This window comes from Biomphalaria glabrata, chromosome 7 (assembly GCF_947242115.1).
Source record: "Biomphalaria glabrata chromosome 7, xgBioGlab47.1, whole genome shotgun sequence".
NCBI classification, from domain to species: domain Eukaryota; kingdom Metazoa; phylum Mollusca; class Gastropoda; family Planorbidae; genus Biomphalaria; species Biomphalaria glabrata.
The window spans coordinates 41275250-41347338 of record NC_074717.1 but is presented as its reverse complement, the minus strand read 5'-3'; the positions used below and the strand labels follow the sequence as shown (position 1 = coordinate 41347338).

The 72089-nt window shown below is 36.4% G+C and overlaps 6 protein-coding genes across 6 annotated transcripts; all 6 read left to right on the top strand.

The window, feature by feature from the left end:
- The first annotated feature begins 2578 nt into the window (after nt 1-2578).
- LOC129927385 (uncharacterized) lies at nt 2579-12024 on the top strand. The gene is made up of 3 exons (XM_056036257.1): nt 2579-2868; nt 3675-3872; nt 10210-12024. Exons 1-3 carry the CDS (start codon nt 2609-2611, stop codon nt 10535-10537), a joined length of 786 nt encoding a protein of 261 aa, XP_055892232.1. The 5' UTR covers nt 2579-2608; the 3' UTR covers nt 10538-12024.
- A 7168-nt stretch (nt 12025-19192) lies between these two features.
- On the top strand, nt 19193-20040 carry LOC129927153 (histone acetyltransferase type B catalytic subunit-like). The gene has a single exon (XM_056034396.1). It carries the CDS (start codon nt 19207-19209, stop codon nt 20038-20040), a length of 834 nt encoding a protein of 277 aa, XP_055890371.1. The 5' UTR covers nt 19193-19206.
- A 1465-nt stretch (nt 20041-21505) lies between these two features.
- LOC129927152 (uncharacterized) lies at nt 21506-25269 on the top strand. Its single transcript, XM_056034395.1, has 3 exons — nt 21506-21519; nt 21872-22078; nt 24939-25269. Exons 1-3 carry the CDS (start codon nt 21506-21508, stop codon nt 25258-25260), a joined length of 543 nt encoding a protein of 180 aa, XP_055890370.1. The 3' UTR covers nt 25261-25269.
- Nucleotides 25270-32011: 6742 nt separating this feature from the next.
- Nucleotides 32012-36661, top strand: LOC129927151 (fucolectin-1-like). The gene is made up of 3 exons (XM_056034394.1): nt 32012-32395; nt 34389-34589; nt 36340-36661. The coding sequence occupies exons 1-3, from the start codon at nt 32136-32138 to the stop codon at nt 36659-36661; spliced, it is 783 nt and encodes a 260-aa protein (XP_055890369.1). The 5' UTR covers nt 32012-32135.
- An 8554-nt stretch (nt 36662-45215) lies between these two features.
- Nucleotides 45216-50569, top strand: LOC129927150 (fucolectin-1-like). Its single transcript, XM_056034393.1, has 3 exons — nt 45216-45475; nt 48732-48932; nt 50248-50569. The coding sequence occupies exons 1-3, from the start codon at nt 45216-45218 to the stop codon at nt 50567-50569; spliced, it is 783 nt and encodes a 260-aa protein (XP_055890368.1).
- Nucleotides 50570-59620: 9051 nt separating this feature from the next.
- On the top strand, nt 59621-71733 carry LOC106062987 (fucolectin-1-like). Its single transcript, XM_013221297.2, has 3 exons — nt 59621-59863; nt 69394-69594; nt 70705-71733. The coding sequence occupies exons 1-3, from the start codon at nt 59640-59642 to the stop codon at nt 71024-71026; spliced, it is 747 nt and encodes a 248-aa protein (XP_013076751.2). The 5' UTR covers nt 59621-59639; the 3' UTR covers nt 71027-71733.
- The last annotated feature ends 356 nt before the right edge of the window (nt 71734-72089 follow it).

Below are 72089 nucleotides of genomic sequence, written 5' to 3'. Positions count from 1 at the left end.
TACGTCAGAAATTCGTCCTATTTTCCGGCTGTAGACATCATGGCTATTGTTCTCTGTTGAAGACGCATGTACGAGGACATGTGCCAATCGACGAAACATGGATTCTTTCTAGCTTTGTGTGCAATGAAACGAAGTGTTCTATAATTCTTTTTTATACAACAAAGCCATTAAACGTAATATTGGTTTTCTATTGAAAATTACAATACTAAATTGTTGAACATTTTATTACGGAACAGGACAGTACAAATATGTTTTTGTGTCATTAATATTAATATAGAAATTTAAAATAGTTTTATTATATTTATGCAATTTTGAATAATCATATTAAAAAAGATTAAAAAAAAAAATATATGCACAATTTTGTTCTTTAAAAATCGAGAAAGCCCTCTATATCATTGTACTACGAAAATACGACAGAAAGGTCAATTCTCCAAAGGTAGAAAGAACTGCTGGAAAAGGATGTAACCTATTTTTTAATTTATATAAATATTACTGGACTTTGACTTTGAACGGTCAACTATGGTTTCCGCATGAAACATTGTCTTTACCTATACTAATAATGTTTTAAATTATAGAAAATGTCTTTTATTCTTGTAAAGTTTAACATTTTAAAGATATCGTTGCAAAAAAAAAAAAAAAACATTTTTTTTTTTTTTTACGAAGCAACTTTGACTAAAAGTGTGTATAATTTTTTTATTTATTTTAGTATGTTCTGATTGGCATTTTGGTATCACATCGGATTTCACATGACAAAAACAGTAAGATTGAAACTCTAGTTGAGCATACTTTTTTTTTTTTAATTTTGAGAAAAAAAAATGTAAATAAGTTTTATCTACATAACGATAAAATTGTCTGAATAGTTATATATTTTAAAATATACTTATGTTCCTTTTAAATATAGTTTAAATTTCTAGCATTTTCTTCATGTGGCGTTCTAATTGTGGTGTAAAAGCTTACATAACCAGATTTTGTCATCATTGAATCATCAGCTATTGTTAGCAGAAAATCAAAAAATGGGTCGGTCTATAATTCCACTCTAATCATCTAGCTTTTTTTTTTTAAATTATCGTTGTATCTAGAAGAATGGTTTTCACAGTGAGTCTTGTCTAACGAATCTGACCAAACCAGCTCAGCTCAAGTCTCTTGACAGTATTGAGAAGTTTCTCCTATTTGCGGCCAGAGTTTTGACTAGTACAAACTTGAACTTCTTCACATCTACTACCTATCAGTTTTCAACATAATTAGTTTGTCATGACAAAGCTTATATCATCTTTTATATCATCTTACTCCGTCTGTCTTTTACCTTTTTTTTTTTACATATCCCTTAGACTATTGGACCATTGGGGCACCATGCAAGACGCGTCGACCGTCTTTCTCCATTCCTCTCTGTCTTTTGCTTTAGTTAGAACCTCTTTTAATGACAGGCCCGTCCATTCTTTTATGTTGTCCTACCACCGTTTTCTCTGTCTGCCTCGTCTTCTTTTTCTTAATACTGTTCCCTGAAGGAAGGTCTTTGCAGGCCCCGAATATCTTTTAATATGGTCATAGATTTTAAGCTTGCGTTTTTGTGTGACAGTTAGCAGGTCATCATGGGGTCCACTCGCTGCAGTAACCCTGTTTCTAATCTCTTGGTTTGTGATGTCTGAATGTGATACCTAGGATCCTTCTGTAGCATCTCAATTCCATTGCTAGGATCCACCTCTCTAGTTCTGCAGCCAGCGTCCAAGACTCACACGCATATAAAAATGTGGTCATGACCAGAGAGTGCATCAGTCTGATTTTGGTGCCGAGGGCTAAGCCTTTGTCTTTCCATATTATTTTAAGTTTTGAAAGGGCTGCTGTGGTCTGTGCTATTCGTGCCAATAGTTCAGGTTTCATTTCCGGAGACAATAGCTCTAAGGTAATTGAAGCTGCTAACACTAGTCAGCTTTTCACCTCCAAGACTGATGCCCATTTTAAAGCCCTGTTATTGGTCATAATTTTGTTTCTTTCGGCATTTATTTGCATACCGTATGCTGCAGAAGTCTTGTCAATGCGCACCACCACGTCAGCTAGTTCGTTTCTGTCCCTGGTAGGTCATCAATGTCATCTGCGAAGCGCAAGTTAGTAATTCCTCTTCCTGTCTGTCTTTCTGGTACAAATCTTGTACACGTTATTTCTCCCCAATTCCAATTTCCGGATCTAATTGAAATTTTCGCAATTATTTTTTTTTCGAAGATTATATATGAATGAATAAAATAAAAAAAAACCTAATTAGTCAATTAAATTGTGGTAATTATTAATACTTTTGTTTAATATACAAAAAAGGGAGATATTGAGAGATATAGCAGCTATTGTGCGGTTTTTTTTTTCGTACGTAAGCTTTTTTTAAAGTTAAAAAAAATATTTTGCTAGTAGTTGTTTATTTTTATCAGATCACTGATATTACAATCTGAGAATCACTGATATTACAATCTGAGAATCACTGATATTAGGTCAAACAACGCCGACAATTATAAAGATAAGACAAATCGATAAGGTTCCAGCAGACCCAACCCTTTAGATACATGTTATGAGGATGTATGACACATCGATTTGATCTATTAATTAGTACTAGACTTAAGCCACAATGCCTCCACGGATGTTGTGCGTTCTACAGATGACCTCTGCTGTTACGTGTATTGTCGGTCTGTACAACGCTGCACTGTTCAAACCTGCTGTCCAGATCGACACCTACATGACTGATGAAGCCTATAAGGCCGTAGACGGTAACAATGACTCCAATGCGTTTCACGGATATTGTCAAATCACCCTCCAGCATAAAGTGCCGTGGTGGATGGTGGACTTGCGTGGTCAGTTCACCGTGGAGCAAGTCAGAATAACAAACAGGTAACAACAATTCTTCGTTAGAAATAATGAACAGATTTATTTCTATTAATCTGACTTGTTTTTAAACCCGTTTCTCTGGAACTGGAGGTGTATTTCTAATCACACAGATCTATTTTCGTTAATGATACAAGTACGATTAATATAAGCTTTGTTGATGTTTTTTTAAAAGTATTTTAAAAATGTTTTTCTTGCTTTAAAAATACAAATCTTATATTAAGTGTAATTGTATCATTTAGTTTGGATTAGTCTGCTAATTAAATTTCTAATAGATCAAGACTAGACTAAAAATAAAAAAGTATTTATAAAAAAAAGTTAAAAGAGGGAACAACCTGAATTCGAACTTGTGAGCTAAAGCATTCTCAAGCCCACGCGTTAACCACTCTACTAGAGAATAGTTTATGAACATGGAAGATTGTAGAGTTAGAGTGTGGCTAAGGACAATTCTATTTCATGTTTGTGTCCACTAAGCCTCAGACAGCATCCTCATATAAATGGGACTAAGCTTATACCATCAGTTCAGTCAAGTACATTTTCTTTCCCTTGTTTGACACACCTAACAAAGTAATTTATTACCAAAAATTAATCAATTAATTGGTTAATTTTCTTTATTGATTCTTGTGTTGTCAAGTTAAAGGAAAAATGTTGCGAAATCTCAGTTCGATCCGAGATTAAGTGTCGGAGAAATAACGATACAAACTTTTGGCCAGACACACAGACAGACACACAGACAGACAGAGTTGATATAAGCTTTCTAAAAAGTAATTTTTTAAAATATTTATTTGACTTGTTTAATATTACTCTTGTAGACAAGATAATTGGGTGTATGGTATGAGGCTACAGAATTTTGATATTGATGTATTTGAACAAGATCCTAGACAACTTCCAAACTTTCCTGACATATCTGGTCATGTCTGCTACCACCAGACGTCTGCACCAGGGCTTGGAACGTTCACCTACAACTGTACAGCTCCCATTGTTGGCAGATACGTGCGTCTTGTATTAAGGTAAGTGGGAAAAAATATGCAGTCTAAAGCTGGTACTAGTGCTACAATGTACTTAGTATGACTGTACTTGTTTATCGTAATTTTCTTGACTTTATAACTGTTTAACTACCAAGTTTAGTTGATGGTATTGCTATTGTTCTGCACACGCCAGGAAGTGCGTTCAGAAACATTGGCTTACTACATCATGAGTCTGTTGGGTGGCCTGAGGCAACGAAGGTCACTGCCTGAGGCCGTGTACAAGTGGGGATACATTTTGTAACAGAGGAGATACTTTCAAACTGTGATTGATACGTTTAAACTGTGTTGCAGATAAGATACCTACAAAATGTGTGGCAAAGGACATACCTACAAAATGTGTGGCTAAGTACATACCTACAAAATGTGTGACAAAGGACATACCTACAAAATGTGTGACTAAGGACATACCTACAAAATGTGTGACAAAGGACATACCTACAAAATGTGTGACAAAGGACATATCTACAAAATGTGTGGCAAAGGACATATCTACAAAATGTGTGACAAAGGACATATCTACAAAATGTGTGACAAAGGACATATCTACAAAATGTGTGACAAAGGACATATCTACAAAATGTGTGACAAAGGACATTCCTACAAAATGTGTGGCCAAGGACATATCTACAAAATGTGTGGCAAAGGACATTCCTACAAAATGTATGACAAAGGTCATTCCTACAAAATGTGTGACAAGGACATACCTACAAAATGTGTGACAAAGGACATTCCTACAAAATGTGTGACAATAGTTATACCTACAAAATGTGTCACAAAGGACATACCTACAAAATGTGTCACAAAGGACATACCTACAAAATGTGTGACAAAGTACATACCTACAAAATGTGTGACAAAGTACATACCTACAAAATGTGTGACAAAGGACATACGTACAAAATGTGTGACAAAGGACATACCTACAAAATGTGTGACAAAGGACATACCTACAAAATGTGTGACAATAGTCATACCTACAAAATGTGTGACAAAGGACATACCTACAAAATGTGTCACAAAGGACATACCTACAAAATGTGTGACAAAGTACATACCTACAAAATGTGTGACAAAGTACATACCTACAAAATGTGTGACAAAGGACATACCTACAAAATGTGTGACAAAGTACATACCTACAAAATGTGTGACAAAGTACATACCTACAAAATGTGTGACAAAGGACATACCTACAAAATGTGTGACAAAGGACATACCTACAAAATGTGTGACAAAGGACATACCTACAAAATGTGTGACAAAGGACATACCTACAAAATGTGTGGCAAAGTACATACCTACAAAATGTGTGACAAAGGACATATCTACAAAATGTGTGGCTAAGGACATACGTACAAAATGTGTGACTAAGGACATACCTACAAAATGTGTGGCAAAGGACATATCTACAAAATGTGTGACAAAGGACATACCTACAAAATGTGTGACAAAGGACATACCTACAAAATGTATGACAAAGGACATACCTACAAAATGTGTGACAAAGGACATACCTACAAAATGTGTGACTAAGGACATACGTACAAAATGTGTGGCTAAGGACATACGTACAAAATGTGTGACTAAGGACATACCTACAAAATGTGTGGCAAAGGACATATCTACAAAATGTGTGACAAAGGACATACCTACAAAATGTGTGACTAAGGACATACCTACAAAATGTGTGGCAAAGGACATATCTACAAAATGTGTGGCTAAGGACATACGTACAAAATGTGTGACTAAGGACATACCTACAAAATGTGTGGCAAAGGACATATCTACAAAATGTGTGGCAAAGTACATACCTACAAAATGTGTGACAAAGGACATATCTACAAAATGTGTGGCTAAGGACATACCTACAAAATGTGTGACTAAGGACATACCTACAAAATGTGTGACAAAGGACATACCTACAAAATGTGTGACAAAGGACATACCTACAAAATGTGTGGCTAAGGACATACGTACAAAATGTGTGACAAAGGACATACCTACAAAATGTGTGACAAAGGACATACCTACAAAATGTGTGACAAAGGACATTCCTACAAAATGTATGACAAAGGACATACCTACAAAATGTGTGACAAAGGACATACCTACAAAATGTGTGACAAAGGACATATCTACAAAATGTGTGGCTAAGGACATACCTACAAAATGTGTGGCTAAGGACAAATCTACAAAATGTGTGACAAAGGACATTCCTACAAAATGTGTGGCTAAGGACATACCTACAAAATGTGTGGCTAAGGACATATCTACAAAATGTGTGGCTAAGGACATATCTACAAAATGTGTGGCTAAGGACATATCTACAAAATGTGTGGCTAAGGACATACCTACAAAATGTGTGGCTAAGGACATACCTACAAAATGTGTGGCTAAGGACATACCTACAAAAAGTATAAGGATAACGATTTGAATTACTTTCATTTACTAATGTCTATATAAGTACATGTTATCTACATGTGTATTTAAAAGCTTTTTTTAAAGCTTAGTAGTTGCTGTACCTATTTGAGAATGTACAGAATCAAGAGTATTTTCTTATGTTTTTAGCTGATGAAGTGTATATATTTTTTTGCTTTTGTCCTTGTAAAGCAATGTAATCTAAGTCATTTCATGGAGATGTATATTTTTGTGAAATCGGGTGGTGAATGCTCCACGATATTTTAAGTTAAATTAGATGTTTCAATCAGTATTGGTTTTCAATATTTGAATTGCTGTCATCCTTTTTTTTTTCGCAAAGAAAAACAAGATTACAAATAGAGTTTGTGTCAGGTTAATAGCAGTATTAAAGACCAAGTGGCATTTTGAAAGGATAGTCTAGATCTAAATTCTTAGATGCTTAAATGTAAGTATCTTTGTTTAACTATGTTGATACACAATATAAGAACTATTCATGCCATCATTGCCATGGTCTTGCTGTGATTGACGAATGTAAGATAATATAGTGGACCATAATTTTTTGGAACACAATATGAATGGACTCAATGACTGCTGGAGGTTATTGCCCAAAAAATTGAAATCCAAGAGACAGAAGAGTTCTCATTCAGTCATCGATTGGAGGGAGCTTGAAGTTTGCCTGCGAATAGGGAACAGTATCGACAGCAAGACTCAAGATTCAATTAAACAAGAGGACACAAATGGAGAGAATCTTGGGAATTATTCTTTTTCTCTAAAATCAGAATCAGGCATTCCATTGACATCTCAAGCGAGTTGAAGAAGAATTAAAAGAACAGAATCGAGACAATGTCTTCGAGTTAGTGAAACTGCTATTCAAATACTATATCAACCTTTATAAAAGTTATAGAGACTTTAGAGATATTTCGAAGTACAGATGGAAATTTTTGTACTTCAGTTAAAACAGGCAGAATTTTTATTTTTTCACCTACCTTGGGTTTTTTAAGTCCCTTGTATTAACAGAAATTAACAACTAGCAAGTTTACCTTAAAAAGGACTATCAATTGGACATTGCGCTTTTAAAATAAAAGCTATAAAGTGTATATAAAGACATTTTAACTACCAAATGGGAAGGATATCGCTGAAGCCAGTATTACTTTGTCGAAATCGCGCTCTCAGATCTGGGAGTTAGTGCAGAAACATTAGAAACAGATGCAAGGCCAAAATGATAAAGATTCTAAATAACATGCAAGAAAGCGCTTCTTTGGACCGGATTGTTTAAGAAATAATCACCCGATTGAAAAATTTTATGATGTGGCAGACAATTTTGTCGCCTTCTCAACTATTAAATGGAAGTCAATCTAGATAGTGCTTCTATCGACATGGATAGGAATTAAAGATGATTTCACATAATTTGTCACATTTTCAGTTAAAAAGTTCGATAAGATCAATCCAAAAATATCGTCATCTTGGTCGCATATTTCTGACAAGGGAGGTAAGTCTAGCTACATGCGAACGACGTTTCTTTAGGCTAATGTTGAACGAGAATTACTGGCGATCAACAATGACAAGGACAAATTTATGACTTACTAATTTGGTAATGTTGTCTCTTGAACAAGTGGCAATGGGAAATAGAATTCATTAAAAAATTATTCAGACTTTTGCAAGCTAGGAAGAGTAAGATTTATTTGTTATATTAAATTGTTTAATATATTGTTTGGCGTGAGACTGTGGACTCAAAACTGCCGCCTGTATACAATGGCGTGGGACTTATGACTGAGTGATGTACACGAACAATTTTTTGTGTTGATTAGCTCCCTTTGTGGTTTATAACAGTTTCAGAAATTCAATCGCTCCAACAAAAACATTTATATTTCTTGGAACTTTTGGGCTTCCATAGGAAATAAGGACAGATCCTTCCGAAACAACCCCAATAACTTCGTTCGTCTACAACAATGAAAAATGGACAACCCAGTGATCGTCAAGTTTGGACAGTTTGTGAATGGCTGTAATATGAACTGTTGTGCAAACCGTAAACTTATGTTAGTGTCTTATGTTAGTGTCATATGTTAGTGTCTTATGTTAGTGTCTTATGTGTTGTTGGCAATGTAATCTCTTCAGTACTGAATAAACATAAAAAAGTAATGTAAAAAAAAAAGTAATTAAAAAAAAAAAATTTCCTGCTTTATTTGGGGGGGGGGGGGGAAATATAGTGGACCATAAAAATATGGCACAAAATTGAATTACTTAATTAGCAGTACAAAGGGACTTCACTTTAACAAATTGTTGAAACATTTATACGAGCGGCATGGTTAACTTTTTAATTTACGGGGTCGGTTTCAGGGATTCCAAGAAAAGACAATAGGGTTAGTGATGGTAACTTCTGCGATTAGATAGCCATGTTTCTTCTTGCAGTTTATAAAATAGCCTATAAATCAAATAAAATCTTAACAGTGATATTGTTAGTTTGTAAAAGTAGATTAAAGCTATTTTATTTAATATATATTTACAAATGTTCAGATTTCTGGATTTATTCATTTTAGAAGAAGGAGTATATTTTATTTGTGAAATGTTTTGTCCAGGACATAACGAATTGATTGTATATATGCGATGAGAGAATCTTAAGTTTGAGAAATGTCTTATCTTATCTTATCTTATATAATACAGACGTTACTTCAAAAAAGAAGATGATTACGTCCTACGCGTCATGCATTTAGTCATGCATATTAACCAATGACTTAAATTCTGCCAAGTCACTGGTTTTCCTGGCTAGCTCAGGCAACCCATTCCATGCTCTAATAGCACTTGGGAAGAAGGAGTATTTGTACAAATTTGTCCTAGCATATAGGACGAGGAATGTGCCATTATCTTTGTGTCTTTCAGAGTATTTTATTAAATTTTGTTTTTGTATTTGAAGATTATGGTTCAGTGTTTTATGTATGATTGCTATGTTATATAAATATATAAAAAATAGAATAAAGAAAGGCCTACATTTTAAACTAGTCACATGACAAAACACAAGCAAAAAATAAACTAAACTAAAAAAAAAAACAACTTAAAAAAAGGTTATCATAGGTGAATAATTCACATTTACAACCATATAACTTAATAATGTAGGATTTATTGACCTTTTTAGATTAAAAAAAAACAACACACACACAAAAATTAATTAATTCATTGATTAATTTTTTTATTGATTAATGTTTTGTTAGAAACAATGAATAATTGTATAACGTTTCAATTAGACCCTAGAGTGGGAAGTGGAAGAAATAGCGTGTTCAAAAACTGTAGCAGACAGACAGAGTGTGTATATATATGTCTGTTTGCCTAATAAAAAAAAAAAAAAGACTGTTACAGTTTGACCATTAAATTTCGCAATAAAAACGGGTAAACATATACATGTATACAATATGGGTTATTCGTTTTTTTTTTAATAAATAAAAATATTTTTCGTACAAAATTAGTATTCGATACATCAGAAAGCTAACAAATAAGATATATATATATATATATACATTTATAATATTATTTTGTCAATTCGCATGTTTAATTATATTTACATAAAATTTAAGATTATCATCTTTCTTCATTAATGTATCGGCGTATTTAAATAAAATTAATATAACTATATACTTAGTTTTAGAAATAAAACTTCACTTTCAGAAAACAAAAACTATTTTGCACCAAAACTTTGCAAGCTGCAAATATCATTAAATTGGATTTTCAATATCGTATTTAGCTTTTGTGATCGGAGCGTCGCATACGGACGAGGGGACCACAAACAACTGCTTTTCCTTTTCGGGGGGCCGCTAAAAAAGCATAATAATGCGTTCGTATGAACTAAATTGTGTTTTTTTTTTTTGTTTTCTTTAGTCCCAGTTTCTAAAACACATTTCTTTCTCTACAGGCTTCAAGTGGTTGAGTACCTAAACGTGTGTGAGATCGAGGTTTTTGTGAGTAGTTCCAGCTCTGAAGAGATTTACTTTAACAGAAAAGAGGACACTCAAATGACAGGCGTGGTGCCATCAGCCACTCTGACGTTCAGTCACGTAAATTACTGCCTCCACGAATGTCTGTCGCGTAGGTCATCTTACTACTACTGTACGGCCTTCAACTGGGTCACACCAACAAGGTCGTGTCAACTGTTCAGTGTCAACACTTACATACTCCAGACGGTCAATCTGATCGGCGCTCCTGGGACCCATTTTTATAGTCAAAACAATTTATTGCTATAAATAAATATTTCGGCTGTTAGAGACATTAATCAGTCAACATTTTCAAAGACAAGATTATAAAGCCAACTTTAAAGGAATTAATCGCTGGGCTCAATGGGTTAACAGACCGAAATTTGAAATATTATGCATTATCAATGCGAGAAGCTGGGTCAAATATTATTATTTTTTTAACAATACCTCTAATCAAGTCAGAATGTGGAGGGTGGAATCTGGACGCTGATCTCAAAAAACGGCTTTGACGATTTCTCTAGAAATTTAACAGTTGCTGTATATCGCTGAGCAAAGAATTACTAGCTCGTGGGCCACACGGGAAAAACTCTAGTTTGTACCGTTATCATTTTACAAGAAAAAAATTAATTAAATTTAAATTTGGCTAGAGAACTATATCTAGGTCTATATCGATCATCGGTTTTGAAAGGACAATCGCGTTCTGCAAAGGACTTTTGCGTTCGGAAATTTCCAGATGTAAGCCATCAATGATTTAAAGGCTAAATAAACTAATGTTTAGAACAAATTGCGTATCGTCTTCTTAGTCTCTAGATCATTGGAAAACGTTTAGTAGATCGATACAGTCGCTTAACCGGGATTCTTACTTGAGGAGGGGTAAGGTCACTGGGTTAAGAATATTCCTTTATTTTACCTAACATTCACTACTTATTAAGAGACAAAAAGTCGTTCTATAAGTTGTATAAAGGAGGTATTGTCCATATTTTAAAAGTATTCTTAATGTCTTTCTTGGTTTTAAATAATATCAAGTTTTTTTACATTTTTAATCTACACCTACTACTATAATACTTCAGTATGGAGTTTCAGTTAACTAGTGTCACAAATCACATATATATTCCTATATTGCCCTGGGTGGTTGGGAAGGCAGTCTAGTGGGTTGGATCGCTGGCGAACATCCCCAAGCCCCAGATCTGCATTTTGACGACAGGAGCATCTTACCATTTAACATTGGAGCGATAGCATACTCTCCAAGGAGACCTAACGTATTTAAATTTGTTAATACGAAGTTTGTTCAACTATTTAACACACCTACTTTATATGGGTCATCAGATCAAGGAAAACAAAAACAGTTAATTACTTAGTCCAACACGGACTATCTTCTTTAGGAAACATTTTCCTACCGTAGCAACTCTCGAGACTAACTCTCTCATCTCCGGACTCCACCCTAATTATTGACTGCAAGACACGTCAAAGACAAAGTTCAAGCTAGATCAGGCATGCCAAACTTATTAAGGTGTATTAAAACTTAATATGACCCGAGGGGCCGTAACCAAAAATCAGTTGCAAAACAGCATGCTAGGTTTATGTCAATTAAAAACAGTACAATTGTCACGGAATGATGGCTGTATGTGTATTTATAAGTGATACATAGATCAGTTGGAACGTACTTTTGTAGACAAATCAGCGTGTGAAATGTGCCATGAAACATAATAAAATTTCTGTGTTTTGATCGAGATGTTAAGTCTTTTGTAATTACAGCCCACCCAGGGACACTTAGAATTTGGAGAGACACTAAGGTCGTTTCTAGAGAGTTTTAGTAGAAAACTGTAACGACAAAAGAATACAATAATTAATGAAATGCCCGTCCCTTAGTTAGCTGAATTTGTAGTACGATTTTCTTAATAAATGATTACTAGGATTTCGCATTATTTTCATTGCTTGACATGTGATACAAGTTTATTAATCTCAGGTTGAAGTTTGTTTGCCACTGACACTTTCATCACTGATGACAATTTTTGATCAGATAATCTCGAAGAGTGATACTTTTTTTTTGTTGCTTTCCTTATGAAAAAGAACTTCTCACAGAGATAAGTGCTAGCAAATATAGCAACATTATTAGCAGCATTTTCATGAGCAAATGAAAATGGAGATACAAGCAACGAAAATTCTTGCTCGTATGAAACGAAGTCAAAAAGTGGCCATTGAAAGCATTTCCTAAAGATTCCAGGTGTAGGACATATTTACCAAATGTTGCAACCGTATTGAATCTTTTTAGTTCCAGACACGTTGAGAAGTGAACAAAATTTTCTCTTGATATTTGGTTTATCCATAGTTGTAATTTTGCTTGAAGCACTTCACATCAACACACGCAATTGTGACAATTTTGTCTTTACCTTGAAGTTTCAAATTCAAGTCTTGCAGGTGACCCATGAGATCAACTGCAAATGCAAAATTGTACTTCAATATCACCTGCTATAATTCTTTAAAAACATCCTCGCTTGTTGTGGTGTTATGCACAGAACAGAGCTCAAGTAGTTCCTCATGTATCTCAAAATTCCTGTCGCAGGCCCTAATGAATATAACCAACTGTGCTACATCCGTTACATTAGCTGACTTATCGAGAATTAAGGAAAAGAATTGAAAATCAGCTTTTTTATTCTTTATTTGTTCACCCAATCTGACAGAAATGACATCTACTCTATCTGCCACGTTGTTCCTAGTTAACGTTATTTCTTTCAATACTTTCACCTTTTCTGGACAAATTACTTCGGTAGCTTTAAGGACACACTCCTTAAAAATCCCCTTCACTAAATGATTTGCTAAGGCTGGCAATTACGTTTGACAAAATGTAGCTGGCTTTCACTGCAGACTGACTCTCGTTGTTCAGTTTAACAAATACTGTTTGATGCCTTTCAAAACTATTTTTCAATTCAAGTAGCTTGTCATCCGAGTCATCCCTCATTGTCCAGCTTAATAATTTAAGATTATTTTGATAATTGTTGTGGTGGCCAATCGGGCCGCTTGTGGTCCGCAAACGTTATGTTTGACATGCCTGAGTTAGATACTTAAGAAAAAAATCTGTTTCATATAACAACAGTACATATTAATAAAACTAGCTGTAGGCCTATAACCAGTAGTATATTTCCCTATTCCCAGCGGTATATTTCCACCAGTATTACCAACAGTATATCTTCTAGGAATTAAAAAAACTAGTACTATATGACACGGCGCAGAAGTGGCATTATAAAGTGGCACGTGTTTTATCAAAAAGGAGCGGCTGCTTAACAAAAGCTTTCTTTTTAAGGCTACGCCTTTGAATTGTACATTTACATGAGCATAGCTGTGGGAAGAGAAAGATTGAAAACAATAGACTCATTAATGATGAAGTCTTCATTGACCTAAAGACAAACATGGAACGAAAAAAAAATCAATCATATAAATGAATGTAAAGCGCTTCTCATGCGTGGCAGTTTCCTATTTAATCGAAGTAGCTTTTGCATACATATAAAACATTCTTCAAACATATGAGCTAATAAAGGTCAGATCAGGTCATACAGAGACTAAATGCCTTTAGAAGTACATTGACTTAGTTTAAAATGCAATTTAATGTATTTTATTTACTAAATATAGTCTAAAATAAAGGCAATTGATGCGGCTACATTAGTGTATAATATAAATAGGACTGTAGGTTTTATATATTTATTGTTGTTCTTTTTGAAAGAGAAGACAGGTGGAGAAGACAAAAAGAAAACTTATATGAACCACCGGCAGGCAGCGGCTTTGCCTATACGAGTTCGCAATAGAATGAATGTAACATGTTAAGTGTTAGGGTTATTAATTAACTTGGGAATCTATGATAATAATCTTTGTATTTATTTTTTTTATTTGAGTCTCTAATGTTCACGATTATCTTCTCTTAGTTTTAATTACTAACGCTGTCTTTATAATTTTTTTTAATGCTGCGTAAAGTAGATCTTAAATAAATCCTGTTCACACCACTGTTTGTGGGTCAGACCTTTTTTTTTCTAATTGCAAATAGAATGAGCCCCTTTCCGTCTTGAGTATATCCTCCCCTGAATAATACAAAATACCCTACCTGTTTACATTAAAAATTTTTTTTTTTTTAAACTGAGTTAAGACTTTGCTCAATTATTATTAGTCAAAGACAAATACAGTAGTCAATAAATAGAAAATAACCAATTAGTTAATTAATTAGTGGCGACGAATTAATTTTGTTTTATACGGGAAAAGGGAGATAATGTTACAGTCATGAGAGATATAGCAGTAACTGTGCGTTTTTCCCTAATATAAATGTGTTTATAAATGGATGCAAGTATTTTTAAAAATATATTTTGCTTATTTTATTCTATATTCACAAGATCAATTATTTTCTTGTATGCAACAGGATGTCTTTGTCTGGGACTGAGAATGCTGATTCGAAGCATTTATTCGGAACATAATCTTTCTTTTAAGTTTGTTTTCTGAATAACATCATCACAAGCTCATGACAATATACCTATAGATGGCTAGGACTAAATCAAACAAGGCCGTTATGACTCTTTTCATTATGACTCTTTTTGTTATGACTCCCTTATATTATTCTTTTGTTATGACCCTTTTTTTTTTGGTTATAATTCTTTTGTTATAACTCTTTTTGTCAACACTCTTTTCATTATGACTCCTATTATATTCATTTTGTTATGACTCTTTTTGATATTTTTTTTTGGTGACTTTTTTGTTATCACTCTTTTCGTTATGGCTCTCTTTGTTATGACTCTTTTTAGTATGAATTTATTTGTTATGACTCTTTTATGTTGTTCTTTTTTATGACTCTTTTTTCCTATAACTCTTTTTGTTATAACTCTTTTTTGTCATGACCCTTTTCTTTATGGCTCTTTTTGGTATGACTCTTTTTGTTATGACTCGTTTTGGTATGACTCTTTTTGGTATGGCTATTTTCGGTATGACTCTTTTTGTTATGACTCGTTTTGGTATGACTCTTTTAGTTATGGCTCTAATTCAGGAACTAATTATGAACACTATTTATTCTATTGTAAATACAGATTCTGGATGTTCATTAAAGTCTGTTCTTTTCTTTCGGATATAAGCCTAAATATTAATGTTATGGTAAATTTTAACTCTCTAGGATCCAGAGATTTTGTAAAAATCAAATTGTAGCTAAATTAATTTCACGCTTCTCAATTCACCTTAAGCACCATTTTGTCTATATCTAGATGTTTTTGTTTATCTCTTGTAGACATGAAGTAAACAAAAACAGCATACAATATAGCACAAGCTAAACACATATTGCTCTGTATATGAGAAAAATCTATATAAAATAATAGATCCACAGAAAATCAATACTGAGAATGTGATGAAAATCTCTTCAATCTCTTGAAAATTAAAGTTTCATGTATTTTCATTCTAGCTGCTTGCCTATAACATTTTTAATTTAAAGGACAGTGGTTCTCAAAGTGTTTGAGAATTTCTGCATTCCTCTCGTCTTTTCTCTTGGCTAGAATCTCTTTCATTTACAGGCCTCTCCATACTTAAATATTGTATTCCCATCGCTTTATCTGTCTGCCTCTTTTTTTCCCCTTGAGTTTAACTTTGAGTTTTTTTTACAGTGGTTAGCTGGTCATTGTAGCTGTGGTGGTTGAGCGGTAGAGCGGGGGTCTCGGGTTTGAATCCTGGTGAAGACTGGGGATTTAAATTTTTATCTTTGGGCGCATCTGAGTCCACTCAGCTCTAAATGGGTACTTGATATTAGTTGGGAAAAAAGTAAAGGGCGGTTGGTTTTTACTGGCCACATGACACCCTCGTTACCCGTGAGCCACAGAAACAGATGACATTCACATCATCTGCCCTATAGATCACAAGGTCTGAAAGGGGAACTTCACTTTTTTTTTTAAGCTGGTCATCGTGGGGGTTTAATTGCTGTGTTAATCCTGATTCTAATCTCTTCATTTGTGATGCAGTCTTTGTCAGTGATGACTTGGATCTTTCTGTAGCTTCTTAGTTGAACAATTGAACAGTTTAACAGTTGAACAATTGAGAGCTCTCTTTCATTGGAGGATTTGGGTAGTGAACAAAGATGATAAAGCAATATAATAGTAGTGAAACATTACACTTATGTGTATCACTTTTACACCTTACTAGTTGCAAAATCAAATCGAGACTGTCTCCCGTTTAACCACTCCCGAAAATTGTTTCGGAGTGAGAGACTTTAGTCCATTAAGAAAAGAGATGAGCTCTGCAAACACTCATTCGTTCCGTACTATGTCAGACTATAAAATACTCAGACAGACAAATATGTACAAATACTCCTTCTTCTCTAGAGCGCACTTGAGTCCTGGGCACCTGTCATTAGGGGGGAGGGCAGGTAAAGCGGTTGGTCATTGAGCTGACCACATGACACACCATAGTTAACAGTCGGCCACCATCTGCCCCATTAGATTGCAAGGTCTGAAAGGAGGAATTTATTTGACAAATTAAAATATAATTTTTTTTTTAAACAACATGATAACAAAAAGTCTAGGACTCTGTGTGGTAAAAAGTAAAGATATGGAAGACTGGGAATGTTAAATTTAATGAGTCCAACATTTTTTAATGCCATATTACGTGAAGACATGTATTGTACGAGTCAAAAGGACTAATGGTACGTGCTTGTAAAACTCTTTTTCATTTGCCATCATATCACAGCGAATAACAAATGAGAATCCATGAAATTGATCACAATAAAAAAAGACATTGATCGACCAGACTCAACACTGTCCTTGAATGAGTACAGTCAACTGATAAGTGGTCTCTGTTCTATATTCATGGTCTCTCGTGCACTCACTAAAACTGATCACACTATATAAAAACAAACATTGATCAACCAATCGTAAGTAATGACCTATGAGTATAGACACCTGGTAAGTTGTTAGTAGCCTCACTAGTTCCACCATAATGCTACCATACACTGTTGTCCACGCTTTTCTACTTTTCACGGAGGTGACTGCCGGCCCTGGACTTTACAACGCTGCCCTGTTTAAGCCCGCCGCGCAGATTTCCACCTACATTCCATATCATGCCAACCTGGCAGTGGACGGAAACAAGAATCCTAATATGTATGATGGACATTGCCAGCACACCCTCATGCACCTGACACCGTGGTGGATGGTGGACTTACGAGGCCAGTTCGTTGTGGAGCAAATCAAACTAACCAACAGGTAGAATATCTTTTTCATTTCAACTACAAGAAGTAACTAGAAATCTTGCAAGACATTTTAGCGTAGTGAAAACAAAATTCTGTTCATTTTTTTTTTATTTTTTTTTTAGTTTCTATGGTTTTTAGCGGCCCCCGAATGAGGAAAAGTTGCTATAGTTTTGTGTGGAATGTCAGTCCGTCCGTCCGTCCCGTTTAGATCTTGTAAACTAGAAAAGATAGTGAAAATCTGACATCATTATATTTAAACTATTTAAAGTTCTAATGCAACGGTTACTTTTTTCTTTTCTGATAGCGAAAAATCTAATTTTTTTAATCACTTATGCAAGCAGTTTTTTCATAAAATACAACTATTAATAGTAACAAACACCGGGGGGGGGGGGGGCTCTTTAGTAGGGGAGATAACAATTCACCATATTTTTAACACATTTACTCAAATGGTTTTAGATTTTTCGTCAAAAATTTGTTTTCTTACATTTGTAGCCTATTGCTAAGTTAAATAACTTCCTGTCATACTAACTACTACATTAAAAAAATGTTTACTGTTTTTTAAAGAGAAAAAATCTATTTAGTATTCATATAAGTGGAAAATAATTTAAACTACATCTATTGAATAGTTTGTTATATTAACCGTAGCAGGAGCCTGCATCCCTACATCATTGTAATAAAGGAAAGTTTTTTTTCTTGAAGATTTGAATAAGAGATTGACCCATACAAAACAATTAGATCAAATAGATATTCATTATAAAACATCAGTTAGTCCAGGTCCACATCTAACTTCACATAAACTCTCACCTATCCGCTGGTGCACCACACGAGATCTGTCGACCTTCTTTCTCCATTCTTCTCTGTCATTTGTATTTGATAGAATTTCATTCTGATGTTCTTTCTGAAAATATTGAAACCTGCCTTCTTATCTGCCTAGTTGAACCTCTTCGGGGGCCGACTTTGAGTTTGTGTTTCCACACAAACAGTTTTTGTAACCTTGTTATATTTTGGTTTTGGTTTTCGGTTTTCTTTCTATAATGCGAACATTCCTGCATATTCTCATAATAACAATTGGGAATATCGTAATATCCAGTTTGACACTAAACGTAGAAACCAATGACATAGTTACTTATGTAGCTGTTGGTAGGCGCTTCAGTGCTGTGTCTTATACAGATAAGTCTAAGGGAGATAACTCTCAAATAACGAAATCCAGTAACACAGGCAAAAGGCCAACAATATAAGTAACAAGACGTTCAATAATAACAAAGGGAACCGTCCAATGTCGTGAAGCTAAATCTCTACGTCCATAAAACTGCCTCTTTCTACAGCCTTCAAAAGTTTTCTGTTTACATTTGTTTTTTTTTTTATTTTTTTGCGGCCCCCGAAAGGGGAAAAGACGCTATTAGTTTTGTGCGAAATGTCTGTCCGTCTGTCCGTCCGTCCCGTTTAGATCTCGTACACTAGAAAAGATATTGAAAATCCGACATTACAATATTTTAGACCATTCAAAGTTCTGATGCAACGGCTACTTTTTTTTTCTGAAAGCGAAAAATATAATTTTTAAAATCAGTTATGCAAGCAGTTTTATAAAGAGAAAAAGCTAATTAGTATGCATTATAAGTTAAACCTGAATTGAAACGAATAGTAATCTTGTAACCATCATTTCCTTGAACTTTTTTTTTTAATCAGAACTTGTTGGGTTTTTGGAAAAAAAAAAAAAGGACATTTCGCGGCAAAACCAAATATGGCGGATTTATCTGTAGCTAAAAAGAGTGACCTTGAATCATTCAAGAACAATGCCAATGATGTCATCTATTTTAAGCTAGGCAGAAAAGAGGAAGACATTGAAGATGAGAGTAAAAATTTTCATCCAGACATGTCTCATCAATTGTTTGGAGATTCAGAATTGATATTTGGTTATAAAAATTTGAATGTTCACATATACTACACTGCAGCCAGACTTATTCCTTATCTAAACATCTCTTACAGTGAATCATGTCATGAGGATCAGCATGGTATTAAGCCTGATGATGTAGAAAAGAGTTTATCGAACGAACTTCCTCCAAATTATTTTACGAACCTTGACACATTTAGAGTCGCATTATCAGAGGATGTCAACTTCAGACCGTTTGGTCATATGGTTGATTCATACACATTGACACCAAAGAATTCAGAAGAAAAACATTTTGAAGTTTACTATGTCAAGATTGAGGAACCAGGATTTCGAGATTTCCATGTGAAGCTCCAGTCTTTCATTAAATTCTATATCGATGCTGCCTCTTACATTGATGTGGATGATCAACAGTGGGATTTCTTTCTTGTATTTGAGAAATACAAAGAGAATGGTGAGCATAAGTATGCTACAGCCGGATATATGACTGTATATAACTTAAATATACCATTCTTGAGAAATAGACGCACTTACAAAAAGCTAGAAAAGAGCCTTAGTGATGAAGAATTGTCTCAGACTTTAGGGTTGATGAAGAAGGAACAGAAATTCCAGTATTTGGAGAATGCATTTCAAGAAGAATTGAACTCATATCAACATGTTCTGGACAGATTGTCAACCTTTCAGTAACATTCTCCATATTAGCTTGCATTTCTTTTAATCATCTCAGTGATATCGTGATGTTGATGGACATACATTGAACATCTATCCCTTGTGTTTTAGGCCTACCTGAATTATTTATTTAGTTAGTTTCCGATTTTCTTTGACTTTCAGGCTATCATAGAAGATAGAATTTGCTTTTAATTAGTTATTGTATTTAAGGTCTTCATGAATTATTGAACTAGTGTCAAATTAGCCTTTGTATCTTACCTACATGAAAGACTGAATTTGGGTCAAATTAGTTTTTGTATTTTAGGCCTTAATGAATGATAGATTTTGTGTCAAATTAGTTAGACCTACATTAATTGTCATAGTTTTTTGTGATACCATAAGCAATTCCAAGTGAATAAGTAAACATAAGTCAAATCAAAAAAAAAAAAAAGAGATTGAGCCTTTTCAATACAATGACATCAATTATAAGACTTCATTTAGGCCAGGAGAGGCGTGGTAGCTGAGCGATAAAGCGCTTGGCTTCCGAACCGGGGGTCACGGGTTCGAATCCTGGTGAAGACTGGGATTTTCAACTTTGGAATCTTTGGGCGCCTCTGAGTCCACCCAGCTCCAATAGGTACCTGATCTTAGTTGGGGAAAGTAAAGGCGGTTGGTCGTTGTGCTGGCTACATGACACCCTCGTTAACCGTAGGCCACAAAAACAGATGAACTTTACATCATCTGCCCTATAGACCACAAGGTCTGAAAGAGGAACTAGTTAGGCCAGGTTCACATCTAACTTTGCATTCACTTGCACCTATCCTTTGATCTGCTGTACCGTTGGGGCACTACACAAGATCTGTCAACCTTCTTTCTCCATTCTTATCTCTCATTTGTCTTTGATATAATTTCATTTGGATGTTCTTTCTGAAAATATCGAAGCCTGCCTGGGTGGACCACTTCGGGGGCCGATTTGTGTTTCCACAAAAACTGTCTTTGTAATCTTGTTTTTTTTTTTTTACTTTTCTTCCCCAAAGCCTCGTCTTGGTTTTACTAGTCGCGTCATTTTCTCTAAGTCAAAACTTTCCCTTTCTATGTCGCATTAAATTCCTAATCGTACCATAACATCGGGTATTCCTGCATATTGGTTTACGATTAGTAGTATTCCTTCAATCCAGCTGAATATGTGCCTGCCAGATTCTATAAGTGTACACGATGCCATGCACCTGATTAAAATTTAGAGACAGATGTTTAATAAACTTCCCCTTTAAAAGATCAAGAAACTTGAGGGAAATTCGTTATGGACATTTACTGACAGGAAGGATACTTTGTTGCGGTCATCTCATTATGCAAAATAAGTGTATACTTGTAGTTTATATTTACAATTAATTAAAAAAAAACTGTTTACGGATATTTGGTTTGGTATAAATTTAATAGACTAAAAATTGACTAAAGTTTGAGTGGAAATTAAAACTGATATTGTAGCTCTTAAAATTTCAACAAAATGTATACACTGCTGTGCTGGCACTCCCAAAAGCTATAATAGTAGGAAGTTTAAGTAAATAAATACATTGTAAAGTTTAAGTTCCGTTGTTTCTGTGTCATCTGGACAACACAACGACCAACCGCCTTTACTTTTCCCCAACTAATGTCAGGTACCCATTAGAGCTGGGTGGATCCAGAGGGGCTCTAAAGATCCCGAAATTAAAAAGCCCACTCTTCACCAGGATTCGAACCCGGGACCCCACAGGTTTGGAAACCAAGCGCTTTACCACTCAGCCACCTTGCCACTTTCGTATATATACTTTTCATCGATTTGTTAATTATTAATATTTGGTCATTGATTTTCTTTTTGTTTTTATTGTTGCAGACTTGATAACGATGGTGTTTCAGATATTCCAAGGAGACTTAGAAACTTCGACATCGATATTTTTCAACAAGATCCAAGACAACTTGCCAACTTTCCAAACATAACTGGTAACCTGTGCTACCACCAGACAAGTTCAGCCGGAAATGAAACTTATCTTTATAACTGCACTGCCCCTGTGGTCGGTAGATACATACGTTTGATTGTAAGGTAAGTTGAGTGACACTTCTTTGAAGGAATCACTAGCGAATCTTTCCCATTAGTTCTACATAACAGAGTACGAAATTCTGGTAGATGCAGTTCTGGAAGATTCCAGCCCCAGTAGTCTCGACGTGATGCATTCGTGGCAGCTTCTAGTAGAGGAACCAATGACGGGTAGCGAACCAAGCCTCCGTAGGGTAGCCCAGGGTGATTTTTTTCAAAATCTCATTCGGCTTAAGGATGGAACAGAGACGCGTCAACCTAGTCCAACATGTCCGTCATGTCGTCATAAGTAGCGGTATCCGGATTGGCGGCACTTAAATGGCATTGTGGCGGTAACAGAAAAGGAATATGAAGCGACTCCCCATGGTTAGCGCGGTTTCCGGCCGCTTATAGTGAGCTGTGGACACAGATCACTGTGACCTATGTACATGACCCGGCCCAGCACTGTAATCATCGCTGCCGTTGCGGAACCTTCAGACAGGACTTGGGGTGAAGAGCTTCCGGTCCACGCCTGTCCATTGAATAAAATCCTTTCGGCTCATATTCCGTACTATACTATACTTTTTCTAAGGTAGAAATGACCTCGGTGTTCTGGAGGGGGGGGGGGGGAAACTCATAATGAATCGACATTTAAGACTTATAGTGGGAATTTGAAATAAACAACTCGTTCAGTTCAATCAAACTGCTACCAGGGAAGCCTTCATCAGAATGCCGACAACTAGTGTAGTGGGCACCTCACTGAACGTGACGGTCATCAGAATGCCGACAACTAGAGTAGTGGGCACCTCACTGAACGTGACGGTCATCAGAATGCCGACAACTAGAGTAGTGGGCACCTCACTGAACGTGACGGTCATCAGAATCCCAACAACTAGAGTTGTGGGCACCTCACTGAACGTGACGGTCACTAGAGGCGAAAGTGTCCAATTAAAAAAAGAAATGGAAACTGGTGCTTCCCCCCCCCCCCCCTCATATAAGACAGAAGCACTTGGTTTAAGTGCTAACCCCCCCCCCCCCTCAATGCATATTTTTCTTATGAAAACGTATGTTGGGAGACTGGACTTCAGACGAGTTCTTCGCCTGGTGAGTCTGGGTGACAATACAGGTCCAGTCCAGATAACTTTATGACTTGAAAGGATCTTCTTTTGTATATGTGTTTCCGTGGTGCATCTGGGTAGTCAAATTAGATGTAGACTTGTTACCTGTGTCTCAGCTAGACCATGTTGCTAGGTCAGAGTCTCCTGTCTTTCACATTTTCTCAATTACGTTTGCACATTATTTCAGGGCCCGCCATAGAAATTGCGGGGTCTAATTAAAAGGTGCCTACGAGGCACTTCTTCTAATTTTTTTTTTACACTAACAACTGTTACTATCAATTAGATGATTATATCAAAATTTATTATATACAACATACATATGCAACTCAAATGCAATAGGTGCCTGTGGCTTAACTAATGTACGTCAGTCGTACGATACACAAACTAAGTCAATCATTTAAGTCCAACTTTACAACCTTTGACGAGAGCCATATTGATATGCTAAATGTATGGGAAGCGTGGTCGAGAGGCCAAGTGCGCTTGAACTTGGCTTAGCTTGGCTACCTAGAAGGGGGCTCAAGGTTCGACACTCGACTCGGCAGAGTTGTGTTTAGTGAGCGCCTAAAGGCAGCACGGAAAACCAACTCCTAGATACCCCCTCCCTCCACTGGTCCACAAAAGAGATTGATCCAAAAGCGTTCTGAGATTGCTATAAGCATGAAAGTAGCGCTATATAAAAGCTATAATAATAATTCTGTAAATTGCGGGTCCCTGCCAGGCGCAGGGCCCAATTTGGAGCAATCGGTCAAATTGGCAACAAGCTATTAGTCACCCCTGTCTGTGTTCAAGTCTCAGTTCAACTCATACGGTGTTCCAAAATCATTTCTGTACAAGCTAGCGACTCACTTTGTGAAACTTCAATTGCTACGGAAACGGCAAACATAGAGATGATTTTAAATTGCCAGATAACGGCAATGGGCCAATTACAATCATGAATAGTAATACCGCACTTCCTCATTAGTTATCTTATCTTGCCACCTTATTTTAAAGATCAGGGTGTCAGGACATCCGCTCTGTTATCAGCAGCAGACGCCTTGGCTGGCTTGGCCACGTTCGTAGAATGCCAGTAGGTCGACTTCCACAAGACATTCTGTACGGCGATCTAATAGAAGGCAGGAGAGCCTCTGGTCGCCCACTTTTACGTTATACGGGTGTATGCAAACGCGACATGAAGCTCTTCAAAATCGACACTAGCAGCTGGGAAGAGGTGGCACTGGATAGATCCACATGGAGAAAGAGTATAAAGGAAGGGTCACGGATTGCAGATGTCATACACAACAGAAGCAGAAAGAAGGGTGAAAAATGTAACGGCGCCTGGTGATTACATATGCCCAACCTGCAATAGCAGCTGTTTATCAAGGATTGGCCTCTTTAGTCACACAAGAAGTTGCAAAGGGAAAAGATCGTCTCTCGAGACGTAAAATACCACATAGTAATACCGCATTTGGTGAAAACAGCCTAAATGACTTTAGCATTTACTAATATGATTTTTATTCATTGTTTAGATCAGCGGTTCTCAACCTTTTATGCTCGGCAACCCCTTTTTACAATCCCCCACTCTTCTGCGACTCCCCCCCCCCCCTCCGCTCACACATACAACAATTGAAGAATAGACAATAACAATTCATTTTTTCGATGGTCTTTGGCGACCCCTGGCAAATCGTCAATCTAGCCCCAAGGGGGTTGCGATCCACAGGTTGAGAACCCCTGGTTTAGATTAACACTTTATCAAACACACAGACATACACTTCCTTTTTTTTTCTTTTCAGACTTAGTAATATTAATTATTTACATGTTTGTGAAATTGAAGTGCTAGTCAGTGGCTCCAGATTTGAAGAGAGTTATTTTAATAAGAAGGCAAACACACAACTGACAGAGACACCTTTGGACACACTAGTGGTCAACAGCCAGAACGACTGCCTCCAGGAGTGTCTCGGGCGTAGATCCTCCACATACTGTACGGCCTTCAACTGGGTCACCTCATCAAGGTCATGTCAACTGTTCAGTGTCAACCCCTTCCTAGACCTGACAGGAAAGCTGACATCTGTCGTTGGAACACACTTTTATAGTGAATACAATTTGCTTTTGTAGAGAATAAAAATTTTGTTAATATTCCAAATATATGAAGGATTTTTGTAACTTTTTTGTTAATTTGTTTTTAAATATCATGTTCTATTTCCTTAAGAAATAAAAAAAAGTTCAATACAAGTAACAATAAGACAAGATAAGATAAAATTAGAGAAGATAAAAGAGAAAGTAAAAAAGAAAAAAAGAAAAAAAGATTAGAATTGTAATGCTATTGGCAGTGGCGCGGCTAGGGTGTAAGGGGGTCGAAATGTGAAAATTACCCCGGGCCTCTACTTGAGTGGGGCAACCAATGAGTGTCCGAAATTGTATTATTGCTAACTAGAACATAGACATTATATGGACATTGTAGTATTGCTAACTAGAACATAGACATTATATGGACATTGTAGTATTGCTAACTATAACATGGATGTTATATGGACATTCTAGTATTGCTAACTAGGAACATGGACAGTATATGGACATTGTATTATTGCTAACTATAACATGAACGTTATATGGACATTATGGTATCGCTAACTGGAAACATGGACGTTATATGGACATTATGGTATCGCTAACTGGAAACATGGACGTTATATGGACATTATGGTATCGCTAACTGGAAACATGGACGTTATATGGACATTGTATTATTGCTAACTGGAAACATGGACATTATATGGACATTGTAGTATTGCTACATTCATTGCATTTTGAGAGCGAAATTTCCTTTTTTATATTGAAGAGGTATTTTTTAGCTTAAAACCCATATGAATGGGGGTTTAATCTAAAACCCCTTTGCTACGCTCATAGAATTTTGAGTGTGTAATTTCCTTGTTATATTGAAGAGGGGGTTTTATCGTAAATTTCGGAGGGGGTTTTAAAATCAAAATCTTCCTTAGCTGTGCTCTTGGAATTGCGGGATTGTCGTTTGCAGTTTTTGTTTTTTTTTGTTAGTTTTATAGAAGAGGTGGATTTAACTGCAAGATCCCCTGGTAGGTGGTTTTAAACTCAAAACCCCCTTGGCTGTGCTAGTGCAAGTAATGGTTTAGTATTAAAATCTCACATAAAATAAACAAAATCAAAGCAAAAAAATCAGTCACTAAATTCCGATCCCCCTGCGGAAGGGGCGATTTAATTTGGGGGTAGGTGGGTTTGAACCCCAGCCCCCCCCCCCCCCCCTTGGCTAAGCCCATACTGATTATAACAGTATGAGTTCACTCTATGAAGTATATCCGATAGTTTAGGTATGTATATACCGCAACCAGAACACACCATCCATTCCCTCCCATACCCTAATGTTTTTAATATACTTGAATAAATATGTTATTGTTATGTGTAAACATCTTACATAGTGTATACGCAGACTATTTTCATTCTTTATTATTAATATTATTTTATTCCCTTACATTAAAAGTTTAATTATTGTCAAAATATTTTGCTCAAAATGATTTCAAACACGATTTCATTTTACAATCATACAATGTCTAGGTTAAGCATCTTGTTTCCCCTGTTTACTTAGTATTTCTTATCAGAAGAGATACTATCAATATGTTGAAACAAATTTGATTTTGCCTTGTTTTTTTCATAGTCTTGTCTCATTATGAGAATACAAGAATTGTAATGGATGACAATAGTCCTTTAGGATTATAAAGAGGTAGCCTATGTAACTCAGTTCTTTTTTATAGAGGATACAATGGGTTAAACTGTCAGTGTTGTATAAAGAGATGAGACGGGGAAGGTAGGTTTATCTCAGGCACCCCAACTGAGTTGCTTCATCTCTTCATCTGCTTCATCTCTTCATCTGCTCCATCTCTTCATCTGCTTCATCTCTTCATATGCTTCATCTCTTCAATCTTGTAGGATTTTTTTTACAAAAGAGAAATCCATAGAATAATTCCCACAATTCAAATCCGTGTCTGGTCGTGCGGTTTGCGCGCTGGACTGTCGTTTGGATTTATCGACGATCGAAGGTTCAAACCCTGCCTGCTCCCATCCCCCATCGTCCTGCGGGAGGTTTGGACTAGGAAGTAAACTATCTTCAACTCTGAAGGATTATCCGAATTATGTAAAACATTTTACTTCGGGGGCCAATTTTGAGTTTGTGTTTCCACACAAACTGTCTTTTGTAACCTTGTTAGATTTTATTTTTGTATTTGAAGATTATGGTTCAGTGTTTTATGTATAATTGCTACTTTACTTTTAAGTCTTCTATCCTGAAGGCTTTCTAAATTTATTCAGATAATCCGACAACTTGATCCTAATCAGAATACATCAGTTGAAATGGGTGACACTTGTCTATGAGGATCATAACAAAGCTGTCTCAATGATTTGGTTCTTTTTACAGAGAGTTTAGTAAGTGTTTGGATGAGATTTTTAACTGCTCTACCTACACCAGACTGGGAGGGTAAGGTTTTAGCCAACTGCGTTTCAACAGATGAACCACGTGTGCAGGGCCGGTCTAAGTCTAATGCATGGTCAAACTAGGCAGCTACTTAGAGCCTCCGAATGGTAGGGGCCTCGCACATGATTCAAAGATATTTCTTTTTATGCAATAAAATTGCGAAACATGGATCAGGACTCAATAGAAAAACTCTGCGTCTACTAGCCTAGCTTGTGTCTTATCTTATAAAATACAGACGTTACTTAATAAGAAGATGATTACGTCCTACGCGTGTCCCTAAATCTCTATTATGAGTCTAGGTGTACTCACGAATGTCGAGATCTACTTGCTACTTAAGTTAGAAGGTCATTGTTTCTTCCTTTTGGTGAAATGTCCAAACGTTTATTTCTAGTCTGGTGATGAATCGTCCATGAGACACATCCGTGCTATCGGCGCTTGGATTGAGCTGAAAAAATCAGTTAAAGACATCTGTACGAATATGTCTAGGAAGCTTACGGAACGCTAAATGTACGCTACCCATTTCACTTCGACTACAGCCTCCCTGACGTCTGGCATCAACAGACTTCCGCTTAAAAAACAAACAATTCCCTTCTTTATATCTTGAGGCCCACTAGCAGTGCGACCTAAACCGAGTGCACTAGCAACGTACCTTTCATCAGAGTAGTAGAAGGAGACATTGCGTCGACGGTCGAGAACTATTACTAAATATGATGCAAGTTTCAAGAGAGACAACAATTTGTTGCTACCGCATTGGAAATGTGATGCTTATTTCCCTTGGACAACGAGTTTTTTTTTTCCTTTTTTTTTATTTTGGGGTTTGGGGGGCGGGGGGGGGGGGGGGGACAGAAAGAGGACACAGGAGAAAGGAGACAAAAGAACGAGTCAGAGATCTATTTAGCCTTAGTTTATAAAGATTTAAATTTAGAAGGAATAGTTGGAGACATTGTTTGAGTTTTAATACGGGCGACGACAAGACGCTAGTGATAGTCCTCAAACAGACATGTAGTCTTCCTTGTAGACATGTAGTCTTCCTTGTAGACATGTAGTCTTCCTTGTAGACATGTAGTCTTCCTTGTAGACTTGTAATCTTCCTTGACAATAACCACTGTGGTGCTCGAGCGGAGTCGTTAGAAGAGACGATTAGGCCAATAGGGAAGCAAAATGTATCCCCGTTGGTTGCCTTAAGACCAAGTCCAATGAACTGGCAAGGATGGAAGAAAGCCTCAGCATCCACACACCGTTCTTCAAAAGGGCTGTTTTTCTATGGCGGACACCTTTACGGCTGATGTGGTACAGAGAAGCGAACATATGGGAGTTTTACCGGTGCGTTCGGTAATAGGGATTTAATAAGTTACATCTGCTTGGATCTTTCCCAGACAGAAGCTTGTTCGGACAGGTAAATGGTGGCACACTCCGTAGGTCTAGAGTTTCAAACTTCATAGACTTAGCTCTTAAGACAAGCTTCTAGTGATGGGCAAAAGTTAACTAAAAAGCTGCTAACTTTTAGTTTAACTAAAAAAAATTAGTTAAGGCCAAAGTTTAATTTAAAAAAAAAAATTTAGTTAAAATCCTAGTTTAATTATTTTTTTTAGTTACAAACTAAAAGTTTAATTACAAATTTTACAAACTTTTTAACATACATACCAATAAATATTTAGATCAATGTAATTTAGAGAATATATTTACTGAGGAATAGAGAGGACAATAAACTAGAGGGTGCACAGGTCACTAGAAAGCTTTTTGACCTTTACCCTATAATGGGCACTTTTCCCGCCAATTCAAGGTATTTGAAAGGCGAGAAAAATAAACGTGTTCATTATATTTCTAGCCAGTTTCGCTGCTTGATAAATCCTGATAATTCCTTGCTTCTATAGATCTACATTTTGCTGCTTTTCATTAAACACCAGTGTGTTCCTGTATAGCTGCAGGCAAAGAATTTTTCTTTACTATAGATCTAAAAGAAATGTCGACTCTTTTTATTTTAAAACTTTTTACTAGATAGATCTAGAGTTAGAGTCTAGTGACGTCTAGTCTATTACTATTTACTACTATTAGATCTATAGTCATAATAGTCTATATTACATTATTTTAGTCTCTTAGTCTTAAGTAGAGTCTAACTCTTAGTAGTCTTAGTCTTAGATCTAAATGTAAATTTAAAAGTATAAGTCAATAATATAGATCTATTAATTGAAATCTATATTACTTTACTTTATTAGACTAGATCTATTCGTTTAGAGATTCTACTATTCTAGAATTAGAGTCTAGATTAGATCTTGATAGGCCTATATCTAGATTACTTATTAGGCCTATACTAACACCTAAGATGCATAGATGATAGATCTATAATGACTATAATAATAATAATATTCGTCACTATACTAGATCTTCTAATACTAAATTAACTAAATCTAGACTAGATATACATCTACTTCTATTATAATTATTCTTATATCTACTATCTAGATCTATTAGATCTAGTATTATCTTCTAGAGTATATAGATCTAAATACCCATATCTAGATCTACATCTAGTTTTAATCATAATTATTATAATCTAAAATATCTAGATCTTGAGTTACTAAGATATCTACTAGACTCTATCTAGATTTTAGATCTAGTAGTAGTAACTAGTATTTCTTAGATTATTTTTAGATTAAAATATTAATTATTTGATCTAGGTCTAGTGCTAGATCTAATTCTAGATCCAGATTATATTTCTGATCATTTCGTTTGTAGAAGATATTAGTAATTATTAGATCCAGAATATTCTAGAATTTAGTCTAGTTAGTTATAGAGGCAACATGTAGTTTTATCATTACTTCTAAAGGTAACTTATATTAGAACTTAGACAATTACTTCTAATTTCTTTCTATAAATAATAGTATCATTCTAGTCTAATCTAGTGATTCTATTAAGATCTACATCTATCCCATAAAGACATTTAAATATTTTTTCATGTGCACAAATAAATGTTTATTACATTTTGCTAAAGAGATTGATTGTGCTTTATATTTTTCATGTTTGGCTGTTTCGTCCTTAAAAAAGGTCAAAATAGTTAGTAAAAGTTTAACTAAAGTTTCTTAGTTTAGTTTAACTAATTTTTTCAATTTGTGATTAACTAAAAGTTTAATTACTTTTTTTTAGTTCAAACTTAGTTTTAGTTTAACTAAAAAAAATTAGTTTAGTTCCCATCACTACAAGCTTCCATAGGCCTAGAGTTTCAAACTTCATAGACTTAGCTCTTAAGATAAACTTCCATAGGCCTAGAGTTCCGAGAGTCTTATACTCAACTCTTAAGACAAGCTTCCATGGGCCTGAGTTTCAAACTTCGTAGACTTAGCTCTTAAGACAAGCTTCCATAGGCCTGAGTTTCAAACTTCGTAGACTTAGCTCTTAAGACAAGCTTCCATAGGCCTGAGTTTCAAACTTCGTAGACTTAGCTCTTAAAACAAGCTTCCATAGGCCTAGAGTTCCAAGAGTCCTAGACTCAACTCTTAAGACAAGCTTCCATAGGCCTAGAGCTCCAAGAGTCTTAGACTTAACTCTTAAGACGAACTTCCATAGGCCTAGAGTTCCAAGAGTCTTAGACTCAACTCTTAAGACAAACTTCCATTGGCCTAGAGCTCCAAGAGTCTTAGACTTAACTCTTAAGACGAACTTCCATAGGCCTAGAGTTCCAAGAGTCTTAGACTCAACTTTTAAGACAAGCTTCCATAGGCCTAGAGTTCCAAGAGTCTTAGACTCAACTTTTAAGACAGGCCGAAAATTCAAAGAGTCATAGACTCAACTCTTAAGAAAATTTGATGAAGAAGACCATAATAGAATGCATTTTATTATGTGATTGCAAATTCCACGACAAAAGTACTTGAACTAATTAGATTCTGTATTAATTCATCATTGATAGACGTGGTCGTCCTGGGCTCTGTCAACACTACGGGTAACCCCTTCATAATATTTAACTGTACATCATAGCGCCTAGAACCAACATTACGTCTGTTAACAGCGCTATAGACATTAAATTATTATTGTCATTATTATAAGAACCGATCGCAACAAGCCTTTGTCCTTTATAGGTGTGTGTATGTGTTTGCGTGCATGCAAGTAAACGGATAAGCGTGCGAGTATGTGTGTATGTGTGGGATAAATAAATATTACGCTCGGGCATGTCAATTATTTGGCCGCAGTTTAAATATTGATATTAAATTAACACTCGTTTATATATATAGCCTACTGACTGACAGGGATATATATATTAAATACTGTGTCATATTTTTTAAAATCTGTAAATATTTTTTAGTAAGTAGTAATGATGTTGTTTAAAATATTTTTTTAGAAACGCCAATACTGTGCACACGTTTTATTACACACAGACACAGACGAACACTCGCACTATTTTGATCAATCAGGCTCCTAGACTTTTCACCTTCAGTGACATGAAAGGAAATATTTGTCTTTTAGCCAGTTTTCTATGATTCCATCTTGACATTTTAGTATGCCTGCCATGTTCCCATTATTCGTTTCCAGTCTTATGGTGACAACAGCTACACTTGGCCTCTACAACGCTGCCCGGTTCAAATCAGCCACTCAAAGCACCACTTATTTGCCATTTTACGCCAGCCTTGCCGTGGACGGTGACTACGACCCAGATGGAACACATGGACATTGTCAGCACACCCTGCAAGAACTAAAACCGTGGTGGATGGTGGACCTACGTGGTCAGTTCGTTGTGGAGCAAATTAAACTAACGAACAGGTAGATTTAGTCTTTATTTACATTTCAAATGTATCTCTGTCTTAAGATTGATTGAGTCCAGCACTAGACTTTGGGTCTCAGTGGTATGAAGCCTGCAAAGATCTTCGCCATCGGGTTTGTTGATGGTTGGTAAGTCGAGTGGGGGTGTTGTTGAACAAGTTATGAGTCTGCTTACTTGAAATGATATTATTTGTAGTCGCGAGTTCCTCAGCTAAACACACCATCAAACACACCATCAACAGAAGCAACTGAAATAGAACAAATTAATCCGGCCTTTTAGAAATGCTGCATTTATTCAAATTAGAAGGGCACAGTTCAAGTCGTCAGTTGAAGAAAACGTCCTTTCTATGCATCCGTTATTTTATCTCTAACCTATTTCTGTTCTAAGTTTTTATTGTACCGTCGAGTCACTAAGGAAATACACAATTAAACCCAACTTCTAAGCGTCTTAGTATTGAGTCATTACAGTTTCTGTTCAGGGCAATTGGGCCCATGTCCACTCTTCAGTCTTTACTCTTTGTTATACTGATCTCCCTTTATGTATTGTTCTCCCAGCCTTTCTATTCCCTAGTGGGCTGAGGCGTAGGGAGGCGCCCCAAAAAAATTATTGTAGATATTTTAGTTAGTGCATTCTACGGCTATTTGTATTCTATTATTATAAAATACTTATTATTATTAAGTACTTTTTAGTTAGAACCCTATAGTTCTCTGTGATGTTCATGGAAAATGGGGGTGGGTGGGGGCGCCAATAAAGTTTCTCGCCCCGTGTGCACGTGATTGTAGAAATAAGTAGCATTTTATGAACGTAGCTGACATTCGACTGTTCCCTTCATTGTTACTAAACTTGTCCGATATTCAGTATCAGTGTCGACTAACTTCCATTGATTGTTAGGCCTTTCGCCGGTGTTAGTGGATTCTACATTTCATTGAGTGTTACCTCCATTTTGGTTTGTTTGCATTCGACACCGCGGAAGCGCCTAACAATATCCACTCACTCTGTATGTATGTTAAAAAGTAAGTACACGTTATTTCTCCAGCACCCAAACTCTGATAAAGCTGAAATGTTACACAATTATTTATTTTAAATGACGAAACAAGAATGATTTAAAAAAGATTACTGATTTCGTTTGGTATCTTGAACAAGGAAGCGAAATTTTACTTGACTGATGTGGTGATATGAGTTGAATAAGTCCCCTTTATACTTTGTAGATAACAGTTTGAAATTAACAATCTATAACTATAAAACCTTCTATTTTTATAAGCTCATTCCTGGCACAGTGGGTAGTGTATTGGCTTGAGGAGGCCTTAGCGCTCGAGATTGGGTCGTTCAACTTTTTTTTTTATAAATGCATTTGAAAAACGACCACGGTAACATTGACAGGATACCCCTTTCTTTCACCACCACCCCCCCCCCTTTCCCAACTGTTCTAGCTTGATAAATGATATGATCACTGGTTATTGAAAAGCTAAAAGAATTAAATTGCACTAAGCAAAAAACTATTGGTAGAAATATTTCTAATAGCACAGATTTATTGTTATTGGTCTTGATCTGTTACAAATTTAATTAAATGACTTATACAAACTAATTGATGCAAGTTCATGCAACTACACTCAATATAAGCTTTGTTTGTCTGTGTTTAAAATTATTTTTATATTATTCTTGTTTTTCCTTCAAAATATTTTATAGTGTTTAGATACGTTAAGCATGTCAATATGTTACTACTGTTTGCCTTCTTTTACAAAATATGCACATAAAATCAAAGTCATAACAATACTGTTATAAACCTGGTGGTGGCACTTTGAATAAGACAAAATACATTAAAATGATCAAAAACCAACAATAAAACTATAGTAACTGTTGCAGAGTAGCCAAACATATGAAGACTATTCTAATAGTTACTATTAATGGTTTATGAATGATTACATTTCTGTATCTCATGAATTGCTAAATAAATCTCATTGATCTTTTTATGTAAATATCTCATTGATGTAGACAGGATGGTTCCCCTTACATTCCCGCGAGACTCAGTAACTTCGATATTGATGTGTTTGAACAAGATCCAAGCAAACTTGTCAACTTCGCTGACATCTCAGGTCACGTCTGCTACCATCAAACAGCTTCGCCTGGTGCTGGAACTTTTCTCTATAACTGCACGGCACCAATTGTTGGTAGATATGTACGTCTTATTATGAGGTAGGTAGACTTATCTAGTGTGATGGTAAATATTAATGTCTTATGAGGTAGGTAGACTTATCTAGTGTATTGCAGATATATACGTCTAATGATATGGTAGGTAGACTTATCTAGTGTATTGATAGACACATACTTCTTATGATAAGTTGGGTAGACTTATTGTCACGAGTCGAGTCTGTGACCTATTTCGACCAGTTTCTAGAATCGAGTTCAAATCAGTGCAAGTGTCCAGCGTAAACAAGTTAATTTTAGGTATCCAATCAAAGAAAGGGGTTAAGAGAAAAAAAATAGCACACGTCAGCTTCTAGAACAGCGGTTCTCAACCTTTTTTGCTCGGCGACCCCTTATTATAATCCCCCACTCTGCCGCGACCCCCACCCACACAGCAATAGAAGAATAGACAATAACAATCCATATTTTCGATGATCTTAGGCAACCCCAGCAAATCGTCAATCGACCCTGTTCTAGAAGGTCAAAGTTATTAAAATGTACGATGAAGAAAGGTATAAATTAAGGGAAAGTCAGTTAGACGGGGTCCTCGCACAGTAGTAGTTCTTGTAGAGCGATGATCCTCGCTTAGTTATAGCTTAAGTCTGTGATGCCCAAAGTACGGCCCGCGGGCCAGAACCGGCCCGCGATGTGGTTCCATCCGGCCCGGCGAAACGTCGGCACAAGAAGTAGAAAATCCTCCCCCCTTAAAAATTGTTGTAAATGTATCTTTACCTTCGTTAGGGCCCTCACTTTTCTGTGATGAATTAATACATGACCTTTAACGAGTGGGCGATTATGAGTTTATAAAATGGAACTCTGAATGCACCAGGAAAAGTGAATGTATCTTTTTTGTGGAACATGATAATAAGCCAACATATTTGTTTTCTAAAGAAAGTCTTGCTGTTTCAAACAAAAAAAAAAACAACATATACAGTGACATTATAAAACAAATATAAAGGCCTTCTTGGTTTGAGACACGTCTAAAAGGTTGGTTAAACTACACCTAGAGATTGGAAGACCGATGAGAATATTTGCCGAAAAGAGACAAGAAAATAAGTAGCTGGTAAAGGTAGCTAAAATGTTGCTCACATTTTAAGTAGAGAAATGAAACCATTTTAACTTTTAAGACCCGTAAAAAATGATAGACTTTAACAATCTCATTAATTAATGTAAGTACTAGATCCAATAGTTTCAAATAGTTTCAGGTAAATTTTGATTTCATTTTTCATACCTTTTTGTTGATGTGGCCCTCGACAAGCGTTTCGATAGTTGAAATGGCGCTCAGGTCGAATAAGGTTGAGCATCACTGGCTTAAGTCATCTCTTAGTAAAGGTTTAGTTAAGTTTTGTGATATAAGCGGGTCCATTTAATTAAACTTTTATTGGTTGAAGTTGAAGTGAAGTGAAGTTTCATGTATCTTTAAGTTTTATTTAAGAAGTATCAAGTCAAGTTGTTACTGAATTGAGAAGTTATTTTATGTGAAAGTTGAAGAAGTGTTATTAAAGAAGTTTTAAGAAAATACAGAGAGATGTCTCTTTCTTCACTTCATTGAATTATTGGTATTTATAATCCCCGGCAAGTGTGATCGTTACACTTATCTAGTGTAAACTCGTAACTTATTGAAGTGTCCGTCTTGGCTCCACAAGATGTTTGTTTTGAAGCACACACGTAGACACATTTAGAGGAAAAAGCCTCTATAACTTTTAATATCATTTCAACACTTTATTCGACTGAAATTTTATGCATTTTTTTGTTTCAGACTTGCAAGTATAGAACACCTACATGTTTGTGAGATAGAAGTCTTAGTGAGTAATTCCAGCTTTGAAGAGGTCTATTTTAACAGACTAGGGGACACTAAACTGACCAATGAGCCAATCATCACCCTGATCGTCAGCGACTTGAACAACTGCCTCCAGGAATGTCTTCAACGTAGGTCAACTCACTACTGTACGGCCTTCAACTGGGTCACGTCAACAAGATCATGTCAACTGCTCAGTGTCAACCCTTTCCTAGACCTGACAGTAAACCTGACATCCGCTATAGGAACACATTTTTATAGTGAATATGGTTTTACTTTGTAATCAATCTGTTAATAACTGTTTTTTTTTTTTTTTTTGTATCACATTAAAGAATAATTTTGAATGTTTCTTTAAGTTTAAATAAGAACATAAAGAAAATTATTTTTTTAAAAAAAGAAACTTCTCCTTCATAAAACTGATGATAACCAAAATATCTCATTTTAACTATTTCTTCTATTGCTTCATCATTGTAAGAATGTTTATAGCATGACCTCTGCGCAATCAAGTTTTTCTATTAACAGTGCTGCTAATAATTTTACAAGGTCACTTAAACTGGAACTTTATGTCTATTTAAAACGGTACGCAACATTTTCAGAGTTTGCCACAGTTTGTGCATGTATATGTATCTGTCCTAGGGCTTGCTGATAGGGCAGATTTCTTTTTCTTTCTCTTGATTAAGGCCGCTTTGTTTCTTTAGCTCTCGGCGAGGTTCGTACTAGCATGCACAAGTCTGTCTCCATGCTGTCCGGTCTTTAGCTATCTCCTCCCACATACTTTCTTTTATGCCAAAACTAAAATTTAGAACGACTGTATCTGAAAGGACACAGGACTATGATTGTCGGGTCATTTCAAAACTGGGAAAAAAAAACGGCTAAAAGATTGCAATCTTGTGGGGAAAAAATGAAATGAACAACACGAAGATGGATGGCTAACTTATCGTGCGTTTTGAGCTCTGGACTGTCGTTCGGACTTATCGATGGTCCCGGGTTCAAACCCTGTTATATACGTAACTCCTTTTCAAGCTCTAAGGGAAGTCGCCCCCAATCTAGATAAATCGATCTTTTCTGTCTTAGCAAAAGTAATGATCTTTAGTTTTCAAAGTTTAGAAAGAGTGCAATACCATTTTGCGCATTTTTTTAAAAGAATGGGCTGTTAATCACAGAACTATATATTCACGCACATATATGAAATAAATAATGTCCTGTTTAGCTTCCATTGGGACAATGTTTCGAAATCGGGGATTGAAATAATTCACGTCTGTTGATTTTAATCATCTAATGTACATTTAAATACATTGATTACCTAGATCTTTCTAGATAATGCATCTAAAAAATTGCAAAACTATAATGATGAGACTATAATGCTCTTAGTTTCCATCTAAACATTAAATTATATGTTTCATAACAACTTTACTTCTTATATGCACTTAACTACATAGTGATCTCGATTTTAAGGGCTACGCCTCTGCAAGATCTGAGTGTATCTGTAGTGGATGTGGAAGCTGGTAAGGCGGGACTTCGGACAGAGGGATTGGTGAAGAGCCGATGCCTCATCCTGGCCATGGATAAAAGCCTTTCCTTGGTCAAGAGGTCCTATAATAGGGAACTGGACGTTCTCGGACCTTAAGGACATCTGATTCAGGCTACGCCTATGCAGTATCTGAGCGTATCTGTAGTGGACGTGGAAGCTTTTATAATAGAATGAACACAAACATACAAATATGTCGCGACGCTTTCTTTCTTTAATGTATACCAAGAAAAAAAACAACAATCAATTAGACTTGTTCGATTAGCTTTATAGCAGTGGCGTAGCTACCAATGTGCGGGTGGTGCGGGCCGCACAGGGCACCAAGTGGAGAGGGGCACCAAAATTCCCCCAGTGTGTATTAATTTCCTATTTCCATGAGCGTTTCAGTAAAAACGACTAATTGTATGGACACGAACAAACATAAACTACTGTATTTTAAACATGAACTAACGATTTATAAACTAGTTATGTCGCTATTTTGTTTCATCTCCTTGACTATTTCTTCCATACAATGTAAGCTATAGAACAGTTTGAATCAAATTTACTAGATTTATTTTGGACACACGGTACATGTTGTTACTACACTGATCAATGCTCTGTAATATAAAGAAGATAGGCCAACCTTTTTTACTTTATTGTTTAGTCCACTTGTTTAATCTAGATATAGAGTTTACAAATATATTACTAAACTCTAGCTCTAAACAATTGTCTTAGTTTATTCATTTCTTTATGATTCTTTATAGTTTAATTTTGGAAATAATTCTATTATAATATCAATATTTTTAAATAAGCTAACCTTTGTTTTCTAAGAGTTTTTTTTTTTAACTAACTAGTTAATTGTAATACTGTAAAGTAAACAAAAGATGAACAGTGCTCAAAACAGACTAGTCTGGCTGGCGCCTCAAAACCCTTTTAAGCTCAGACGGAGAAATCGGCATCTCTGATTGAATTGGCTGACGGCATGGATCAAAGAGTGACTTGGAGTTAGTAAAATTACTATCAAAATACGATCCACTCTTGAGGGAGCATGTGCTTCGAACTAAGCTTTGTTCCAGACCGAATACATTCTTGTCTCCACAAATACAAAATAAATTTATTACAATATTGGGGGATCACGTTAAAAAACAAATCATACAGCAAGTAAAACAAGCCAAATATTTATATATGATTTTTGACAGTAGGCCTACACCTGACATCTCAAAGTTGGATCAAACTTCCCAAATTTTACGGTACTTTGTCATGGATAATGACGGGGTGCAGGTTTGTGAGTCTTTTATTGACTTCATCGACACAAAGGACAAGCATGCTGCTGGAATCGCTGAGATGATTCTAGAGAAACTGCGTTCAAATGGCTTAGACATAATGGACTGCAGGGGTCAAGGCTATGATAATGCTGCGGTCATGAAAGGTCAAAACTACGGTGTCCAAAAATGTATTCTAGAAGTAAATCCCAAAGCACTATTCATTGCCTGCTTAAACCATTCTCTTAATATAGCAGGAATTCGAGCTGCTGAAGCTGAAGTCAATTCGGTAACATTTTTTGATACACTTTTCTCAACTTCAACACACCGCTGGGATATCCTCATCAATATAACCGGAACTAGCCTTAAACATTTAGTTGAGACCCGCTGGAGCGCCAGAGGAGAAGCCGTCAAGATGGTTAGGAATACATTTTCTAAAATTATAGAAACTCTGGAGACATTAACTAGCAGAGATGAAAATTCATCGACTAGATCTGAAGCAGGTGGATTATTGGTTGCTATTCAGTCTTTTAATTTTCTCACTTATCTTGGATTTTGGGCTCCTGTATTAACTGAAATTAATGATACGCAAGTCTACCTTCAAAAACAAGGATTGTCTATTCAAGACTGCTCACTCAAACTAAAAACATTAGAGACATTTTAAAGTAGTAATCGAGAGGACATCGCTGAAGCCAGCATTACCTTTACCGAAAGCCTGTGCTCAGATCTGAGAATCAGTACAGAACCTCAAAAACGTATTGGCCATAAGAAAAAGATGCCTGGTGAGAAAAGTGACGACTCTGTACTTACACACAAAGAAGAGCTACGAAGGGAAATTTATTCTACCTTGGACAGGATTGTTCAAGAAATAATCATCCGATTCGAGCAACTTCATGATGTAGCAGATAGGTATGAATTTTTGTCGCCTTCCCAGCTATTAAATCCTCAGGTCGAAATCACTCTCGATTTTACTCCTAGCGACATTGATAAAAACGAATCTCTGCTGGATCGAAAGAGGCTTCAATGGTTTGTTAGTTTCATCAGAAGCCTCCGAACTTCCAAAACAAGGACCTGTTGAGCTCTTGAAATTTATAAATAAATATCAGCTAGATGATTCAGTCCCGAATATCGTCCTCATGATTCGCATATTTTTTACTATTGCGGTAAACGTCGCTTTATGCGAGAGAAGTTTTTCCAAACTGAAACTGATCAAGAATTACTTGCGATCAACGATGACAAATTTACGACTCACTAATTTAGCCATTTTGTTCATTGAACAAGAGCTGGTGGAAAAAATTGATTTCGATAAAATTATTGATACTTTTGCCAGCAAGAAAGCTCGTAAAATTCACTTGTAGTATGTTTATGTAAAAGTGATTTTTTTAATTAACAATATTTGATTAATGAATACATATTATTTTGAACAAAAAAGTAAGGTTTTACAATGTTATTATTTAGTTAGCTTTTTTTTTGGGGGGGGGGGGGGGAGCATCAAGATGAGGTCCCGCACCAGGCATCATATACTCTAGCTACGCCACTGCTTTATAGTCACGTTTATTTGATTTGTTCTCGAACTAATTAATATCTAGCTTCATCAATATTCTGTAAAGAAATGTCAAATAAAAGGATATCTTTATGCCATGCATGCACTAGATGTTTGTTGTAATATTGAATAAACAGAGATTAAGAAGGAGTTGTATTTGTTTCATTCGCTAGAGTCTCTCATTCATAAACATTTCATAACGCTATTCAGTTGGTTTTTTTTTATATTTGTAATGGTCAGTCAATACTATTGTTTCTTTAAAATATTCAGTGCCTAATGCTGTTCATTCAAAATGTTCAGTACCCTATATTGTTTCTAAAAATGTTCAGTACCCTATATTGTTTCTAAAAATGTTCAGTACCCTATATTGTTTCTAAAAATGTTCAGTACCCTATATTGTTTCTAAAAATGTTCAGTACCCTATATTCTTTCTAAAAATGTTCAGTACCCTATATTGTTTCTAAAAATGTTCAGTACCCTATATTCTTTCTAAAAATGTTCAGTACCCTATATTGTTTCTAAAAATATTCAGTACCCTATGTTGTTTCTAAAAATGTTCAGTACCCTATGTTGTTTCTAAAAATGTTCAGTACCCTATGTTGTTTCTAAAAATGTTCAGTACCCTATGTTGTTTCTAAAAATGTTCAGTACCCTATATTGTTTCTAAAAATGTTCAGTACCCTATATTGTTTCTAAAAATGTTCAGTACCCTATATTGTTTCTAAAAATGTTCAGTACCCTATGTTGTTTCTTAAAATGATCAGTACTTGATATTATTTATTTAAAATGCTCAGTACTTATTAGTACTTAATGCTATTTTATTAAAACGCTCAGTACTTGATGTTATTTCTTTAAACTATAAAGTACTTAACGTTGTTTCATTAAAATGTTCAGCACATTGTGTTTGTATGTTAATGCATCACGTATTACTTCATGTAATGGTAAGTCCAAGCTTTGGTTCATATATTTAGAAAGATTATACAAAAAATCACCCCGTCTTTCTCTCGTTTGGGTACACAGTTTGTACACGTTATATCTCCAATTCGCATTCTCGGACCAAGTTGAAACCTTGTACAACTATTCATTCTCGAATACAATACATTAATCAATCAAAAAAAATTAACAAAATATATAATCAATTATTAGTAATCAATTAATTATGTTTGATATAGAATAAAAAGAAATAAATCTTGCACTATTGAGAGAAATGGCTTTAATAGTGCAGCTTTTACTTTGTATAAGATTTGTTTTGTTTTAGAGTATTTCTGTGTGACTTTGTTTTGTGTATTTAATTACCACTTTCAGTAAGCTCTTCTAAAAAAAAAAACACAAAAAAAAAAAACACAAAAAAAAAAACAAAAAAAAAAACAAAAAAAAAAAAAAAAACACACACACAAAACACAAGCAACTTTCCAGTCTTAATTAGTCCCCCCTCCTTGGAACAAATGCTCGATATTGCCGCGTCTTGGGTTACAATTACATCCCAGAGTTCATTCCTTCATCTATCACAGGGGTTCTCAACCTGTGGATCGCGACCCCCTCGAGGGTCGATTGACGATTCGCCAGGGGTCGCCTAAGACCATCGAAAATAAGGATTGTTATTGTCTATTCTTCTATTGCTGTATGTGTGTGTGTGGGGGGGGGGGGGGTCGCGGAAGAGGGGGATTGTAAAAAGGGATCGCCCAGCATTAAAGGTTGAGAACCGCTGACTCTCAGGTTTCATTGTTCTCGTGTAGTTAACACCATGTCTCCTGGAGCTGCTTATAGGAAAGGATCTTTAGGTTTTTTGTTTAGTTTATTTTCATTGTAATACACAAAGTTCGTGTGTGTGTGTTTTGTGTTAGAGAAAACTGCATGAGCTGCAGCTACAAGTATTTCCCAATTCTCTATTTGTTTTAGCTACATTACTTTTATATCTAGATTCCATTGTTGACGTGTATGGGAAAAAAAGAAATAACAGCTAACCCAGACTATGTAATCTAAACAATCTCATTAGCGTCATAGAAAATCAATATATTGAACATAATGAAAATCTATTCAAACTTACAAAACGTTTTATCAACGTCATTGTAGATTTTCAGTATGGTTGCATATTCATAAATAGCAGGCCTTATTTTTTGTGCATCAGGTTTAAAATATAGGAAGGTATATATAAGATAATAATAATAATGATAATAATAATAAAGCCTGCCTTCGAGCCAGAAGATTAATGAGGAATGCAGTATTTGCAGCAGCTACGCAGCCCCAGCTGTGACCAAAATAATTTGCCACATCCAGCGCAGGCATAACAACCTAATATATCATCAGAACATTAAAAGAAGACATTAAAGTCATAGCTCCGTCGATAACAATTACTGAATATGTTTCAGTTGATACAAAAAGTTTCAAGGGTGACAACAATTTTTGTTACGTTAGGATTATCTCCCTTAGTCAAAAAAAAAGGACAAATAACGAAAGAAAGTAGGGACAGTAAACAAAGGGCAGAGTAAGAGTTAGAGATCTGATTAAGCCCCTTGTTTCTTAGGATCTAAATTTAGATGGAATAGTCCGAAGCAATGAGTTAAAGCGACGCCCCAAAATGCTAGTGATAGTCCTCAGATAGATCTGTGAACTTCTTTGACAATAACTGGATCTTCGCCATTTAGTTCAGTTTTAGAATTCCAGGACACTTCTTCTTCTTAAACTGTCAGGTAGTGTTGAGCCTTCGGCTCTTGGAACTCTAGGCCAGCAAAATTGAACAAGAGCTCCCTCTCACCGGCCTGTATGAAATCAGTGTACACTGTTTTGTCTGGCGGGTGGGTCAGATTCGCGGCAAGAGGCCGCGTATATATCTACTAAGACCCCCGCCATTTTTCTTTTCTATACCAGGCTAACCGTGCGAGACACGCCATTTATTATGTAACGGCCCTAACAGCGCCTGGATTGTGACAAGGTTGTGGGAGCTTTTTTACAACTCCGCGCAGTGCAATGAGGATGCTCTCGCACCCCCTTAGGCACCCCCACGGGAGTCTTGTTTTGCTACCCTTTAGCCTAATCGTTTCCTCTTGCGATCGTTTCCACCCGGGCGCCATTATGAGGCAGGGTAGCATGCCCGGAAATTCCAGGACACAAGTTCTTCAACAAAACTTTGCTGGATATTGAGTCAGCATTTGTATAGGTTGTAGCCCTAGGCTCTTTCAAAACTACCCGGAACTCCTGTGCAATACATACATTAAGTCGTTATAATTGTAGAAATTAATAAATTATTATTCTCTGACACTGCCAGGGTCGAACTGAGGAATTCTCTAGTGATCTGGCGGTTCTGCAGCAGTACTGCCCTAACAGGTAAGTTGAGGTATTGAGCATCTTCTTAGAGATGTTAAGGGTCCTTATCTTCTTATCTTATATGATACAGACGTTACGTCCTACGCGTCATGCATTTAGTCATGCATATTAACCAATGACCTAAATTCTGCTATGTCACTGGTTTTTCCTGTCTAGCTCAGGCAACCCATTCCATGCTCTAATAGCGCTAGGGAGGCAAGAGCATTTGTATAGATTTGTCCTAGCATATGGAATGTGTTTGCTAGGACAGTTGTCAATAAATACTCCCTCGGTTGATATAACAACATGACATAGGCCTATTATTATTTTCGATAACTTCCATAGTCGCTTAATCTTTTAACTTAGGTTTTAATAATTTTTTTCCTTTTCATTTATTTTTTTCCCTTCTATTGTGAGCTGCTGGTACCGTGTGTGTTGTGAGGGAGAGAGAGAGAGAGAGGTAGAGAGAGAGGTAGAGAACGACGGGTGTTAAATAAATATTGCGTTCATACCAGTTCAGGACCAATTATTTGTCCGCAGTTGCAGTTTCGACATCTAAATAACACTCAACGCAAAAGAAAGTAAATATCTTAACTTATTACCACAGCTTTCAAAAAGGGTGTCCCGGGTTCGAATCCTGTACACCCAGCTCAAATGAGTACTTGACCATTGTTGGGTAAAAGTAAAGGCGGTTGATCGTTGTGCCGGCCACATGAAACCCTCGTTAACAGTGGACCACAGAAACAGATGACATTTACATCCTCTGCTTCACTTATTACTTACAGAGGTTTTTTTAAAGAAGATAATTACATCCTACGCATTTACTCGCGCCAATCTAGGTTTGCATTTTTTTAAAATACAGAGTTCAAGTCTGTTCAGTCATTTGTTTACTGCTTGCTATAAGGAAGTCAACTCTAACATCACTAGTGAAGAAAGAGCACGTGTAAGAATTTGTCCTATTCGTATAGAATAATATGACTCTATATACATTTGTGTAAAATGCTTTAATTTTAATGTGTTTTTTTTTTTTTTTTTTAGTATGTCCTTAGAACGCTATTATAAAATTTTGAGAATCGCTGATACTGTTTACACTCACAAGCACGACCACACATACTGTGTTGATCGACCAGGTTCCTGGCACCTTCCCCCTCCAGTGAGTTCAAATGGTGTTTTTTTTTCTTTTTATCCAAACCAGTGTTCCATCTCCACTCGTTATTTTAGCATGCCTGCCATGTTCACATTGGTCGTGTATAATCTTATGGTGACAGCAGCCACACTTGGACTCTACAACGCTGCCCGGTTCAAGTCAGCCACACAGAGTACGTCTTGGCTGCCATTTTACGCCAGCCTCGCTGTGGACGGTGACTCCGACCCAGATGCAACGCATGGACATTGTCAGCACACCCAGCAAGAACTAAGACCGTGGTGGATGGTGGACCTACGTGGTCAGTTCGTTGTGGAGCAAATCAAAATAACCAACAGGTAGTGTTAGTCTTTATTTACATTTTAAATTTATCTCTGTCTTAAGATTGATTGAGTCGAGCACTTGACTTATTTCATTTACTTGAATTATTTATTTGATTGACTTAATTGATCTACTTGACTTACTTGACTTATCTGACTTACGTGATCTACTTGACTTACCTTGATTTATTAGCGGGCCCCGAAAGGGGAAAAGACGCTATTAGTTTTGTGCGAAATGTCTGTCCGTCTGTCCGTCTGACCGTCTGTCCGTCTGTCCGTCCGTCCCGTTTAGATCTCGTAAACTAGAAAAGATATTGAAAATCCGACATCACAATATTTTAGACCAATCAAAGTTCTGATGCAACGGCTACTTTTTTTTTTTTTCTTAAAGCGAAATATCTAATTTTTAAAATCAGTTATGCAAGCAGTTTTTTAAAGAGAAAAAGCTAATTAGTATGCATTATAAGTTAGACCTAATTTAAAATGAATAGTAATCTTATAAACTCCATTTTTCTGAACATCTTTTTATATTGCGGAATTTTTTTTTTTATATTTTTTTTTTGAGGATTCGAATAAGAGATTGAGCCTTTTCAAAACAAATAGATGAATTATAAGACATCAGTTAGGCCAGGGGAGGCGCGGTGGCTGAGCGGTAAAGCGCTTGGCTTCCGAACCGGGGGTCCCGGGTTCGAATCCTGATGAAGACTGGGATTTTCAACTTTGGAATCTTTGGGCGCCTCTGAGTCCACTCAGCTCTAATGGGTACCTGACATTAGTTGGGGAAAAGTATAGGCGGTTGGTCGTTGTGCTGGCTACATGACACCCTCGCTAACCGTAGGCCACAAAAACAGATGAACTTTACATCTGCCCTATAGACCACAAGGTCTAAAAGGGGAACTAGTTAGGCCAGGTTCACATCTAACTTTACATTCACTTACACCTATGCTTCGATCTGCGGGACCGTTGGGGCACTACACAAGATCTTTTAACTTTCTTTCTCCATTCTTATCTTTCATTTGTCTTTGATATAATTTTATTTGGATGTTCTTTCTGAAAATATTGAAGGCTGCCTGCGTGGACCTCTTCGGGGGCCGATTTTGAGTTTGTGTTTCCACACAAACTGTCTTTTGTAACCTTGTTTAACTTAATTTTGTTGGGTACCAGTGGTGTAGGGCCGGCCCTTAAAGTTGCAGCGTCCTATGCGAAACGGATTGCGCGGGGCCCAGTCTGTGTTGGGATCAGGATAATAAGTGAAAATTAAGATTTTGTATTGGAATATAAATTCGTCTTTGCATTTTATTCAATTCTTTACTACGTAGCAGAAGACAATCAGCGGCATAGGCCTGCGACATCGCCTCGGTAGAACCGACAAAATATATTATGCTTAGTGCAATAATGAAACTTGTGAATTAGCTTTTAGGTAGTACTCGACTTCTTTGTCTTGTAAAACGTAATAAGGCTTGTCTTCGAGTCCGAAGATTAGTGAGAAAACAGTATTTGCCTTGGCTACCCAGCCCTAGCTGTGACCTACATCTTTTGCCACATCCAGCGCAGACATAACACTTGTCCACCGGTGTTCGATTAAGACTTTTGTTTTCGCATTCTACATCTGCCCTCGGCAGCGGATTTTCTTTTGTTGTCATATGTGTATCCTGCGGCCTTTGTAAGTGGCCTCCAGCTGTCTCGTTCTGAAGCCGCCTGCAGCCGGTTTATGTTAGTTAAAGCAAGTTGGCGCCTACACTGTTCTTTAAAGCGTTTCCGTGGGGTACCTCTGTTACGTCGACCACTTTTCAGCTCACCAAAAGCCGTCTTGTAAAAACACACTTAAGCATTATTATAAAGAAGCTGTCTGGTTGTGTAGTATGCACTCTGGGGCTGTCCCCCTCCGTGGCCCCGGGTTCGGACCCAGCCCGCTGTCTTAATTTCTCAAAAAAATTTTACAATCTACGCACAAGGAAAAAAAAAACATACTAAATATTTGAACAAAAATAAAATTAAATTTAAAACAAGGTTACAAAGAGAGTCTGTGTGGAAAAAAAAACTTAAAATCGGCCACGAAGTGGTTAACCCAGGAAGGTTAAAAGGCAAGTTTCAAAATTTTCAGAAACGATATCATAAAGAAAATCTAAAAAAAAAAAAAAAAAAATGACATAGAAGAATGGAGAAAGAAGGTTGACAGATCCTGTGCGGTGCCCCAACGGTCCAGCCAGACCAAGGGATTTGTGAAATTGAAGATGAAGCTAGATGTGAGCCTGGCCTAACTGATTTCATATAATGATTATCAAATTGATACAATTGTATTTTTAAGAAAAAACTAATCATTTTTTAAGGCTCAATCACATATTCAAAGTCTCAAGAAAAAAACTAAACATTTCAGAAAATAAAAAAAAGTAGCCGTTGCATCAGAACTTTGAATCTTTTCTGGTTTACTAGATCTAAACGGAACATTCCACACAAAACTAATAACGTCTTTTCCCCTTTCGGAGGCCGCTAAAAATCAAAATTAAAACATAGTGAGATATGCAAAACATCCGAATAGACCAAGACGATTCTAATTACTTTTTATTAATAAAAAAAAAGGTAATGAATGATTACAAATCTGATGAAATAAATTCAAAATAAATTTCATTGATAATTTTTACAAAATTTTTATCCACCCACTCTGTCTGTCTGTCTGGTAAAAAGTTTATAAACGTTATTTCTCACACACCCAATGTCAGATCAAGCTGAAATTTCGCACAATTATTTCATTTACCTGACAAAACAAGAATGAATTTTTAAAAAAAATGACCAATTAGTTAATTAACTATTGGTAATCAATTATTTTGTTAGGTATCCAGCAAAACAAAGAAATCGTTCTTGACAGGTGTGGTGGTATAAGTTGAATTAGTCTCCTTGTGCAGGCTTGAGCCCTGAGTGAAGAAGTTGTTTTTCAAACAGCAATCACGGTAACATTAATCCCAGATACCCCTTCTGAACTGGGCTATAGAGCATTGAGAAATCTAAAGCATGATATTGCAATCGGTAAAAAATATTGCCCCCTTTTCCCAGCTGTTAGTGTTGATTTTGAAGAGCTTCATGTCGCATATACAATTTGTAAAAATATTTCTAATGACAAAAATGTATTATTCTGAGTCTTGAAATATTTCTTCAAATTTTATTCCATGACTGATTCCAACTAATTGATAAAATGTACACCCAATATCACTTTTTTTTTTTTTTTTTTTTTTTTTTAAAGTGTTTTTACAAGTTGTTCTTGTTGTCATTGATGTAGACAGGATGGCCCGTCTATCGTTCCATTGAGACTCAGTAACTTCGATATTGATGTATTTGAGCAAGATCCAAGCAAACTTGCCAACTTTGTTGACATCTCAGGTCAAGTCTGCTACCATCAAACAGCTTCGCCTGGTGCTGGAACGTTTCTCTATAACTGCACGTCACCAATTGTTGGTAGATATGTACGCCTTATTATGAGGTAGGTAGACTTATCTAGTGTGAATTGTAGAGAGATTAGTATGTCTTGTTATGAGGTAGGTAGACTTATCTAGTGTGATGGTAGATATGTGCGCCTTATTATGAGGTAGGTAGACTTATCTAGTGTGATGGTAGATATTAATGTCTTGTTATGAGGTAGGTAGACTTATCTAGTGTGATGGTAGATATTAATGTCTTGTTATGAGGTAGGTAGACTTATCTAGTGTGATGGTAGATATTAATGTCTTGTTATGAGGTAGGTAGACTTATCTAGAGTGATGGTAGATATTAATGTCTTGTTATGAGGTAGGTAGATTTATCTAGTGTGATGGTAAATATTAATGCTTTGTTATGAGGTAGGTAGATTTATCTAGTGTGATGGTAAATATTAATGTCTTATGAGGTAGGTAGACTTATCTAGTGTGTCGGTAGATAAGCACGTCTTGTTTTGAGGACAGCGATGTCCTTGCGAACGACGGTAAGGACAAAATAGAGGGACTTCTTATGGTCCGACAGTTACGCTGGGCAGGGCACGTCTCCCGTATGGGGGACGAACGTATGCCAAAGGCAGTCTTTTTTGGTGAGCTGAAATGTGGTCGACGTATCAGAGGTGCCCAACGGAAACGCTATCCAGTTACATTTTTTCCAAACTGTAAGCGTCGTTTTTGAAGAGCTTTATGTCACATATGCATACATCATTTTACCTTAATAGTGGACGACCAGCGGCTCTCCTGCCATCTGTTGGATCGCCTTACAGGATGTCTTGTCGATCATGTGGCCTTCTACGAACGTGACCAAGCCAGCCTAGGCGTCTCCTGCTGATAACAGCGCAGATGTCCTGGCACCCTGCTCTTCGTAGCACTTTCAGTGTTGAATAGTGCGCATGCGCGTAGAACATTTAAAAACTAAAGTGTTAGAAAAAAACAACAACTTAAGTTGGTTCAAAATATCCTGCATTTACACATGAGTAGGAGAGGGAAACCTTTTTTTTTTTTTTATCTATTTAAAGACCCGCCATTGCAATGATTTTTTAAGACCATTATATATCCAAACAATCCACTCTAAACGAAATAACACTTTTATACCCAAAAGGAAATCCATGATTAGTCCCGACTTCTACGCCTTCACTTCACTTCCTATTGGCGGAGATAAAATTGTGACTGTTTATAATCGTAGTTCATATTATTATAAGATATTCATACTGAAAATAATAAAATTCGTTTTTACCTGCCTGAGTGGACAGCTTCGGTGGGCCGATTTTGAGTTTATTTTTACCACACAAACTTTCGTTGTAACCTTGTTTGATTTTGTTTCAGACTTGCAAGTATAGAACACCTACATGTTTGTGAGATAGAAGTCTTAGTGAGTAATTCCAGCTTTGAAGAGGTCTATTTTAACAGACTAGGGGACACTAAACTGACCAATGAGCCAATCATCACCCTGATCGTCAGCGACTTGAACAACTGTCTCCAGGAATGTCTTCAACGTAGGTCAACTCACTACTGTACGGCCTTCAACTGGGTCACGTCAACAAGATCATGTCAACTGCTCAGTGTCAACCCTTTCCTAGACCTGACAGTAAACTTGACATCCGCTATAGGAACACATTTTTATAGTGAATATGGTTTTACTTTGTAATCAATCTGTTAATAACTGTTGTTTTTTTTTTGTATCACATTAAAGAATAATTTTGAATGTTTCTTTAAGTTTAAATAAGAACATAAAGAAAATTATTTTTTTAAAAAAAGAAACTTCTCCTTCATAAAACTGATGATAACCAAAATATCTCATTTTAACTATTTCTTCTATTGCTTCATCATTGTAAGAATGTTTATAGCATGACCTCTGCGCAATCAAGTTTTTCTATTAACAGTGCTGCTAATAATTTTACAAGGTCACTTAAACTGGAACTTTATGTCTATTTAAAACGGTACGCAACATTTTCAGAGTTTGCCACAGTTTGTGCATGTATATGTATCTGTCCTAGGGCTTGCTGATAGGGCAGATTTCTTTTTCTTTCTCTTGATTAAGGCCGCTTTGTTTCTTTAGCTCTCGGCGAGGTTCGTACTAGCATGCACAAGTCTGTCTCCATGCTGTCCGGTCTTTAGCTATCTCCTCCCAGATACTTTCTTTTATGCCAAAACTAAAATTTAGAACGACTGTATCTGAAAGGACACAGGACTATGATTGTCGGGTCATTTCAAAACTGGGGAAAAAAAACGGCTAAAAGATTGCAATCTTGTGGGGGAAAAATGAAATGAACAACACGAAGATGGATGGCTAACTTATCGTGCGTTTTGAGCTCTGGACTGTCGTTCGGACTTATCGATGGTCCCGGGTTCAAACCCTGTTATATACGTAACTCCTTTTCAAGCTCTAAGGGAAGTCGCCCCCAATCTAGATAAATCGATCTTTTCTGTCTTAGCAAAAGTAATGATCTTTAGTTTTCAAAGTTTAGAAAGAGTGCAATACCATTTTGCGCATTTTTTTAAAAGAATGGGCTGTTAATCACAGAACTATATATTCACGCACATATATGAAATAAATAATGTCCTGTTTAGCTTCCATTGGGACAATGTTTCGAAATCGGGGATTGAAATAATTCACGTCTGTTGATTTTAATCATCTAATGTACATTTAAATACATTGATTACCTAGATCTTTCTAGATAATGCATCTAAAAAATTGCAAAACTATAATGATGAGACTATAATGCTCTTAGTTTCCATCTAAACATTAAATTATATGTTTCATAACAACTTTACTTCTTATATGCACTTAACTACTTAGTGATCTCGATTTTAAGGGCTACGCCTCTGCAAGATCTGAGTGTATCTGTAGTGGATGTGGAAGCTGGTAAGGCGGGACTTCGGACAGAGGGATTGGTGAAGAGCCGATGCCTCATCCTGGCCATGGATAAAAGCCTTTCCTTGGTCAAGAGGTCCTATAATAGGGAACTGGACGTTCTCGGACCTTAAGGACATCTGATTCAGGCTACGCCTATGCAGTATCTGAGCGTATCTGTAGTGGACGTGGAAGCTTTTATAATAGAATGAACACAAACATACAAATATGTCGCGACGCTTTCTTTCTTTAATGTATACCAAGAAAAAAAACAACAATCAATTAGACTTGTTCGATTAGCTTTATAGCAGTGGCGTAGCTACCAATGTGCGGGTGGTGCGGGCCGCACAGGGCACCAAGTGGAGAGGGGCACCAAAATTCCCCCAGTGTGTATTAATTTCCTATTTCCATGAGCGTTTCAGTAAAAACGACTAATTGTATGGACACGAACAAACATAAACTACTGTATTTTAAACATGAACTAACGATTTATAAACTAGTTATGTCGCTATTTTGTTTCATCTCCTTGACTATTTCTTCCATACAATGTAAGCTATAGAACAGTTTGAATCAAATTTACTAGATTTATTTTGGACACACGGTACATGTTGTTACTACACTGATCAATGCTCTGTAATATAAAGAAGATAGGCCAACCTTTTTTACTTTATTGTTTAGTCCACTTGTTTAATCTAGATATAGAGTTTACAAATATATTACTAAACTCTAGCTCTAAACAATTGTCTTAGTTTATTCATTTCTTTATGATTCTTTATAGTTTAATTTTGGAAATAATTCTATTATAATATCAATATTTTTAAATAAGCTAACCTTTGTTTTCTAAGAGTTTTTTTTTTTAACTAACTAGTTAATTGTAATACTGTAAAGTAAACAAAAGATGAACAGTGCTCAAAACAGACTAGTCTGGCTGGCGCCTCAAAACCCTTTTAAGCTCAGACGGAGAAATCGGCATCCCTGATTGAATTGGCTGACGGCATGGATCAAAGAGTGACTTGGAGTTAGTAAAATTACTATCAAAATACGATCCACTCTTGAGGGAGCATGTGCTTCGAACTAAGCTTTGTTCCAGACCGAATACATTCTTGTCTCCACAAATACAAAATAAATTTATTACAATATTGGGGGATCACGTTAAAAAACAAATCATACAGCAAGTAAAACAAGCCAAATATTTATATATGATTTTTGACAGTAGGCCTACACCTGACATCTCAAAGTTGGATCAAACTTCCCAAATTTTACGGTACTTTGTCATGGATAATGACGGGGTGCAGGTTTGTGAGTCTTTTATTGACTTCATCGACACAAAGGACAAGCATGCTGCTGGAATCGCTGAGATGATTCTAGAGAAACTGCGTTCAAATGGCTTAGACATAATGGACTGCAGGGGTCAAGGCTATGATAATGCTGCGGTCATGAAAGGTCAAAACTACGGTGTCCAAAAATGTATTCTAGAAGTAAATCCCAAAGTACTATTCATTGCCTGCTTAAACCATTCTCTTAATATAGCAGGAATTCGAGCTGCTGAAGCTGAAGTCAATTCGGTAACATTTTTTGATACACTTTTCTCAACTTCAACACACCGCTGGGATATCCACATCAATATAACCGGAACTAGCCTTAAACATTTAGTTGAGACCCGCTGGAGCGCCAGAGGAGAAGCCGTCAAGATGGTTAGGAATACATTTTCTAAAATTATAGAAACTCTGGAGACATTAACTAGCAGAGATGAAAATTCATCGACTAGATCTGAAGCAGGTGGATTATTGGTTGCTATTCAGTCTTTTAATTTTCTCACTTATCTTGGATTTTGGGATCCTGTTTTAACTGAAATTAATGATGCGCAAGTCTACCTTCAAAAACAAGGATTGTCTATTCGAGACTGCTCACTCAAACTAAAAACATTAGAGACATTTTAAAGTAGTAATCGATAGGACATCGCTGAAGCCAGCATTACCTTTACCGAAAGCGTGTGCTGAGATCTGAGAATCAGTACAGAACCTCAAAAACGTATTGGCCATAAGAAAAAGATGCCTGGTGAGAAAAGTGACGACTCTGTACTTACACACAAAGAAGAGCTACGAAGGGAAATTTATTCTACCTTGGACAGGATTGTTCAAGAAATAATCATCCGATTCGAGCAACTTCATGATGTAGCAGATAGGTATGAATTTTTGTCGCCTTCCCAGCTATTAAATCCTCAGGTCGAAATCAATCTCGATTTTAATCCTAGCGACATTGATAAAAACGAATCTCTGCTGGAGCGAAAGAGGCTTCAATGGTTTGTTAGTTTCATCAGAAGCCTCCGAACTTCCAAAACAAGGACCTGTTGAGCTCTTGAAATTTATAAATAAATATCAGCTAGATGATTCAGTCCCGAATATCGTCCTCATGATTCGCATATTTTTTACTATTGCGGTAAACGTCGCTTTATGCGAGAGAAGTTTTTCCAAACTGAAACTGATCAAGAATTACTTGCGATCAACGATGACAAATTTATGACTCACTAATTTAGCCATTTTGTTCATTGAACAAGAGCTGGTGGAAAAAATTGATTTCGATAAAATTATTGATACTTTTGCCAGCAAGAAAGCTCGTAAAATTCATTTGTAGTATGTTTATGTAAAAGTGATTTTTTTAATTAACAATATTTGATTAATGAATACATATTATTTTGAACAAAAAAGTAAGGTTTTACAATGTTATTATTTAGTTAGCTTTTTTTTTGGGGGGGGGCACCAAGATGAGGTACCGCACCAGGCATCATATACTCTAGCTACGCCACTGCTTTATAGTCACGTTTATTTGATTTGTTCTCGAACTAATTAATATCTAGCTTCATCAATATTCTGTAAAGAAATGTCAAATAAAAGGATATCTTTATGCCATGCATGCACTAGATGTTTGTTGTAATATTGAATAAACAGAGATTAAGAAGGAGTTGTATTTGTTTCATTCGCTAGAGTCTCTCATACATAAACATTTCATAACGCTATTCAGTTGGGTTTTTTTTATATTTGTAATGGTCAGTCAATACTATTGTTTCTTTAAAATATTCAGTGCCTAATGCTGTTCATTCAAAATGTTCAGTACCCTATATTGTTTCTAAAAATGTTCAGTACCCTATATTGTTTCTAAAAATGTTCAGTACCCTATATTGTTTCTAAAAATGTTCAGTACCCTATATTGTTTCTAAAAATGTTCAGTACCCTATATTGTTTCTAAAAATGTTCAGTACCCTATATTGTTTCTCAAAATGTTCAGTACCCTATGTTGTTTCTAAAAATGTTCAGTACCCTATATTGTTTCTAAAAATGTTCAGTACTCTATGTTGTTTCTAAAAATGTTCAGTACCCTATGTTGTTTCTAAAAATGTTCAGTACCCTATATTGTTTCTAAAAATGTTCAGTACCCTATGTTGTTTCTAAAAATGTTCAGTACCCTATGTTGTTTCTAAAAATGTTCAGTACCCTATGTTGTTTCTAAAAATGTTCAGTACCCTATGTTGTTTCTAAAAATGTTCAGTACCCTATGTTGTTTCTAAAAATGTTCAGTACCCTATGTTGTTTCTAAAAATGTTCAGTACCCTATGTTGTTTCTAAAAATGTTCAGTACCCTATGTTGTTTCTAAAAATGTTCAGTACCCTATGTTGTTTCTAAAAATGTTCAGTACCCTATATTGTTTCTAAAAATGTTCAGTACCCTATGTTGTTTCTAAAAATGTTCAGTACCCTATGTTGTTTCTAAAAATGTTCAGTACCCTATATTGTTTCTAAAAATGTTCAGTACCCTATATTGTTTCTAAAAATGTTCAGTACCCTATGTTGTTTCTAAAAATGTTCAGTACCCTATATTGTTTCTAAAAATGTTCAGTACCCTATATTGTTTCAAAAAATGTTCAGTACCCTATGTTGTTTCTAAAAATGTTCAGTACCCTATGTTGTTTCTAAAAATATTCAGTACCCTATGTTGTTTCTAAACATGTTCAGTACCCTATATTGTTTCTAAAAATGTTCAGTACCCTATATTGTTTCTAAAAATGTTCAGTACCCTATATTGTTTCTTAAAATGATCAGTACTTGATATTATTTATTTAAAATGCTCAGTACTTATTAGTACTTAATGCTATTTTATTAAAACGCTCAGTACTTGATGTTATTTCTTTAAACTATAAAGTACTTAACGTTGTTTCATTAAAATGTTCAGCACATTGTGTTTGTATGTTAATGCATCACGTATTACTTCATGTAATGGTAAGTCCAAGCTTTGGTTCATATATTTAGAAAGATTATACAAAAAATCACCCCGTCTTTCTCTCGTTTGGGTACACAGTTTGTACACGTTATATCTCCAATTCGCATTCTCGGACCAAGTTGAAACCTTGTACAACTATTCATTCTCGAATACAATACATTAATCAATCAAAAAAAATTAACAAAATATATAATCAATTATTAGTAATCAATTAATTATGTTTGATATAGAATAAAAAGAAATAAATCTTGCACTATTGAGAGAAATGGCTTTAATAGTGCAGCTTTTACTTTGTATAAGATTTGTTTTGTTTTAGAGTATTTCTGTGTGACTTTGTTTTGTGTATTTAATTACCACTTTCAGTAAGCTCTTCTAAAAAAAAAAACACAAAAAAAAAAAAACACAAAAAAAAAAACACAAAAAAAAACACACAAAAAAAAAAACACACACACACAAAACACAAGCAACTTTCCAGTCTTAATTAGTCCCCCCTCCTTGGAACAAATGCTCGATATTGCCGCGTCTTGGGTTACAATTACATCCCAGAGTTCATTCCTTCATCTATCACAGGGGTTCTCAACCTGTGGATCGCGACCCCCTCGAGGGTCGATTGACGATTTGCCAGGGGTCGCCTAAGACCATCGAAAATAAGGATTGTTATTGTCTATTCTTCTATTGCTGTATGTGTGTGGGGGGGGGGGGGGGTCGCGGAAGAGGGGGATTGTAAAAAGGGATCGCCCAGCATTAAAGGTTGAGAACCGCTGACTCTCAGGTTTCATTGTTCTCGTGTAGTTAACACCATGTCTCCTGGAGCTGCTTATAGGAAAGGATCTTTAGGTTTTTTGTTTAGTTTATTTTCATTGTAATACACAAAGTTCGTGTGTGTGTGTTTTGTGTTAGAGAAAACTGCATGAGCTGCAGCTACAAGTATTTCCCAATTCTCTATTTGTTTTAGCTACATTACTTTTATATCTAGATTCCATTGTTGACGTGTATGGGAAAAAAAGAAATAACAGCTAACCCAGACTATGTAATCTAAACAATCTCATTAGCGTCATAGAAAATCAATATATTGAACATAATGAAAATCTATTCAAACTTACAAAACGTTTTATCAACGTCATTGTAGATTTTCAGTATGGTTGCATATTCATAAATAGCAGGCCTTATTTTTTGTGCATCAGGTTTAAAATATAGGAAGGTATATATAAGATAATAATAATAATGATAATAATAATAAAGCCTGCCTTCGAGCCAGAAGATTAATGAGGAATGCAGTATTTGCAGCAGCTACGCAGCCCCAGCTGTGACCAAAATAATTTGCCACATCCAGCGCAGGCATAACAACCTAATATATCATCAGAACATTAAAAGAAGACATTAAAGTCATAGCTCCGTCGATAACAATTACTGAATATGTTTCAGTTGATACAAAAAGTTTCAAGGGTGACAACAATTTTTGTTACGTTAGGATTATCTCCCTTAGTCAAAAAAAAAGGACAAATAACGAAAGAAAGTAGGGACAGTAAACAAAGGGCAGAGTAAGAGTTAGAGATCTGATTAAGCCCCTTGTTTCTTAGGATCTAAATTTAGATGGAATAGTCCGAAGCAATGAGTTAAAGCGACGCCCCAAAATGCTAGTGATAGTCCTCAGATAGATCTGTGAACTTCTTTGACAATAACTGGATCTTCGCCATTTAGTTCAGTTTTAGAATTCCAGGACACTTCTTCTTCTTAAACTGTCAGGTAGTGTTGAGCCTTCGGCTCTTGGAACTCTAGGCCAGCAAAATTGAACAAGAGCTCCCTCTCACCGGCCTGTATGAAAACAGTGTACACTGTTTTGTCTGGCGGGTGGGTCAGATTCGCGGCAAGAGGCCGCGTATATATCTACTAAGACCCCCGCCATTTTTCTTTTCTATACCAGGCTAACCGTGCGAGACACGCCATTTATTATGTAACGGCCCTAACAGCGCCTGGATTGTGACAAGGTTGTGGGAGCTTTTTTACAACTCCGCGCAGTGCAATGAGGATGCTCTCGCACCCCCTTAGGCACCCCCACGGGAGTCTTGTTTTGCTACCCTTTAGCCTAATCGTTTCCTCTTGCGATCGTTTCCACCCGGGCGCCATTATGAGGCAGGGTAGCATGCCCGGAAATTCCAGGACACAAGTTCTTCAACAAAACTTTGCTGGATATTGAGTCAGCATTTGTATAGGTTGTAGCCCTAGGCTCTTTCAAAACTACCCGGAACTCCTGTGCAATACATACATTAAGTCGTTATAATTGTAGAAACTAATAAATTATTATTCTCTGACACTGCCAGGGTCGAACTGAGGAATTCTCTAGTGATCTGGCGGTTCTGCAGCAGTACTGCCCTAACAGGTAAGTTGAGGTATTGAGCATCTTCTTAGAGATGTTAAGGGTCCTTATCTTCTTATCTTATATGATACAGACGTTACGTCCTACGCGTCATGCATTTAGTCATGCATATTAACCAATGACCTAAATTCTGCTATGTCACTGGTTTTTCCTGTCTAGCTCAGGCAACCCATTCCATGCTCTAATAGCGCTAGGGAGGCAAGAGCATTTGTATAGATTTGTCCTAGCATATGGAATGTGTTTGCTAGGACAGTTGTCAATAAATACTCCCTCGGTTGATATAACAACATGACATAGGCCTATTATTATTTTCGATAACTTCCATAGTCGCTTAATCTTTAAACTTAGGTTTTAATTTTTTTCCTTTTCATTTATTTTTTCCCTTCTATTGTGAGCTACTGGTACCGTGTGTGTTGTGAGGGAGAGAGAGAGAGAGAGAGGTAGAGAACGACGGGTGTTAAATAAATATTGCGTTCATACCAGTTCAGGACCAATTATTTGTCCGCAGTTGCAGTTTCGAAATCTAAATAACACTCAACGCAAAAGAAAGTAAATATCTTAACTTATTACCACAGCTTTCAAAAAGGGTGTCCCGGGTTCGAATCCTGTACACCCAGCTCAAATGAGTACTTGACCATTGTTGGGTAAAAGTAAAGGCGGTTGATCGTTGTGCCGGCCACATGAAACCCTCGTTAACAGTGGACCACAGAAACAGATGACATTTACATCCTCTGCTTCACTTATTACTTACAGAGGTTTTTTTAAAGAAGATAATTACATCCTACGCATTTACTCGCGCCAATCTAGGTTTGCATTTTTTTAAAATACAGAATTCAAGTCTGTTCAGTCATTTGTTTACTGCTTGCTATAAGGAAGTCAACTCTAACATCACTAGTGAAGAAAGAGCACGTGTAAGAATTTGTCCTATTCGTATAGAATAATATGACTCTATATACATTTGTGTAAAATGCTTTAATTTTAATGTGTTTTTTTTTTTTAGTATGTCCTTAGAACGCTATTATAAAATTTTGAGAATCGCTGATACTGTTTACACTCACAAGCACGACCACACATACTGTGCCAGGTTCCTGGCACCTTCCCCCTCCAGTGAGTTCAAATGGTGTTTTTTTTTCTTTTTATACAAACCAGTGTTCCATCTCCACTTGTTATTTCAGTATGCCTGCCATGTTCACATTGGTCGTGTATAATCTTATGGTGACAGCAGCCACACTTGGACTCTACAACGCTGCCCGGTTCAAGTCAGCCACACAGAGTACGTCTTGGCTGCCATTTTACGCCAGCCTCGCTGTGGACGGTGACTCCGACCCAGATGCAACGCATGGACATTGTCAGCACACCCAGCAAGAACTAAGACCGTGGTGGATGGTGGACCTACGTGGTCAGTTCGTTGTGGAGCAAATCAAAATAACCAACAGGTAGTGTTAGTCTTTATTTACATTTTAAATTTATCTCTGTCTTAAGATTGATTGAGTCGAGCACTTGACTTATTTCATTTACTTGAATTATTTATTTGATTGACTTAATTGATCTACTTGACTTACTTGACTTATCTGACTTACGTGATCTACTTGACTTACCTTGATTTATTAGCGGGCCCCGAAAGGGGAAAAGACGCTATTAGTTTTGTGCGAAATGTCTGTCCGTCTGTCCGTCTGACCGTCTGTCCGTCTGTCCGTCCGTCCCGTTTAGATTTCGTAAACTAGAAAAGATATTGAAAATCCGACATCACAATATTTTAGACCAATCAAAGTTCTGATGCAACGGCTACTTTTTTTTTTTTCTTAAAGCGAAATATCTAATTTTTAAAATCAGTTATGCAAGCAGTTTTTTAAAGAGAAAAAGCTAATTAGTATGCATTATAAGTTAGACCTAATTTAAAATGAATAGTAATCTTATAAACTCCATTTTTCTGAACATCTTTTTATATTGCGGAATTTTTTTTTTAATATTTTTTTTTGAGGATTCGAATAAGAGATTGATTAAGTAGCTAACACTTGAGGATTAATTCTGTGGATTATTTGTGTTTCTGTGGTTTATTTTGTGATTCTGTGGATTTTTGTGTGTTACTGTTTAGAGTGGACGGCGCGAGGGTTGTGTAGTAAAGTATTGTGTAGTTTGTAGTGTAGTTATCGTCTCTTTTCTGTCTCTGTACTTGTGATAAACCCTTGTAAAAATGTCAGTTAAGACATTTTTTATTGAAAAAAAGGACCTGGATGGTGGACTTGTCCACTCCCCAGGTACCTTGCTTCTAAAGCTGTCAGGCCAAGGGGCTGTTAAGGCCACTATGGCGAGCCTAATAGAGTGCCTGAAACTAACACCGGACGAAGTGAGTTCTCTCTATCGCTTCGAGAACCCCTTTGTCTGGTTCCTGGTCCCAACATCCGCCCGAGTGAGAACCCGTATACTAGGGAAATCATTCGGGAATGATAAGGACTTCAAGGTAGATGTCTGTACCTTAGAAGACGAAAAAATCAGGGTTACCCTTCACTGGGTAGCACCAACCATAAACAAATCAAAGATAGGAGAAATCTTTGGAGCCTTTGCAGAAGAAGGCTCCAAGATAGAGCCAATCAAGCTAGGCAACTCAGATAAGTGGGCGGCTTGGATCAAACTCCGCAAACAGACTGAACTCCCCCATTATATTCAGTTACGATATGAGGACGATCCGAGGACCTACAAGGTCCTCGTGACCATCCCGGGACGTAGACAACAGTGCTGGCATTGCGGACAGGACCAGCACTGGTCAAACCAGTGTCCAAATAGGGCGAACCCCAGACGGGACCAAAACCCCACAGAAGGTGCAAAGGAGGTAGGAGGGAAAATCTCCTATGCCATGGCCCTTAAAGGGGAGGGAGAGAAAAAGCAATCCGAGATTGATCAACAGCTAAAAAAAGATGGCTTCACAATGGTTGAAAGCAGCAAAGGAGGGGGAAAAAAACAAATAGAAGCTATGGGAGCTACTCCAAGTGGTCTCCCCCCACCTAACAGCCCTGAAAACAAATCTAAGCAAAGTAAAAAAATTAAAACATCCGGAGGGGCAAGTTCAGCACCCACCACCCCAACCAAAATAACAAGAAAGAGGGCCCTCTCTCTCTCTTCCTCATCAGAGGATCTAAACGAGGATCCCCGGGTAGAGGAGGAGAAAAGAGAGGAAGAACAGTTCAAGCTCGAGCTGAACTTTCCAGACTCCCCGTCAGTGCTAGTCATAGATGAGGGCGAGGACCCTAACACACATTCAAACACATAAACAACATAGCAACTCTTAAAGATAAAACGCATACACATACAATAGAATAACAAACACGCAAACCAATCTCACACACTCATGGCAGACATCAAAATTTTGACACTCAACATCAGAGGGCTTAACAATAAACACACATACATAGCACACCTCACAAGGAAATACAAGCCAGACTTTATCTTTCTGCAAGAGACCAACACACAGTTAGAGTACAAGGCCAAAAAAGCAGTCTCTCTTATGGGCCTCCGGGAGGGTTATTTTAGTTTAGGTAGAAAGCCACGAGGGACAGCCATTTTACAAACATCCAATAGGTTTTCAATCACACACTCATATCAAGACAATAGCGGAAGGATAGTAATAATTAGGACAAGCTCACAAAAACACACATACACGTTAGTCAACATTTATGCACCCGCTCAAAAAAAAGAGAAACACGAGTTTTTTGGAATGCTAAGTGACATTCTACACACTCAGTACGCAGGAGAAAATTTGATAGTAGGGGGTGATTTAAATTACATTGATTCCCAATTAGACAAGCAAAACACAAACACAGAGGGTCCTGCTCCTCGTGTAACAATTAAAACGCATGACTATTTGGGGGGAGTCATCAAGGCTTTCCGGTTAGTAGATGCCTATAGAGAAGTAGAGGTCACGGGCCGGGTCACCACGTTCAGGGACAAGGCACACCAAATAGAAACACGGATAGATAGAGTGTATGTGCCAAGGGCGTGCGAAACAAAAAGTGTAACACATCTCATAGAGACGTTACAATATACAGACCACAAAGGAGTCTTAGTGGAACTGCTGAACCCAAAACTAAAAAAGAAAAAACAAAAAACACCGATCTGGAAATTTAACAACGACCTCCTAAAAGACCCGCTCTATTTAAAAACAATCGCAAACCTCCTCAAAAATATAATACATGACTCAAACACACCCCATTTCAAAGTGACACAAATATGGACGCTAATTAAAAGCTCCATTAAGCAGCAAAGCCAAATACTGGCCACACTAGTTAACTCAAAAAGGAAAAAAGAAGAGGAAAGACTTAAAAGTTTACTAACACACGAAGAAGACGAAGCAGCCAAAACACATATACTAACACAACTAGAAGAACTATTTAACTATCAATACAAAGGAGCGGAATTGAGGTGCAAAAGTAAAAAAATAACCGAAGGGCCTAACAAACTTTTTTTATCAGCAGAACAAAACATTCAAATTGACAGAACTATTGACAACATTGTTGATAGTAAAGGAGAAATTATACACGACCTGGACAAAATAACAGACACATTTACGAAACACTTTACTAATTTGTATGACAAGGAACAGACGGACGACAACGCACAAAAATTATTTTTACAGAACTGCAAAGAAATACCAATTACAGAACAGATAGAGACAGACGCTCCCTTTACGCTAGACGAACTGAGGGCTGCTTTAGATACAACACAAAACAACAAATCCCCTGGCCCAGACGGTCTGACGTTTGAATTTTACAAAGCCTTTTTTCCCCAAATAGGACCCCTACTATTAAATCTATACAGCGACATGTTAGTGACAGAACAGTTACCTAGAGATTTCAACTTAGCATACATCACACTTCTACCAAAAAAACAAGAAAACAACACCTCACCTAGCGACTTTCGACCGATCTCACTTCTAAACACCGACTACAAACTCCTGACGAAAATGATTTTTTTAAGACTAAAACCCCTCATACCACACTTAATAGGACAGGACCAATACTGTAGCAACCCAGACAAAAACATCGACGAACTTAACCATTTTTTAAGAGACATTATATATTTCTGTAAAGACAAAGACTTGAAAGCAGCCCTCTTTTCTATTGACCAGGAAAAAGCCTTTGACAGAATAGACCATGATTACCTTTTCAAAATACTAGACAAGACGAAGATAGATGGAAGAATGAAGAAATACATAAAGCTAGTTTACACTGATGCCACAAGCAAACTCATAATAAACCAAACCCTTAGTGGCAGTATCCCTATTAGAAGATCTGTTAGACAAGGGTGTCCCCTTTCTCCCTTTTTATACACCCTTTGTCTAGAACCCCTTTTAGAAACCATCAGGCTAGATAGTGGAATCACGGGGATAAAAATCCCAGGCCCCACGCCCGTAGTTAAAGTTAAAGCATACGCTGATGACACCACCCTTTTTCCCTCCTCAGAAAAAGACATAGCCGCAATCATAGATAAGTTTATTCAATTTGGGAGGGCAAGCGGGTCAAAAATCAACATAAATAAATCTTGTATTATGGGATTGGGCAGGTGGGAAATCCCCTTAAACATCCCCTTTAACCTTAAAATAGAGAAGGCAATTAAAATATGCGGCATCACGTGGACAAGCAACCCAACATATTACCACACACAGCAGTGGGAAAATATTTTAAACAAAACCAAAAACACACTTAAAAGATTTCATTATACAGCAACTACTATATTTGGTAGAGCAATACTAGTAAACAACCTGGTCATCCCGAAGATAGTTTATTTAGCAAACATCACAGAACCTCCACCAACTTTTATACCAAGCATAAACACAATCATTAGGAATTTTATATTTAAAAGCACTATCAGGAACATTAAACACACAACACTTATACAAAACAAAGAGGATGGGGGGATAAACTTACAGGACATCAGAACCAAAATACAAGCACTAAGATTAAAATACATAGGACAAGTAGCCAAGAACCCAAACAATTTCCCATTAACAATATACTACTACGGCTTAAGGTTAAATAAAATAATTCCAATAAAAAATGACACCCCACACCACTTTGGTACAAACACACATCCATTTTACAGATCCATATCAAGAATACTCCCCGGCAATGAACATCTAATACACAGTCAATTAAAAGACACATATACAACACTTAAGAAACAGTTACAAGAAAGATTATTCAATAGGATCAAATGGAGTAGAGAGTTAGGTGTAATAGATTTCAGAGACACTTTTATAAATCTACACAGCAAACACATTACACCCAAAGCCAGAGAAATAACATACAGACTAATCTTCGGGATGACCCCTGTAGGAAGTAAGAAAAGAAATGTACACACATGTGTTTTATGTCACACAGATAATGGTAACAATGAAAGCCATATGTTTTTAAAATGTAAAATATTTGATAATGTTAGATGCACTATGAAAGTCCTACTAGAGGCAAACTGTAACACCAATGTTAACCTTAACCTAGCTATTGTTTTAAATAAATTGCCTAAAATCAAAAGTAAGATGATTCATAAATTTAATCTAATAATAGTGAGTGAATACAGAAGTCTTGTGTGGCACAGTAGAATTAAAGTTGTTAATAACAATGTATCTTTAAATCCTTATAATCTAGAGTTAATATTTAGAAAAATAATTGAACATAGAATTGATAATTATACTGGTTAGATAGAAATTGTAATTATTGTATAATTTATTGCCCTTGACTAAATTGTCAGACCTCGGAGATAAAAATCTAAATACTGTAAACTGTAATCAATCTGTAAAGTTACTCTATTTGTATTATGTCAGTTAGTTTAAGTGGTTATGCGAGTGTGTGAGAGTGTGTATGTACCTGGGTTAAAGAGAGTTTGGGCTAAGAGATGCGGGATAGGAATCAAATTGAACTTTATTTATCTATGGAAAACTACTAAAGAACTGTCTTTTAAAGGGAAGTCAACACTTTTGAAGAATTATTTCTCCCTCGCGGTTACGTCCTCTTTGATCACATGATCGGAGAGCATGTCACAAGTCAACATCAAGTGTGTCTGTACAACACTCACAGAACACGGCAAGCCCGTGGAAACGTAACAAGAACACTATGATAATGTCTATATCTTAGCGGCAGCCTCATCCTAGACATACTAGGAAACAAAGGAACAAGAAAACAAGACGCAACTGAATGGAGCCTGCGAAGAGACTAGAAACAAAAATAACCAAAACCAATAACCCTAAAGAATATAGACAAGGACAGACAATTGAAAGTCAAGAATCTTTTATGAATAATGTAATAGTTTAAGACAAATTAACTATTTTTTATTTATTTATCAATTTTTTTTTTTTTTTTTTTTTTTTTTTTTTAAACCCCTCGTAATGAGAGAAAAAAGAATCCTTAATCGACACCCCTATCCTGAAATAATTTACACATGACCCTAACAGAACCCTGAACAATTGTGATACAGCAGCACCTTTGCTTGGTTAACTATCCCAGAACGATTCTAACAGACCCAAGGGCCACCTTGATGATGCTAGAGTAGCCCTCTTACATCTCAAGGAGACCTTTAAAAATTGTCGTGAAAGGGATTAACCTGTTCCCTGATCAGTCTTTTTAAATATACAAGGCAGCTGTATAAAACCTATATTAGCTTGCCTTGCCTAATTACTTGCTACTACCTGGGAACATAGCATTGCTACAAAGTCAATTTCAGGAAAGATTGTTAATGTTGCTGTGCAGCTTTGTTAATAAACTCATTTATGTAGAAGATTGTTACTGTTAAAGCAAAAATACTGAGGCCACTTATCAAGGAAGTCCTTTCTCTCTGTATTACTTTATAGAAAAGATATTGTTCTGTTGTGTAAAATTAAATATTATTATATGTCTAAAATACTATTTGACGAGACAGAATGGAGGCTTAGGATGAAATCAGTCACTTTTTCCTCTTCGTACTACCACCAAGAGCAATACATTATGTCCCCTTTAACCATAAAGTGACAATGACAATGCCAAGTGCTTAAAAGGAAACATAAACTAATTGGATACAATCACACTACAGATTTCCCTTTGTTTCGTTTAATTTTTTTTGGAAAATGTCTACAAGATAAGATAACTTAAATTCAGTTTGACTACAATTGAAGGCGTTGTCAACTAGTGGATATTAAATGAATTGTAATTTCTTGACCACTCATGTTTTATTTTTATTTTTTTGAAAATGACCACAAATTAGTAGATATTAAATGAAGTGTAATTTCTTGAAAAAAAAAAAAAAAAAAAAAAAAAAAAAGAATAAGAGATTGAGCCTTTTCAAAACAAATAGATGAATTATAAGACATCAGTTAGGCCAGGGGAGGCGCGGTGGCTGAGCGGTAAAGCGCTTGGCTTCCGAACCGGGGGTCCCGGGTTCGAATCCTGATGAAGACTGGGATTTTCAACTTTGGAATCTTTGGGCGCCTCTGAGTCCACTCAGCTCTAATGGGTACCTGACATTAGTTGGGGAAAAGTATAGGCGGTTGGTCGTTGTGCTGGCTACATGACACCCTCGCTAACCGTAGGCCACAAAAACAGATGAACTTTACATCTGCCCTATAGACCACAAGGTCTAAAAGGGGAACTAGTTAGGCCAGGTTCACATCTAACTTTACATTCACTTACACCTATGCTTCGATCTGCGGGACCGTTGGGGCACAACACAAAATCTTTTAACTTTCTTTCTCCATTCTTATCTTTCATTTGTCTTTGATATAATTTTATTTGGATGTTCTTTCTGAAAATATTGAAGGCTGCCTGCGTGGACCTCTTAGGGGGCCGATTTTGAGTTTGTGTTTCCACACAAACTGTCTTTTGTAACCTTGTTTAACTTAATTTTGTTGGGTACCAGTGGTGTAGGGCCGGCCCTTAAAGTTGCAGCGTCCTATGCGAAACGGATTGCGCGGGGCCCAGTCTGTGTTGGGATAAGGATAATAAGTGAAAATTAAGATTTTGTATTGGAATATAAATTCGTCTTTGCATTTTATTCAATTCTTTACTACGTAGCAGAAGACAATCAGCGGCATAGGCCTGCGACATCGCCTCGGTAGAACCGACAAAATATATTATGCTTAGTGCAATAATGAAACTTGTGAATTAGCTTTTAGGTAGTACTCGATTTCTTTGTCTTGTAAAACGTAATAAGGCTTGTCTTTGAGTCCGAAGATTAGTGAGAAAACAGTATTTGCCTTGGCTACCCAGCCATCTTTTGCCACATCCAGCGCAGACATAACAATTGTCCACCGTTGTTCGATTAAGAATTTTGTTTTCGCAGTCTACATCTGTCCTTGGCAGCGGATTTTCTTTAGGTGTCAAATGTGTATCCTGCGGCTTTTGTAAGTGGCCTCCAGCTGTCTCGTTCTGAAGCCGCCTGCAACCGGTTTATGTCAGTTAAAGCAAGTTGGCGCCTACACTGGTCTTTAAAGCGTTTCCGTGGGGCACCTCTGTTACGTCGACCACTTTTCAGCTCACCAAAAGCCGTCTTGTAAAAACACACTTAAGCATTATTATAAAGAAGCTGTCTGGTTGTGTAGTATGCACTCTGGGGCTGTCCCCCTCCGTGGCCCCGGGTTCGGAACCAGCCCGCTGTCTTAATTCCTAAAAAAAATTTTTACAATCTACGCACAAGGAAAAAAAACATACCAATATTTTAACAAAAATAATATTAAATTTAAAACAAGGTTACAAAGAGAGTCTGTGTGGAAAAAAAAACTTAAAATCGGCCACGAAGTGTTTCACCCAGGGAAGGTAAAAAGGCAAGTTTAAAAATTTTCAGAAACAATATCATAATGAAAATCTATAAATAAAAAAAAAAAATGACAAAGAAGAATGGAGAAAGAAGGTTGACAGATCCTGTGTGGTGCCCCAACGGTCCCGCCAGACCAAGGGATTTGTGAAATTGAAGATGAAGCTAGATGTGAGCCTGGCCTAACTAATTTCATATAATGATTATTAAATTGATATAATTGTATTTTTAAGGTTCAATCACATATTCAAAGTCTCAAGAAAAAAACTAAACATTTCAGAAAATAAAAAAAAAGTAGCCGTTGCATCAGAACTTTGTTCTAAAATATCATGATGTCGAATTTTCACTATCTTTTCTGGTTTACTAGATCTAAACGGAACATTCCACACAAAACTTATTACGTCTTTTCCCCTTTCGAAGGTCGCTAAAAATCAAAATTAAAACATTGTGAGATATGCAAAACATCCGAATACACCAAGACGATTCTAATTACTTTTTATTAATAAAAAAAAGGTAATGAATGATTACATATCTGATGAAATAAATTCAAAATAAATTCATTGATAATTTTTACAAAATTTTTATCCACCCACTCTGTCTGTCTGGTAAAAAGTTTATAAACGTTATTTCTCAGACACCCAATGTCAGATCAAGCTGAAATTTCGCACAATTATTTCATTTACCTGACAAAACAAGAATGAATTTTTTAAAAAAAATGACCAATTAGTTAATTAACTATTGGTAATCAATTATTTTGTTTGGTATCCAGCAAAACAAAGAAATCGTTCTTGACAGGTGTGGTGGTATAAGTTGAATTAGTCTCCTTGTGCAGGCTTGAGCCCTGAGTGAAGAAGTTGTTTTTCAAACAGCAATCACGGTAACATTAATCCCAGATACCCCTTCTGAACTGGGCTATAGAGCATTGAGAAATCTAAAGCATGATATTGCAATCGGTAAAAAATATTGCCCCCTTTTCCCAGCTGTTAGTGTTGAATTTGAAGAGCTTCATGTCGCGTATACAATTGGTAAAAATATTTATAATGACAAAAGTGTATTATTCTGAGTCTTGAAATATTTCTTCAAATTTTATTCCATGACTGATTCAAACTAATTGATAAAATTTACACCCAATATTACATTTGTTGTTTTTTCTTTAAAGTGTTTTTACAAGTTGTTCTTGTTGTCATTGATGTAGACAGGATGGCCCGTCTATCGTTCCATTAAGACTGAGTAACTTTGATATTGATGTATTTGAGCAAGATCCAAGCAAACTTGCCAACTTTGTTGACATCTCAGGTCAAGTCTGCTACCATCAAACAGCTTCGCCTGGTGCTGGAACCTTTCTCTATAACTGCACGTCACCAATTGTTGGTAGATATGTACGCCTTATTATGAGGTAGGTAGACTTATCTAGAGTGATGGTAGATATTAATGTCTTGTTATGAGGTAGGTAGACTTATCTAGAGTGATGGTAGATATTAATGTCTTGTTATGAGGTAGGTAGACTTATCTAGAGTGATGGTAGATATTAATGTCTTGTTATGAGGTAGGTAGACTTATCTAGTGTGATGGTAAATATTAAATTCTTATGAGGTAGGTAGACTTATCTAGTGTGTCGGTAGATAAGTACGTCTTGTTTTGAGGACAGCGATGTCCTTGCGAACGACGGTAAGGACAAAATAGAGGGACTTCTTTTGGTCCGACAGTTACGCTGGGCAGGGCACGTCTCCCGTATGGGGGACGAACGTATGCAAAAGGCAGTCATTTTTGGTGAGCTGAAATGTGGTCGACGTATCAGAGGTGCCCCACGGAAACGCTATCCAGTTACATTTTTTCCCAACTGTAAGCGTCGATTTTGAAGAGCTTTATGTCACATATTCATACATCATTTTACCTTAATAGTGGACGACCAGCGGCTCTCCTGCCATCTGTTGGATCGCCATACAGGATGTCTTGTGGAAGTCAATCATGTGGCTTTCTGTGAACGTGACCAAGCCAGCCAAGGCGTCTGCTGCTGATAACAGCGCAGATGTCCTGGCACCCTGCTCTTCGTAGCACTTTCAGTGTTGAATAGTGCGCATGCGCGTAGAACATTTAAAAACTAAAGTGTTAGAAAAAAACAACTTAAGTTGGTTCAAATTATCCTGCATTTACACATGAGTAGGAGAGGGAAACCTTTTTTTTTTATCTATTTAAAGACCCGCCATTGCAATGATTTATTAATCCCATTATATATTCAAACAATCCACTCTAAACGAAATAACACTTTTATGCCCAAAAGGAAATCCATGATTAGTCCCGACTTCTACGCCTTCACTTCACTTCCTATTGGCGGAGATAAAATTGTGATTGTTTATAATCGTAGTTTATATTATTATAAGATATTCATACTGAAAATAATAAAAATTCGTTTTTACCTGCCTGAGTGGACAGCTTCGGTGGGCCGATTTTGAGTTTATTTTAACCACACAAACTTTCGTTGTAACCTTGTTTGATTTTGTTTCAGACTTGCAAGTATTGAACACCTACATGTTTGTGAGATTGAAGTCTTAGTGAGTAATTCCAGCTTTGAAGAGGTCTATTTTAACAGACTAGGGGACACTAAACTGACAAATGAGCCAATCATCACCCTGATCGTCAGCGACTTGAACAACTGCCTCCAGGAATGTCTTCAACGTAGGTCAACTCACTACTGTACGGCCTTCAACTGGGTCACGTCAACAAGGTCATGTCAACTGCTCAGTGTCAACCCTTTCCTAGATCTGACAGTAAACCTGACATCCGCTATAGGAACACATTTTTATAGTGAATATTGCTATACTTCGTAACTGGATCTGTTATCATCTGTCTGTAACTGTTTTTATATATCACATTAAAGTTTTTTGGTGTTTTTTGTTATCCAGGGTTGAATTTAAGCATAAGGAAGCCCAGGGGGGAGAATTTTTACGAAAGCTTTAATAAAAATCAATTTATTAAAAAAAAAAACTATATATAGTTAGTCCATCGTGGTTCGATGATGACCACTATTGTCATCCAGGGGGGCTGAGGGCTTTGCACTGGGGTTTAATGCCTCTTCATGAGGCTGGAGAGACCTATGTGAGCCCGGAATGTTCGGCTGCACACTGGGCAGGTTATTTCAGCTGGAGCTAGTGTCATTGGCCTTGCTTTTCCTCTCTGGCGCTTTTCTTCTGCCAACGCTGTTCTCTTTTCCTCATCAATTTGTGCGCCAGTTTTCACAGCGCGACGCCATGATGCTCTGCCATGTTCTACTGTCTCCCAGGTGGCTGGGTCTATGCTGAACGCCTTCAGAGAAGCTTCAAGGGTGTCCCTGAAGCGTTTTCTTTGACCACCATGTGAGCGTTTCAACATTAAAAGAATTTTTTTAAAGAAAGATGCGAAGGCTTCAACAAGATATATTTATTTGTTTTTATCAAAGAAGGAGATGATAATTGTATGTAAACCTGCTGCAACCCTCTATGAGCTTTATAATGAACTTTTTTAGCTTACGGCGGGCATTAAAATGATATATGTAGCATTGCAAACGAAACATGAAATCTAAACTTATTAAAACTAAGATTTCAGACAATTTGTAAAATGGTGTTAGAATTTATTTTTGTTTTCTTTTACATTATATATGCAGAATTTTTCTTGATACCACTGAGGGGGCTTGTAGAAACATTTTGTTTTCTTTTTGATATGAAGTTTACATATATTTGAGAAATTAGACTTAAATTAATTGTATCTTCTGACCTATTTTTATAAATTACTTCTTCTTTGAAATGAGCCTGAAAGTTGCGACAAATTATTGAATTGGAAAGGTAGATAACTACAAACGTATTTGCGTATTTGTTTCTTTTTTATAAATAAATTACTAGTTATTTCCCTTTTCAC

Coding starts and splice junctions, on each gene's coding strand:
- LOC129927385 (XM_056036257.1), top strand. CDS start 2,609: ATGCCTCCACGGATGTTGTGCGTTCTACAGATGACCTCTGCTGTTACG. Junction 2,869..3,674: donor CAAGTCAGAATAACAAACAG/GTAACAACAATT, acceptor TTACTCTTGTAG/ACAAGATAATTGGGTGTATG. Junction 3,873..10,209: donor TACGTGCGTCTTGTATTAAG/GTAAGTGGGAAA, acceptor CTTTCTCTACAG/GCTTCAAGTGGTTGAGTACC.
- LOC129927153 (XM_056034396.1), top strand. CDS start 19,207: ATGGCGGATTTATCTGTAGCTAAAAAGAGTGACCTTGAATCATTCAAG.
- LOC129927152 (XM_056034395.1), top strand. Junction 22,079..24,938: donor TACATACGTTTGATTGTAAG/GTAAGTTGAGTG, acceptor TTTTCTTTTCAG/ACTTAGTAATATTAATTATT.
- LOC129927151 (XM_056034394.1), top strand. CDS start 32,136: ATGCCTGCCATGTTCCCATTATTCGTTTCCAGTCTTATGGTGACAACA. Junction 32,396..34,388: donor CAAATTAAACTAACGAACAG/GTAGATTTAGTC, acceptor TCATTGATGTAG/ACAGGATGGTTCCCCTTACA. Junction 34,590..36,339: donor TATGTACGTCTTATTATGAG/GTAGGTAGACTT, acceptor TTTTTGTTTCAG/ACTTGCAAGTATAGAACACC.
- LOC129927150 (XM_056034393.1), top strand. CDS start 45,216: ATGCCTGCCATGTTCACATTGGTCGTGTATAATCTTATGGTGACAGCA. Junction 45,476..48,731: donor CAAATCAAAATAACCAACAG/GTAGTGTTAGTC, acceptor TCATTGATGTAG/ACAGGATGGCCCGTCTATCG. Junction 48,933..50,247: donor TATGTACGCCTTATTATGAG/GTAGGTAGACTT, acceptor ATTTTGTTTCAG/ACTTGCAAGTATAGAACACC.
- LOC106062987 (XM_013221297.2), top strand. CDS start 59,640: ATGGTGACAGCAGCCACACTTGGACTCTACAACGCTGCCCGGTTCAAG. Junction 59,864..69,393: donor CAAATCAAAATAACCAACAG/GTAGTGTTAGTC, acceptor TCATTGATGTAG/ACAGGATGGCCCGTCTATCG. Junction 69,595..70,704: donor TATGTACGCCTTATTATGAG/GTAGGTAGACTT, acceptor ATTTTGTTTCAG/ACTTGCAAGTATTGAACACC.